The sequence below is a fragment of the Rattus norvegicus genome, chromosome 15 (genome assembly GCF_036323735.1).
Source record: "Rattus norvegicus strain BN/NHsdMcwi chromosome 15, GRCr8, whole genome shotgun sequence".
Lineage (NCBI taxonomy): Eukaryota > Metazoa > Chordata > Mammalia > Rodentia > Muridae > Rattus > Rattus norvegicus.
In genome coordinates, this window is record NC_086033.1 from 36,844,612 (window position 1) to 36,916,700 (window position 72,089).

Consider the following 72,089-nt stretch of genomic DNA (forward strand, 5'->3'; position numbering starts at 1 on the left):
TTGCTATTCATTGATTCATTCATCAGTGAGTGTAGAGTCACATGTGTGAGAAGAATCTCCCTGAACTATTGTTTATGAGCGAAAAATGTGAATGTGCTTTCTGAATGAATCTTGAAGTCTCACACATGCCTCCTCTCAAATCACTTCATCAGCCTGGGTTGTTGTGCAGAGAATAGTGGGAAAGGCTTAGCATTCCTAAAGAATGGCTCCAGCACGCAGGTTACAAATCCTTAGTGCTCACCTACTTGCATACACACACACACACACACACACACACACACACACACACACACACACACACACACCAAAGGCCAGGTCACATTCTCTCAGCTTTCCAGTGTAATGCAAGAAAAAAAATAGAATATATCAGTCCACAAGAAAAATCAGAGAAACTAATGAGCAAGGCAGAAGACAGTTTGATTCAAATAAAGAAAAACCAAAAATAAAAACAAAACAAACAAACAAACAAACAAAACAGAAATAGCTTAGATCTGTACTAAGACCCTCCTTGGGTCAAATACAAAGACTTTTGATGTCAAAGTATTGCTTCACAAGTCATCCCTCCCCCCTCTTAACCAGACAGTGAAGAGGACTTTAGAAGAAAAGGAAGGAGCTAGAACTAAGCCCAAAAGATACAAGCTTGCTCCTTGCAGAATCAGAGACAAGAGAAGAAATAAAACAGGACTTTGTTCTCCTTTGTTCTACACTTTGAAATATTTTTGGCAATCTGATAGTCTTTTTCTCAGAAAAAAATTTATAATTTAAAATATCTTTTAGGTTTTTTTATTTTATATGAATGAGTATGTTGCTTCTGTGTGTGTGTGTGTGCCTGTGTGTCTGTGTGTGTATGTGGTGTGTGTGTGTGTGTCTGTGTGTGTCTGTGTGTCTCTGTGTGTGTATGTGAGTGTGTGTGTATGGTATATGTGTGTATGTGTATGGTGTGTGTATGTGTGTGTGTATCTCTGTGAGTATGTGTGTGTATGTGAATGGTATGTGTGTGTATGTGTGTGTGTATGGTGTATGTATGTGTATATATATGTGTGTGTGTGTGTATCTGTGTTTGTGTGTATGTGTGTGTGTATGGTGTGCATATGTGTGTGAGTGTATGTGTCTGTGTGTGTATGTGTGTGTGAGTGTATGTGTGTGTTTGTGTGTATGTATGTGTGTGTGTATGGTGTGTGAGTGTGAGTGTGTATGTGTGTGTGGTGTGTACATGTGTGTATGTTGTATCTATGTGTGTGTGTATGGTATGAGTGTGTACGTGTTTGTATGTGTGTGTATGGTGTGTGTGTATGTATGTGTATAGTATGTATGAGTGTGTGTGTATGTATGGTGTGTGAGTGTGTATGTGTATGTGTATGGTGTGTGTGTGTGTATGTATCCTGTGTGTTTATGTGTGTGTGAGTGTGTATGTGTGTGTATGTATGCTGTGTGTGTGTATGAATGGTGTGTGTGTGTGTGTGTGTGTGTGTGTGTGTGTACCATGTGCTTGTCTGGTGCCTGGTCAGAGGATGGAGCTGGAGTTAGACATGGTTAGGATTCACCATGTGGCTGCTGGGAATCAAACCCAGGTCCTCTGCAAAGCAGCCACTGCTTTTCACTGTTGAGCCATCTCCCCAGCCTCCCAAACTGTTTTAAAGACATAAATAAATTAGAAGTACAGAGGAAACCACTTCTGACAACCCCTGATGCTAATGGGCCCCTTGGCAGAGAGCTTTCTTAGAGCCTAGCTTAAGAACCCATGCTGTGCTTCAGTCCAGAGCCTTGTAGAGAAGAGGGACATACTCAGGTTAGGACAATTTAACTTTCATTTTAAAAAGGTTATTTACAAAGTGCGGGCATGGTGTAGAGGAAACTTGCTAGGAAGTGCATGCTTCCAGAAAATGCAGAGCATTTTTAATCAAGCCTGGAATCAAGGGTGAGGATCAAAACTACCCACAAGTGCGCTTCCTTGATAGCAGTGACTGGGGACTCAGGCAGCAGGAGATGACCATTAATGCCTGTGAGATAGAAGCACACATTTCCCAACTCCACTGTCTGATAACCTGAGCTCTTCAGAGACATCAAGCAAACTTTTAAAGATGCAAATCAATCTTGGTCCCTATTGTCCTGTTCCCGAGGCCAGCAAAAGGCTGAGCAAGGAAGCCCTGAGTCCTGAGTTCCTCTGGAGTTGTCCAGGGCAGCAGGGGAAGCAGGCAGTCAGTTGCTGCAGAAGCCACCAGTAAAAAGATCATATCCTGTCACCCAGCTCTCCTTGTGTTGTTTGCAAATATTTCAAAATACTTTGCACTCAATGAGGAATTAGACAGGCTTTCTTTGCTGGGAGACTTCTTTTGTGATTGATTTAAACACTATCATTTTGCTAGCTTTTGGAGGAACTCTGACTCCTCAGGCCCCCTGCCCCTCTGTGCAGCACTAGATGCTGAAGGAAGGGAATGAGCCCTTATATGCTTTAAGGTTAAAGTTTGAAGAAGTTTTCAAACGGGCAAAAAGATGAGAGCAGAATCCTCTGAGTGCTGCTGTTTCAATGGCTAGGCAGGACTCTGAGGGCCTATGCGTAAAGGCAGGCGGTGTTCCTTCTAACAATTTATATCAACATTTCACACATTACCCCAAACTATTTAAAATGGAAGAACCCTTGTTACCTATTCAGGGAAATCTGTTGAGGACAGCTGATAAGTTTCTCCTTCTTAGTAGCAGAATATTAATGTGTATCCAAGCTGCTTGTCTCTGGAGAGAGAGAGAGAGAGAGAGAGAGAGAGAGAGAGCGCTGGATGGTCAGATACCTTGGCCTGAAGGTGAGGCTGTTTTAGCAGTGGAAAAATGGAAAAATATCCTTTCCTTTGGGAACTCAGAGGGTGAGGCTGCTGTGTCCACAGAGAACTTGGTGCTGGATGTTGCCCTCTGCTGTGTCCACTGCTGGCTGAAGCTGTTTGGGTGTATGTCTGTCTATGTGTCATCATGTTCTGTTTCAGACTACAGCAAAGTTCATGAGGTTTTGCTTCTTTAAAAAAATAAAAAAGACAAAAACAAAAGTCTGAAGCTGGGCAAGATGACTCACACCTGTAGTCCTACCACTTAGGAGAAAGGCAGGAGGATTGCTGTGAGTTTGAGGCCAGCCTGGACTACAGAGCGAGCTCCTATCTCACCAAACTAAAACAAAACAAAGCAAATCCAGGTGAGAAGATGGGTCTTGACTCCCACAGATCTTGCCTTTGTGTCTCCCTCTTAGGGAGGCTAATGCTCTGATAATGAGTTGCCACTATGACTTTCCTGGTGATCTGTGATCCTTTCCTGGAGGTGCTGCTATAAAAGGTGGCTTGGCAACTAGGAAGGGTCTCCTTGGAGGGGGACATCTGCCAAGCACTGCTGGTCTCCAGCAGTAATTCTCTTCAGATTTGTCATAGTTTTTAGTAAAATCTCAGAGGACAAACAAAGATGAAAGGTGGAGGACAGTGACTCTTTCTGCTGGTTTTTTGACCAGAGCCGAGTTCATAAAGCATTCTGTTTACGAACTCGGAGGAGGACAATGGGTAATACGGTTAGTGTTGAAATCGCTCAACCAGGTCAGTCCTGTAGTGTGTCTGCCTGGACCAGGGGAGGCTGCCAGGGCTCCATCTGTTAGCAATACAACCCCAGCTACAAACACAACTGTCGTGACAACCACACCAAGTGAGTCTTTCAAATAAAACTTGTTAAAAACTACTGCCTCCAGCCTCCAGCCACTGCAGCAAACTGCATTAAATCATCCTCTAACTAGTATTTATTTTCTTAGGCATTCCTTCCTTCTGCAGCTGTGGGCATGCCAGCCTTTGATTTAAAATAACCCTACCAGGACGAGCATTTACAGTCCCATAAGGTTTGCGACGATGTCCGAAAGCTGTGTCCCACCTCACCTTTCTTGGGTGGCGAGGCTGCAGGGGCTCCATCAGGTCCACCCTATGTCCTCTTAGTGTCATGGCTCTTAAGTCTGAGTTTTCTCAGGTTAGCTAATGCCCATCCACAGGTACTCTTACAAGGCGAGAGAGAGAGAGAGAGAGAGAGAGAGAGAGAGAGAGAGAGAGAGAGAGAGAGAGAGATATGGAAGGTTCACCTCCAAACTCTCCCATCCTCCCCCAAAGCCCCAGGGTGGTAAAGGACAGATTGGGCTCATCTGTGTCAACTTGCGAAGTCTGAGTTCATAAAGGAATCAAAGGTGTCACTAAGTCCATTAGCCCTGTGTGCTGTGACATGTATTCTCTTGTGACTTACAGGCTTGAAATCTGAGGCCACCAAATGGCTCACTAACCCCCTTGTTACAACTCTGAAGGAAAAGCAACCAAATTCCTCAATACTTTTAGATCTGTCTGTAGTTAAGGGGCTCCTTCCCATAAGTTTGTGTTTCCTATAAAATGGTCAAATGATTCAAAAAAAAAGTCTGGAGAAAGTAAAAGGAAGAAAGACAGTGTAGGTTTCTGTGTTCTCTGTACTTTTGGAAACAAGAAAGGAATGCCTTTCCCTCTTGCTGGGAGAATAGTCAGAGGCCACACCGTATCTGAACATTGTGCATGGGACTGGATCTGCAGTAAAGTTGTTATGATTTAAAGTGCCTTGAGACCAATAATGGCTTTTGCACCCCAAATTCTAATATCTGCATGCTGCAGTTACAAACACGTGGATTGCCAGGCACTATGGATCACTGCAACAGCTGCCGAATGAATGAGTGACTGAGTAAATGGAGAATGGCGTGATGGGATGGAACAGTGGCTGGCTTTGCAAAGGTGTGTCCCAGAAGTGTGAAGACTCGAGCTCAGCTTTGCAGCACCCATGTACATAGCTGGATACGGCAGTATGCACCTGTAATCCATGATCCAGGAACGCAAAGACAGGAGGATTGGGCCAGGGGCTCACTGGTTACATGGATATTCTAGGTGAATTGATGAGCTCCAAGTTCAATGAACCATCCTGTGCCCAAATTAAGGTGGAGAGTGATAGAAGATAGTCCAAGTCCACCTCTGAACCTCTGACCTCCACATGCATGCTCACAAATGTTTACATCGAGACACACATGAACATGTGAAAATGACTCTCTCTCTCCCCCCCCCCTCTCTCTCTCACACACACACACACACACACACACACAATTGTAGTAACCATTAAAGGTTAAAGCTTAAATGGGAATAACATTATGACTTACATACAAATAGGAAATCAGAATGAGTCAACTATTTTATTTACCATGTTAATTAAGAAACTCATAAGGTAGTATTATAGCTGACTCATGGGAAACCTCACAGGAACATGAATTTATAGTGAGTTTTGGGCTGTGGGAATGAACTTACAAATGGGTAGAAACTAGTAAGAGGAGGCTATGCGTGCGGAGTAGTAATCAGTTGTCTCCTGTGAGACACAGAATGTGGTCAAGAATTTGCATAACCATTCATTTCCTCCAGTTGAACTTTAGTGTGCATCTATCTCATTGGGAAACAACTCGGTCAAAATAAATCATATGGGGACAGGTTTTATATTCAAGTAATTCCTATGAAAGCTGTACTGAGTGATGGGCTATCCCTCGGTACTACATTCACTCACACAGTATGCACTGTCTCCGCCACACTGTTCTGGAGTCTATTCTTAATGTAGTAATGGATATAAACTTCCTAACAGGTGACCCAAAGTGACAGAGCAAATAAGTAACAGTCAAGATTTACACCTAGAGAGTTCAAGTCCATGGTCTGCAGTATGCAAAGCTGCCGGAGACTGGCTAGGATCGGCGTGTGTCCATTTCCCAAAAACAGAGGCGAGACTGCTGACAGTGTTACTGACCTGGAGTGAACTCAGAAAGTCAAGGGGAAGGAGAAAAGTCTAGTAGAATTGGTGAGCAACAGGTTTAGTGACCAACCTGGCTCAAAAAGTGACAGGAAGAAACCCAGTGTCAACTGCTGTCAACCCAACCAATGAGCACAGTGAGTTTTGTGCAACTGGGAGATAATGGAAAATCGTGAGCCCTCAAAATTAATCGTGTCATTGGGACTGCATGTACCCTCCTAATTTGTGATGAGTCAACATACATACCCACATATCCACTCATGTACACTCACTCCCACATATGAGCATACATGCATGCCCCCCCCACTATCATATAGTAAGAGGGTTTGGAACAAACATTGGTTCCATTTGTTTGCTTTGAAGCAAACCTGGGTTTGCATTCAGCCAGCCTTTAGGAGGTGACATGGCCATTCTGTTCCTGTTTGTAGGGTGCTGACACATCCCTTGTCCACCAGGGATGAGGCCTAGTTTTGTTAAGTGGGAAAGGGCAAATACAGTGAGCTGCCAATTCCCCAACTGGCAAAGGTTCTGCACTGTTTCTTTTCCTACCCATTTTACCATATCCTATTTAAAAAGGAAGTCTAGAAACACTGAGCACCACTGGATAGCTGTGCCCTGGGTCCTTCTGATTTCTCTCTCACCCACTTGTCTCCTGAACAAGAAGACCGTTCCTGGGAGGCTCCAAGAAAGGAGGGATCCCCACAAAACTCGCATTCTCCCTCGGCCTCTGCCTGTGCTGTGTGGAGACAGTTCACTGCAGCTTCAGTTTGGTGGTCCCCAAGCAAAACTGTAACACGTTCTCCTTTATTTGATAAAGGTTGTCCTTTCTTTGAGAAAGAGCAGAATAGAGAAGGTATGCTATCCAGACATTCAGAAGAGTATGGAGGTGGGGGACACTGAATATGTCAGTAGTATTTTCAACAGGACTGGGGACAAACTCAGGGCATTTCCCACTCTACGGAAGAGCTCTACCATTTGTCACATGCCCAGCATTGAATGTGTAACCAAGCCAACGCTATATATGATGCTTCAGGAAGAAAAGCAACAAAAGACAAGGTGATAGGAGTGGATTCCAGCCTGTGTAGCTGCTAGCTGCTGGGACTTTCATGTCCTGTCACTGGAACACTTGGTGAGGGAGAGGCATTAAGCTACTTTTACCTGCAGGAGGGTCAGAAAAGAAGTCATGAGGACAGGTGGGATGGCTGACGGTGTCTTCAGTGACTTGTCCTGTGCTGTGTGGTAGCAGAGCAGGTTTGAACACTAGGTTCCTTCACTGTGAGGGTGATAAGAAAACGGTGAAGTTTTGGAGGGCTCTAGTGACGGGTGGAGAAAAATGTGATATGTTGATTGTTACATGCTGAGCCTGCATCTTGTTAGATGTTCTGGACTGCTTGAGCCTAGGATCTTCCTGTGACAGCCTCCCAGCTGTGGGAAATAAAGGCATGCCACCATACCTGGCTCAACGATCTTTCTGTGGAGAGCAGGTAAGAGGCTGGGAGGACTGACCATGATGGAGAAATTGAAGCAGCCCAGGAAGAAAGATCACCACAGCAGCCTGGAAGCGGTGTGCTTGTCATAAGTAAATCGAATTGACACACTTTTAGGAGGAAATCTGACAGACTTCACTCGGGTGTTGACAGATGCAGAGTCAACACAAGTAGGGGAGATGTTGGTAGCCTGAAGGTGACTGCTTCAGACACAGGGGTCTACAAATGAAAGTTCTAGGGTAGCTCTGAAAGTGGAGACACCCCAGGCCCAGGTATGGGACTGAATTAGGAAGAGAAATGGCTCTTTGAGTGAGGGCCAAAAAGGGTTTTGGAGAGAACACTGGTAAGTTGGAAAGTGACAGTGGTAACAGAAAAAAGTTCCCAGAGGCTGCTGGCACCGACATTTCTCTGGCCAGTAGACTGCTAGGTAAGAGGGGTGATCCTTGCGGGCAGTCGATGATGGGCTCTCTGCTGGATAAAACACAGAATAGGTCATTCATCAAGGATGACAGCTGTTTGGATACTTTGTTCTCCTTGCTGTGATCAGATACCTGGCAAAATGGGAGAAGGACTTACCTTGGCTTACGGTTGCAGAAGACTTAGTGGTTGGCGACATGTAGTAAAGCAGAAAGCATTAAAAGTTAGTGCTAACCCCTCTTCCTCCTTCCCATTCCCAAGGACCCCAGCCCACAGGAAGGTGCTGCCAACATCTGGAGTGGTTTTTCCTACCTTGACCTAATCTAGAAAATTCCCTCAAATGCGTGCTTAGAAGTTTGTCTACTAGTTGACTATAGACCTTGCCAATGGACAATTGACATTACCTGTCTTGGTAGTTATTTTTACCTGTGCATAAGAATCTCACCTGCATGAAATTTAAAGGTGTCTGTGAGGCAGTGGTGGGAGTTTCACAGCCAGCTGGAGCGCTGTGTTGAGCTGCCTGGTTTCTATCAATTTGACAGAAACGTAGACATATCTGGGAAGAGGGAGTTTAATTGAAAAAACGCCTCCAAAAGATTAGCCTGTAGCCAAGTCTGTGAAGTATTGTCTTGATCAATGGCTGGTCCAAAAGGGCCCATCTCAGTGTGGAGGTTGCCACTTCTGGGCAGGTAGCCCTAGATGGTATAAGAAAGCAAACTGAGCAAGCCAGGAAGAACAAGCCAGTAGGCAGCTCCCCTGCATGGCTTCCCCTTCAGTTCTTGCCTCTGTGTTCCTGCCCTAACTTCCTTCAGTGATGGAGTGTGACCTAAAGGTTCTAAGTTGAAGTAAACCCTTTCCTCCCTAAGTTTCTTTTGACCATGGTATTTCATCGCAGCAAGAGGAACCCTAACTAAGACATAGAGGCAGTTATCACTCATGGTCATATGCTCAGACATGAGCATAGGGATTGGAGGATATGTAGTGCAGTCAATTATCTATAGACACTGAGGGTATTTCTTATTAAGAAATGGTGCTACTTCTCTTTCTATCAATATAGTTTCCTAAAACCATTCTTTCAATATAATTTTATTGGAGTTTTCAACCCTGTAATCTGAATAAGTGGCTCATGGCTTTTTCTCCCTAAATTTATTCCCATTTATTGAAATATCAAGTATTTCATGGAAATTTATCATACCTTATCTTATTCTTGAAATAAGTTTTGAGAGCAAAAGCTTGGTAAAAAATAGTTCAGTTCTTTTCACACCAGATCCAGAGAAATGATATATTTTCCTGTTTTCTTAGGAATTCTTTGGTGTAGGGTTACTCTGTAGAAGGTACCTTTAAGGGAAGCCAAATTAAAACTTCAGTTGCAACTGGCCTTGTTTTACAAACATAATTCTAAAAGGAAAAATCAATATAAACACGGCAAATGTAAAAGTGAGATAAATTCACCAGTACTTATTTTTCTAAGAAAAAATGTCAAAACATATACTTAGTTTTAGAAGATTGTAGCCAATCAAGTGAAAAGTGTCCCAAGATTAGATTTGGTCTCTCCTCCATTTCTTTTCTTATGCACACATTTATAATCAAGTTTAAGGAATGTATAACTTTGTCCTTTTATAGTCCCATGTATTCAGAAATAAACCTGTTGCTAGGTTTTCTGGATATTGTTGTGTTACTGTAAGTTTGTTGTGAGTCACAACTGTCCACGATGCAATCCATTAGTCAGGCTATGAAAACGTGTATTTTCTCAAGAAAATCAGTCCACAGTGGGTGTCTGAGGCTGGGCTGTGCCTCCACCAGACAGTAGGAACTCAAACTCGCTCAAGCCTCTCTTACAATAACATTACCATGCCTCACTAGATCTTGACCTCACAGCTCCAGGCAGCTGAGTAGACTCTAGTCATCTCAGCTGAGTTCTGAGCAGAAGAGTAAATGGAAGAAGAAATATCTCACTGTCCACGTTTAAGAAGACATTCTGAAAGCTCTGCCCTCTTGCTGTGCACATACCTTATCAGAAGAATTTGCAGTTAGATTCCCTGGGGCTGAGTTGGAATGATTCTTCAGTGGAATGTAATTCTATACGGAATAAATTCAGAATAATGATGTTGTGATAGCTAGATTTATCAACTTGACAAAAGCTAGAGTCATCTGAGAGGAGGGAAAACTGAGAAATGCCTCTGTGAGATCAGGCTGTAGGACATTTTACTAATGTGTGATTGATAATAGGAGGGTCCAGCCCATGGTGGGCGGTGCCATCACGGGGCTGCTGGTTCTGGGTTCTATAAGGAAGCAGGCTGAGCAAGCCTGTAAACACCACCCTCCATGGCGTCTGCAACAGCTCCTGCCTCCAGGTTCCTTGAGTTCCCTTGGTGAAGGACTGTGATGTGGAAGTGTAAAATGAAAACAAAACAAAACAGCAAAACAATACACCCTTTCCAGGGAAGAAGGGGAAAGATCCCCAATGTGGCAAAGAGGCTGTTTGCTTCCTGTGTTTCCAAATAGTGGCTGAGCCTGAAATGTTAAGATAAGCTGTACTCCTTTGCTTCGGCCAGTGGAGGCTTAGACTGCACAGTAGCAGTGATGGCCAAGGAAGGCTCACGGGCAGCTGGTAAGAGCGCTGGGCAGTTCGCAAAGCGTTTTCCAACAGCTGCCTTGCTTAGTCCTTCAGTGTGGTGTCAGGGGAACCTCACCACAGAACATGAAGCTCAGGGTCCTGCTCCCAAGGATCGAAGATGACCTATGAGGGCTGAGGCTCACATTCCTGTCTCACAAAAGGACCTGCTGCTGTTTTGAGATAGGGTCTTACTATGTAATCCATGTTCTGTTTGAATTCATGATCCTCCTGCCTCAGCCATCCAAGATCACAGGTCTAATTAGGCCTGGAAAACAAAATACAGTGTACTATGGCTGGAATATGAATTGGCCCTTCAGGCTCCTGGTTTGCACGACTGTCTCTCAGTGGGCAGCACTGTTTTAGGAAACTATAAACAGTACCAGGGAAAGGGTCGTGGAGCATAAACCTAGACCCTGGTTCAGGCCCCATCTGTCTTTGCTTGCCAGTGTACCATGACACAAGGTGCCTCAGCTACCTGCTTCTGACACTATGAATTGAGCTATTCTCCCAGGCTTCTCTGTTTGGATGGAGTGAGGTCTCCAAGTCAAAAGAAACCTTTCCTGTCTTACACTTATTCCAGACACACAGCAATGTAAGAGTAATGGACATAGGAGGGCTTCCCATCATTTCCCATCATCCTCTCTTGTACTCACAGGACTTCATACACAGTGCTTGGTCCAGAGGCTGGTGGAGAAAGCAAGTGGCAATAGGGTTCCCGAGCTCAGGGGCAGCCCTTGAAGTAGAAGAAGAGGTCCTCAAGGCTCATGAGTTCACAGGATGTTCCTGCGTGATCCAAGCTGCTCCCTCTGCCCGTGGTGCTGGCAGCTCACCCTCTTTCCTAGTTGTTCACACATCCTTAAGGCTTTACTTTCTTTTCATGTTGCCAGGAAGATGGTGGACCACATGTTTGCAGTTCCACGGACTAAATTATGCACAGTGTTGTCAACTTTATAGCTAAGGACAGTCTATGTTTAATGTTTGCTGTGTCTTGTGACAGCAGGGTTTCTGCCTGTTTCCTAGGTTTCTGGCTCTGGGAGGGCAAGGGCTGTATTTATCTAGATTTGTTGTTTCATCTCCCCAACATAATTTTTGCTGAGAAAGTGATGCTATGAATCCCAGTACAGAAAGTGTCAGAGTGGCTGGTGCACACAGAATAGGCTGAAACGTGCCCTGGGCTTGGTCTGTTCCTCTGTTTAGAGCCTTCATCCTGCAGCTGTGGCCTTGGAAACACATGTTGAAAGAAAGGAGATAAGACAGTTGGTGACAGTGAAATGAAAGAGTGAGGAGACAGGAGTCTTGAAAGAAAGACTGGGCATGGAAATGTGTCACATGGCAGAGACCATCAGGACTGTGCTATGCCACAAGCAGGCTTGTTGTGTCTGTGGACAAGGTCAGAATTTACTGAATAGCAATAAATTCACAGAGCACATTGGTCTCATTCACTGTAAATTTACCAAATAGTTCTGATGGCAACCACAGACTCTTTTAATACCATCTTAATTACCAATATTGATTCTCAGATCACAGATACGTAATTCACGACAATCATATCCATATAAATGTGTATTTGTAGTTACAGGCTGGCTGCAGGAGGGTTAAAGAGGTTGGACCATTCAGGGGAAAAGGCTTATGAGGACCTAGAAAGAGCACTGATGCACACACAGTTGGATAGATGTTAACAAACCTGATTGGATATGTGCATAGAAGGAACATCAGGCTAGAAGGAGCCTCCGTGGTGACACAGCAGCAGATCCAGATGGTTGAACACGGAATCCTGAGGGCAACCCAAATTTAATCCATCGGCGGGCCAAGCAGTTGGTACCAGGCCAAGTGGAGCCCAGTGGAATTAGAAGTTCTCTGTCTGCTGGTTCCTGGATAAATACACGGACCTGTTGGTAGATGAAGCATTCTGTCACCATTACAGTGTTAGGTGTCCTTTTTAAATGGTCTGTGTGAGGGTGTCACATATTTCTTTGGACTGCTGGGTATGAAGAGTTCTCAGGCTTGGTTTTACAGATAGATTTTTATACCCCCACATGACCATATATATGTGTCCACTATACTTCGATAAGCTTATGAGTGGTACATTTTATAGGAAAAAGTCATTCATCAGGATGGTGACCATGGGTAGTACTGGGGAGACACATGACAGTGTTATCCTGCTTCAGATCTGCACTCAAAATGGAGCCAACTTCTGCTTATACAACAGAGTCACCCAGAGTAAGGCATGATAGGAAGCCACCATTCCTCATAATATGGAGTCACTTAGAGCAGGGCACAGACTTCCTGACACAGACTTTAAGAAGAGCTGCCTCACCACCTTCCCCAGTTTCAGCTGCATGGCTGTGAAGGCCAAACAGTGTGCAAGCCCTCGGGGCGAGCCTGAGTTCTGTCACATGTGCTTGTATAGCTAACAGCAAGTTCTCCGCTACCTTCTGCTGCTGCATTTCCCCCTCTTGGCAGAAAAGATATAAGAAAAGCACAGGACGTTCTAGAAAGGCTCGCATGAGCAAAATGCAGAGCCACTTTGCTTTATTGTGCTGGTAAGCACAGTGGCTCATTAGTGAGTGGGAATTGTCTCTTCCTAGAACTGACCTTGTTGACATTTCTCTCTCTGAAACATAGTATTTCAAAAACATAATGATAAAGAAAACATAGTGTAGACTTTTAAATTCCTGCCTCTGATCACACACACACACACACACACACACACACACACACACACACACACACACACACACACACACACAGCCTTTGTATGAGGAAAGGCCAGCAAGCCACAACACTTCTCAACAAACAATTCCTTGCTATCTCTCTACTGGAGTGGCTTTAATAACTGGGAGACTGAGAACCATTGAGAGGTCATGACCCTTAGGTGGCCTCAAGTTAGAGGATAAAAACTACTGAGGAAATCTCTTCTGAGGACTCTACCGTGCTGATTTCTGTGAATGACTCCACTTTAAGATGTAGGGATTGGATGGCTTCCGGTTTCCTACAATTACCGGTATTCTAATTTCCGGAGACTAACTTTGGGTGGGGGAGGGGATTTTAATCATGACCAAGGAATTGTTTCCATTGTTCAGACTAACTTTGGAAACATAGTTGAAAGCTAGTGCCTGAGCACGCTTCTAGAAAATTCCCCAGGGTCAGGACAGCTAGTGGCCCTGTCTACAGCCTGTAGATGACATCCTGAAGCAAGCCAGAGACACTCTAGTCCACTCAAAGAATTCTTGCCTCATTTATTTCTTTGTGTACAAGGATACAGAGGGTGAATTTGCCTGAGAGATCTGAAGGGCATTCCCAGGAGTCTGTTTTGTAGTAAGTTCTGTAGCTGTAGTAAAGCCAGGGTATGCCATCATGTGCTCTCTGGCTCTATGTGCCTGACAGCATGAAGCCTAGGAGCAAAGCATGCTGTATAGAGAGAGCTAGAGTGAGCAGAGTCTTCCCTCATCAAGCATGTTCCTGTGTCCAGATGATGGGAGCAACCAACAACAGGCCTGCAACACGTTGGCCATTAGAGATCAATTGTCAAAGAACCTTCTCCAAGGAACCTGGAAGCGTCCTCCATCCCCATCCTGGCTTACCAAGTGGCATGATATGGAATAGCTCAAGTTCAATTAAGGTTTGGGTTTTAGCAAAAATAGCCTTTGTATTAAGTTAATGTCACCCATAGAGTGGTGTCAAGCACTCACCAGCTGGTGAGTAGAGGCAGCCTGTTGTGTTACTGGCTCCTATCCACACTTGTTTTGCAGAGTTCCAGGACACAGACACTGCACTTGGCCCACACTCTCTCCTTGCTGCCTTTTCCCCATAGAGTGCCCTGTCTGCAGTTAGACTCCAAGGACGCTTGGCCCAACACTGGTTAGTTCAGGCAAAAGAAGAAAGCTTCTAGAAGGTTCCAGAAAATGCCTTTAATTAATAAAATTTACTACCAAAGGAAGAAGGGGAATGGAAGAAGGATATAACAGAAACAGTGTTTATTTCTAACGAATGTATTAATGGCTCGTTTAATAATTCCTTCCTTCCTTCCTTCCTTCCTTCCTCCCTTCCTTCCTTCCTTCCTCTTTTTCCTTCAATTGGTATAGAACTTGCTGTGCATGTCAGACTGGCCTTGAACTCAAGTTCAACTTGCCTCAGCCTCCTGAGTGTTGGGATTACAGGTGTGAGCTGACAGACCCTGCTTATTTCTTCTTTTGATCTCTAGTTTTTCTTTGGGGAAGAGAGACTCGGAGCATCAGAAGAAAGATGCTAAGTATGCAAGCTCAGGATGTCTACTCCTCTATCTCAGCTAGGGATGTCCACTCTGGCTGCTGAATCTTTGAACATGAAGGGTTGACAGAGGGTTTCCAGCAAAGCTTCCATCTGACCCCAGCCCATGTTCCATGAATCCTAGTTGGCCGGCTCCCTACTTAATGTCTAACCTGGTTGAGCACCTCTGGTATTAGAAAGAAAGATAAAGGAGAAGCATGAGAAGATGGGAGGAATAGCATGAATGGTGACCTCAGGAGTGTGGCTGAATGCCCAAGGCAGCCCCTTCTCGATGGAGACCCCACCTTCCTTGGAGGGGAGTCTTGTTCCTGAGCCTCCAACCACATTCACCCTATCCTATACTAGGTCAACCCCTGCTTCCCCATCATTGAGACCTCTGTACCCCTGCAAAGCCTTCCTTTCACTAGCAGATGGGATTGCTTTCAGTCATCACCACTTGAATGGCAGTCCTCTCTACTATATACCTTACTATTTCTTTTGTAGTTTCTAGATTCCTCAAAGCCAACATGGTGCCCTGAGGAGGGAGTGAAGAAGGCACCTTAAGGTAGAACAGTTCCCTCTCTTCCTATGAACAAAATATTAGAGGTTTCTCAACCAGAGATGGCATTAATATTTATAATATTTGCATCAAACTCTCAACTGAAGTCTGCAGCCCTCGCTAGTCCCTGTTAGAATGTTAAATTTTCTAAAATGATCAGGTCTGGGAATCAGAACTGACAGGCTGGGAGCATTCTAGGTGTTTGTGCTGGAACTAAAGATGTATGGGGTGTCAGGCAAGTTTGGGGGCAGCCACTGTCTAGGATAGTGGGCACTTGGAGAGGATCCAATAGAAAGGAGGCCCCATGTAGTGGGGAGAAGCCTCCTACTACTCCTGCCAGGAGATCTCCCCAGGGACAACAGCCCTCTCACTTTGGGAAAAGCAAATTTATATTAAGTGTAACCTTCTATCGCTGGCGCCTAAGTGTTTCTGCAGCCAGCCAATAGGGAAAGCTCTGGAAAGAAGACAGCTGATGATCCCCATGATGGGGAGGCCGGAAAGGAGGGCAGGAGCGTTGACCTAGTAGAGGACAGGGTGAGTGTGAGTGGATACTAGGGGTATTGCATTGACTGAAGGGACAGAAAGCTCAAGAGAATTCTGAAGTCCTGTAGATACCCAAGGAGGACAGGACATATACATTCAGACTCATTGTTTAACATGTTTGGTAACAAGGTACATTTGGGTGGACAGGAGAAATGGTCTCCTCAAAGATACACGAGGCTCTGGCGAAGACAGCCTTCCTTCTTGCCATGACTGTTTGTCTTAGGATGATGGAAAAAAGCTGCAGCAGCACTGCAGGTGCCTACCTGGAGGTTCTGGTGACACGTGATACTCTCTCGAAGCAGAGAGATCTTTGTGACTTCCAGGAAAAGAAGAATGGGGCCCCTCAGACTGGAAAAGCAGGGGTCCTTCCCAGGATAGCTGGTAGTGGTAGCAAGTGCTGATGTGGACTTGACAGTCAGAGTCAGGTCTGGAAAGCCTAGGCATTCCTTAAACCAAGTAACCAGTCACTAGCCGTCACTGCAGTTTGGTTCAAGACACAATGGATGATGAAATCGCTTCCCTGTTCTGTGACCTCCTGAGCTGACCCAGGGGGTCCTCACCAAGTCTGAATGGGCCTTGCCTGGAGCCCTGCTGGATTCCACTCTGAAGCCTACATCCCTGAGAACTCTGAAAGGGAAAGATCATTTGAAGACTTGGAGACAATTCAATGGGCAGCTTGGACCATGCGGGAGCGGCTCAGCCTGCCTACAAGCTTGAGAGCCACGGTTACCATAAAGTTCAGGTTTGGGTCTGTCTTATGTCCATCTGCTGCTTTTGTTGAACTTTCATATGAATATTAATTTGGGTGTGAATCACAGGTGCCATTTCTCTGGCCCAGGCTTTGACATTCCAACATGTAACATTACTGACAGGATCAGTACAAAGATGTCTACATCAAATTGCTTTGACAGTTTGGGTATCCCCCGAGACACTTCATAGATACACTTCTTGATGAGAACGGACATTCCCGTCAAGTTGAGCTCTGTTTTAATGTGTGTAGACATTTCTATGGAGACTTCTTTGAGAAAGCTTTGCTAATCCACAAGCTACTGGCTGGATTTTCTTCTTCCCCTCCCCTTCTTCTGCTGACCTTAAAACTCACACTAGCTGTTAACTTTTGTATTTATGGGACTGCGACTCCCTTAATGAGATTGAAACGTGCAGCTCTGAAGTGCCCCTTCTCGGCTTCATCTTGAGTCCACATGGTTTGCTGAGGCAGGTACCGCCCCAGCGGGGATCCCTTCTGTCACAGCTGCGGCTGCCTCCTGATTGCCTGTGACGTGTGCTGCCTTTTGATCTTGACCATGTTCTCCTAATCATTTAATCGTTGACAACTCGGAAACATGTTTGACTGCATACCGTGCATAAAGACTCAGCATGGCTCTTCTCCTGAGGCCAGGGTTTGGGCTGCGTGTTCTCCGAAGCAGCAGCACAAGGAGAAATACATTGGTTTCTTGCACTCTATGACAGAGGGACTTGGAGATGAGGCTTGGCATAGGGAAATCTTGACAGCTTCCTCTTCTCTAGAGAGTTATGAGTAACTGGCTGGTGCTGATTGACAGCTTCCTCTGGTGGAGGGAAGGCAAGCAGTGGGAGGGAGCTGTTAGGCAAAGACACAGATAGATTGTGATGGTTTGTGTGTATGCCCTTCTTTTCTACTTAGGAATATTTACCTTTTTAAAACTTAGTCATGTTTATGTGTCTGTTAACTTCCCTTGAATCCATGCTGCCACTGGATAGGGCCTTTCATATTTTATCACCTATGCTGAATTAGTGAATGAGTGAGTGAAGGAATGAATGGATAAGTGGGTCAATGAATGAATGAATGAACAGTTTTACTAGTGAATGAGAGAGTGCATCTGTCTTTGGGGAATAAGCTAATACCATATGTGCATACGGAGGTGTGTCGATGAAAAAAAATCAGTAGAAAAACACAGCTCTTGTGTGGGTGCATGTATGAATAGTGTGCATGTGTGCATATAGTATATGCATGTGTGTGCTTGTGTGCATGTGTGTGTGCATTTGTGTGTGTGTGTGTGTGTGTGTGCTGCATGCATATGTAGAGGCTAGAGTTTGTCATCAGGCGTGCCCCTCCCACTTTATTTTTTGGAATAGTCTCTCATGGAACTTGGACCCCAATATTTTAGCTGGGTTGGCTAGCCAGGGAGCCCCTGAAATCCACCCATTTCTACATCCCCAGTGTGGGATTACAGGTGTGTACTGCCATGCCCACCTTTTTGATTTCTTTTGAACATGGATATAATTTATCACATTGTTTGTTAGTTGCAGTCTGAACAGAACAGTCCAGGAAGATGATGTTCCCTTGCTGCTCTAGGCTTTAGCATTCTGTGTTTGGCCATTTCCTTTAGAATCCATGTTTCCTTTTACAGGCTAAGAGTTGTCACTATGAAGTCTCAGTGTTCAGTCTGCAGAAGACATGCTTCTACAGGCAACCTCTCTGTCTGCATGAAATTACATATGCTCACTATGCCTGCTGGTATAGCTCCAGGACAAAGTTGGTTTTGCACTAGAGAACTATTCTATGTTGTTGTGTTAATCTGCTATTCCCTACTGCTACAAAATACCCGAGGCTTGGTGCTTTATGAAAAAAAGAGAGATTCGTTTGGTCTGTAGTTCTGGGGGTTCGTAGGGCATCTACTTGCTTCCACGAGGATCTCGTGGCAGATGACATCACAACTTGGATGTTCATATGAGAAACTGACATCTCATGGTGAGTCCAAGCCTCAGAATAGGGCTCTAGGGATTGGCTCTTGTATAATAATCCATTCTCAAATTGATTTCAGGATCAGTTGTTGTCTACGAGCTACCATAATCCCAATGGCCCAGTCGACTCCCACGGGGCCCCACATTGGCTCCCTGAGGGCCATACTTATAACATGATGAACCACAATCGTTGTTCCAGGAGAGGTCTCTCAGCCTCTCTTCCTTTGACACTTGAGTATCACAGCATTCTGGGCATGAATTCAGCCCTTTTTCAAGCTTCAGGCAGGGCCTTTGGTGCCATTTTCTTTTTTCCCATAACAGTTTTTCTCTGACTGTCAGAGACCAGATCACAGGCTTCCGAGATCTCCAGGCTTTTCCCATTAGTATAGCTGAGCCAGTGGGTATCATACCTGCTCAAGACTCAGAAGCAATCCTTGAGACTTTACTCTTCTTCATCTTTTTTCCCATTTTACCCACTTTTGAAATGAAATGAGATCCAGAGAAAGTGCAACTATGAATTATTGGAGACTAACCTTGTCTTGTGATGTTTGAGTTTCAGGAAATTTTTTTTCTGAAAATTATCTCAAAAATAGACAAAAATTGTGGTTATGAAGGAACAGCCTAGCTGTCGCTAACTCTTCTTTGAATATCTCCATCATAACTCGCATTTGTCACACACATGCAGACTACATTGTCTGATACTTGTGTTGGCAAAATCAGCATGCTGTGTTCACATGTAGATGAAAAGTTATTTTCTTAGAAATTTGAGGAGCAGAATCATCTGTCAATAATCTTTCAGAAGCAAAGCAAAGGACTCCAGGAATGTGCTCACAGAGAGTCACTATTACTATTTGAGACATTATTCTCAACACCTGTCCCAAACTAAATAAAACATGACCAGCCTGGGCAGTAACTCCATCACTCCCACGTCAAGTGTTATCTTGGGGATATGGACACACACATCTTCGAGTCGTTAGGGACACGTGTCAAATTGATCATACTCCAAAATCTGCATGATCAAAAAGTTCTCAAGTAATTCTAGCCCCTGACATAATCCGCTTCTCAGTTTCGGGGCCTTTTAAGCCATTTTCCACGAATACTGGCGGAAAGTCACCCATGTGCACAGAGCAGAGTCTGGAATGCGAAACATCGAATAGTCTCACAATGCAGAAGAGGCTCCTATTTCAAAACAAAGCCAATATTTGGGTTTTCCCTGGCCGTCCTATTGCACTTGTGCACAAATGTCCTCATTGCAGGCTCCTAGTTCTTTGATTCAAAGGTTTGGAGCAAGGGTCAATGTCTCTGCTGATTTTATGGTTCAATTGTCAAATATCTGTAAGCTGTATGAAACAGGCCATTGTGGCTCTTCAATAAAACTTTATTGAAGCTATTTATTCTCATGACGGGGGGGGGTAGACTTATCATTTGCTCTATGCAGGCCTCATTGGCAACTTTGTCAGCAGGCCCCATTTCTTCAGTAACCCAAGCTTCTGTAGCATGCAAAGAAAACACAGCAAAGGGAGCTCTGTGATACAGCTTCACCAGTCTTGATTCTGCTGAGTCCCTTCCTTTCTCTCCTCCAATCTCCTCTGCATGAAACTGGAAGGAAAGAAAATCCAAGTGACATTTCAAAGATGAGATCTTCACTTTGTTTGGGTTTCTTGGGGCAGAGACTGCACCCAAGGTTTCATGCATTGCACCACGCATGATCCATCTCTGATTAACACTCAGCTACAAGAACTGAGGTCAGGGGAGCTGTAAAAGAGTCACAGGGACTCAGACCACCAGCCTTCACTAGGAACCGCGGTAGGAAGGCTGGGTTAGGTGCTAAGGGTATTCATACGCACAGTTGCTGTGGGAGACGGGCAGACAGGAGTACGGTGGGTGCCCAAGAGTTGACACAGAGATTAGCAGCCCTAAAGGGCACAGCTTTAAGAGGCTGACTAGAAAATGACAAGTAAATCTCACAGAGGACTCAGGGAGGCTGGGGTGAATCAGATGGGTGTCCTAGCTCCAGGCTGCAATTAATAAAGAACAAAGAAGGGGCTGGGGATTTAGCTCAGTGGTAGAGCGCTTGCCTAGCAAGTGCAAGGCCCTGGGTTCGGTCCCCAGCTCCAGAAGGGGGGGGGAGGGGGAGGGGGGAAGAGGAGGGGGAGGGGGGGAGGGGAGGGAGAGAAGAACAAAGAAGTCAGACAGAGATGAGCTCCTGGACTATCCCCATGAAAGTGCCCCTGGGGACAGGGTAAAGTGCCCCTGGGGACAGGGTGTGACCAGCCAAATGGAGTGTAAAGAAAAAGACAGAACTCAGGTAGTGAGTGAGATTACAAGTAGAATTTACTTCTCAGTCACTGCTGAGCTCTGGAAAAGATACTTTGAGATCAAAGTCAGGGATGGGCGTTATTCACGCGGCAGAGGAAAGGGACCCAACAATGGTTCAAACACCCCAGAGAAGTAGACGTTTCTTATTCATCCAAATAGTCATTCCTTTTATCATGTACATTCCTGGAAATCAGGAGGGCGTTCCTCCAGAAGGACGTCAAAATAAAATGAACATGGAAAACCTGATTTGGGGATGGGGATCCACCAGGTCGTGCTGGCTGGAATCTCTGCTTGCACTCCTGAGGACATTTAGGGCATTTTTCCCTCTCTTTTTCCCTGCTGGTACCAAATGTATTGGAGGGTAGACTCTGGCACCATGGTATTGATATACCAGTCTCAGAGGAAAGACCTCTGACACTGCAGTTTAAAAAAAAAAAAGACAATCTGATGAGTGACCAAGGTCATGGTGGCATTCTAGCTCTGGGGAACATTGCCGCGATGACCACCACACATCTACAGCCATGGCTTCCCCACAGCATCTTGTGTCCCTGTGCAAAATAGCAGTTCAGTGAACTCTTACACTGTCCAACGTATACAAGTCATGAGCATATCTAAATGTGAAACCAGGGTCACTCAGAGCATCTGACAGGTGTTCCCAAGGTGACAATAAGTCACGAGGAGCATGTGGTGTTTTGGAAAATTAGGGAGCTGAAAATGAAATGTCATTTCTGAGAGTCTGGGAAGCCTCCAAAGTGGCAGGATCTGCAGACTGCTGGGACAGTGATGTCCTGCACTGCGTCCCCACATGCATCCTTGCCCTTCTCCTCCCTCTTCTTCACTCTTCCCACTTCCTGCTGCCTCCTAGGGGATTCTGGGAGATAGGCCATACATGGGAACATTTCCCACTCGGCTCCTCTGATTTTTCGCAGCCCAGGTCTGGAGACCACCTTGAGGGGTGACAGGGTAATTCAATTTCCAATCTCATTTAATTCTTGCTCTTTCACTGGAGACAACCAACAAGACACCAATTAGGGGCGACAAGAGGCTGGAGGGAAGCTGAAGTTGGCTACTATATTGCCTGTGTGTGTTTTCGCATTTAGTTCGAACTTCAACCTGGCCTGTCCGCCTTTGGGAGCTTTTAAAAAGAAATAAACTCCATCTCATTACCAATAGATACAATGATGGGGGAAACGGGCTGGAAAAACCCTGCATCTTTCCTGAGCCCTATTTTGCTCTCACAAAGAGAAGGGCAAATTCTTTACTGCTGTGCCAGTCAGCTATTATGTTTAACAATCTAATTAGAAAGGCCGGGTAGCCTATTCCCATTGTAAAAGCCAAGACAGCACACACAAGCACATCCAATTAGACAGCTGTCCTTTATGATTTGAGTTGCCCTCTGGCCAGGTTCTAATGAAGGACCCGTCACCCCAGCCCCTCCCTGCAGCCCCAGGAGATGGGGTTCATCCATAAACTGGGCCAGCTGACAGTGGTGGGGCACTCGGGCTGTACATGGAACAGACAGCCATCTGCACTAACCTGTTCCCTGGCACATAGTAGGACAGCTCTGGGGCTCTGGCCCAGTCAAAGTTTAATAGCCTTTTGACCGGCAGGTGCTTTCCCCCCATACAACTGAGAGGCATAATCTCCTTTCAGACTATGGTGCCTGCCTTGCTTGTGCAGGTCAGACTTAAGCTAACAGGTGGCTATAAATCAGAACCATTGCTCTCACTCTGACTGTTACAGTCTGCACGCCAGGGATATACATAAGTTGAAACAGACCAAAAGCTATACACCGAGCTGAGTACTTGCCATGCTGTCCCCCCCATCCCCCGCCTTCCAACTACGTATGGCTTAAATTAAGGCACCCTGTGTCGAGCAGATTTCTTACCGTGACTCTGTCATCTGTATAGTATTTGGCATGTTCCACAAGCAGTTGTGGTCATTCACAAGTCTATTAATTAAGAGGAGATCTGGTAGAGGGCCTACTCAGTGGGCTGATGGAGTTCAAATGAAAAGATACATTGGAAGGTGTGTACTCAGACGCTGTCTGCTCTCTCTGCAGGCTTCTTGTCTACATAGGTAATTGTTGGAAGGAAACTTGTGGGTGGGGGCGGGGACATACTTTTTAAAATTCTAGGCCCAAGAAGTTTTACATTAAGAATAAGAGCACTGCTGTGTAGGGATTGAAACCACAGCAAGGATTCCACTTTAAAGCTGAGTTTTCAGGGGCCAGAGAGATGGCTCAGTGGTAAAGGTTTTTGCAAGCATAAATTCAGACCCTTGGCAACCCTAGGAAGAGCTGGGTGTGGCAGGGCACACCTGTAACCCCAACAATGAGGAATTGGAGTGGGGACTGGATTCCCACTTATTCATCAACCAGTCCGGCTGCATCTGCAAGCTCTGGGCTCAGGAAGAGCCCTGTCCCAATAAGTAAGGAAAAGACAGAGGCCCTCAGGGCTGACTGACCTATAACCCTTATATGCACATGAACACACACATCTACATTTTGACTGACTGAAAATGCCCATTTTTATCATGAACCTGGGCTTCAACCGAGCAGAAAAATGCAAAAGAACTTTAAGTTTTGGGTGGAAGAACAGACCATATTCAATCTCCTGTAACTTGGGTAGGGGCGGACGTTGAGACTATCTTCCTACTCCTGAGTAACTTAGGACCAAAGTGTTGTTCATGTCAACATATTTATTCCCAAACTTCATGTTTTCAGATCCATGAAAAAAAGAGTCTTATCATTGAGAGACTATGTGGTTCATTTGCAAACTTATTCTGCATTTGTAATGTTTCCTATCACTGAGACCAAAAAGTACCTTAAGTGAGGATGTATATTGGCTCATGGTTTGAGGGGATGTATCATCATAGCAGCACACAAAAGCAGCAGAGAGCTTTTGACTGTGGGACTCCTTCCCTCCTCACACCTCAGAAGAATGGGGTAATTATAAGCCCTCAAGCCCCACCCTCCAACGCCAGAGAAGCATTCCTCTGGTAGAAGGTTCCACAGCCTTTCCAAACAGCACTGTTAAAGGTAGATTAAGCATTCAGCATGTGAGCATCCAAGTGTGTGTGTGTGTGTGTGGGGCGCACTTCAAATTCTTAGTGAATGTAAATCATTGTGTCACCATGCACTGGTGACAAAAGTGAGAACTGTCCAATAACAGCAATCGCTCTCTGTGGGAGATCACCTTCTGAAGCTCTTTTGTCTGGAAGAACTTGATTTTGAAACCATGTTGGAAAGTGGAAATGCTATAAAATTGTGTTTGCTGAACACTTTATAAAATGAACCTCTTTTTGCAAAGTTGTTCTGGTCTGGGATTGCTCCCAGTCAGACTAGGCAAAGAGCTTTCTCTTAATTAATGGGCATCTAAGATGACTCTACTGGTAGGCCAGAACTAGTTACACGGCATGGAACCAAGCACCACTTTCTGGTTTGAGACATCAGGTATCTGGGGCTGAGCTGTAAACTGTATTCTTACAGGGCAAGCATGGATGGGAAAGCCATTGGAGGAAGTCCAGAGCCATCTCGTTAGCAGATGAAGAGTCCTCAGTGGCAAATCAGTTTGCACACAAGTACTTGTGTGGAAGAAAGGAGCATGCGTAGACTTCACTGTGGCCCAAGAGCTTATCCTCATATCAGGGAGCTGGATACGCAACTATCAAAGTATAGCCAGTTATTTACTGTAGTCACCTTTCGGTGCCCTGGGAAATCAGTCTCATGTCAGGAACCACTGTATTTTTCCATGTCTTACAATGTTCTTTAAGTAGATAGAATGGTAAACATGACACAGTTTATGATATAGTTTAGCACAAAATGAACATATAGAGACTGGGAAAGAGTGTTTGAGGTTAGAACAATGAATCTGACGAAGTGGAATTTAATGGGACTCAAGCAAGACTATGTTTAGATCCTGAAATTTAGATGCCTAATTGTGAACCAAGGCAAACGAGTCATCGAGGCCTACTGGGGAAATGACTGTTGGATAAAAAAACAAACAAACACACCATGGGTAAAAGAGCAGAGGTTAGGGGTTTATTGAGCCATGCACGTCCCAGCAAGTGAGCTGTGGGCCCCATCTCCTCAGAGCCATGCTAGCACAAGACAGAACATTGTGCTCAGAGCACATACTTCCTGCTCACTCTCTTATCTTAGTTTATTATTGTGCTTTTGTTTAAATATTTTTCATACAACGCTTTTATCACATTCTTTCCCCTCCAAAATTTCCCCTAAAGAAGAGAATAAAAAGCAAAACTAAAACAACCCAAGCTGGTCAACCAACAAACAAAACACACAGTCTGTTGTGTGTTGGCATCTATTCCTGAACATGGGGACTGCTGTGCTAGGTGGTAAATGTGCCCATGGATACTTTATTGGGGAGAATTGATGTTCCCTTTGGTAGGAGGTATCATTCTCAAATAGCATCTGGGTTAGAGGTGGGGATTTGAATCTATTCTCACTTCTTTGTGCTGGGATTTGTATGACTTGCACCTGTACAGCTCTTGTCCATGCTGTCACAGTCTCTCAGGGTAGAATTCATGTACGTATTTGCCCTGTTGAATCTGAAAAAATGCTCTTTCTGGGAGTCATCCACTATATTGGGCTCTTTCAATATTTCTGTCTTTCCTTCCATATAGATCTAAGTTTTGTGAGGAGAGGTTTGAAAAAGCCATGCCATTTAGGACTGGAGGCTCACAAGTATCTTTCTCTTTGCACATTTTCCAATTGTGAATCTCTGGGTTGAGCAGAGGCATTAAGACCAACAATCAATAAATAGTACTTCAAGAAGCCAAAAGTTTCTGTACCGCAAAGGACATCATTTCTTACTAAACTAGAAGCCTGCAGAATGAGAAAAAATCTTCAGTAAATTATACATCTGGTAGATTAGTGTCTAGAATATACAAAGAAGTAAAAAAAACCTGCTCGTCAAGAAATCAACCCAGTTAAAAATGAGATTTCAAAAGCCCCTACATCCTACTGCGGAGACACCTGCCCATCTATGTTCATTGCTGCTCTATGCATAACACCCATAAACTTGAAGCAACCTACATGTCCATCAGCTGCCGAATGGAAAACAACGGTAGTGCATGTACACAGTACTATTACTTCACTGCTTAAAAATGAAATTATGAATTTCGTAGGTAAATGGATAGATCTAAAACCAATCATCTCAAGTGAAGTAACCCAAGTTGAGAAACATGTACATATTTGTCTTCTATGTGGATCTTTAAAAGCTTTAAAGTGATTTTTTTATTGAAATAACCATAGAGGTTAGGTAGTTAGTAAGGAACAAGGGGTAGGAGAGGGCTTCCAAGAAAGGGGAAATCAAATATAGTGTTATAAAGATTTTAAGGGCAAAGTAGATTTTAAAGATGATATATGGAAGGGACTAAAAGGGCAGAGCAAAGAAGAAGAGAATAAGAAGAACAACTAACACCAAAGACTATTTAAAAAAAAAATATGGAGATCCACTACTGTCAAACTTCCTTAAATATATACATATATGTGAGGAATTCAAATGGAGTCACCATATAGTAGGGGAGAATGCCCCAACTAGACATCTTATACCACCAAGCAAAACCTCCGGTGCCAGAAATAGGTTATATCTTGTTGGTTCATTGGCCAAAATAATTCTCTCTATCCCTCAAACATTATGAGGTAGTGCCAAGGCTATTTGCTATCCTACACAAGCTGATGGAAAGGCCCTATTGCTGAAGATAACATTGAACATACCCTATTGAACATGGAGAAACTGAGCTGGTACCCGCCTAGAAGATGTACCCCGACTGACTACTGTTCATGATGCTAGAATGTACTGCATATGCTACCAGAGGAAAAGGAGATCATCAATACCTCCCATTTGCAAACACTCAGACTTACAACTGACAGTGTCTGTAAGACCTAACAGTGCAGTAGTGGCACAAATGTTTCTGGAGAAACCAATGAAGTTTTAAACTTGATTTAAGGCCTAGTCCATGAAATGGAACCCTTACCTGATGTTACCAAAGTGCCCAAGAACCTGAGAGTGGATCGGTCATGGAACCTAAGGGTAAAATCCGCCATTATTTTCTGCTAAATGAACATATCAATAAAGTAAATCCAATGGCTGCTATACTCATAGATCAGTGGCTCACTCAACCCTCATCAGACAAGCATATTCTTTCAGTAGATGGAAATACTTGTCCCCTTTTAATAATTGCGTCACAGTATGGAGCTTATTTGCATGTTGGCAATATGACAGCTTCCAGGGTAAACTAGTGGGGTCAAAGTTCCTGGGGCAACAAACAATGAGAAATACCATTTGTCCCACTGTTTCTTTCCCCTCTCTCCTTCTTTTCCCTTCCTCCTGACTTTATTCTCATTTCCTCACTTTCCATACCTTTTTTTTCTTTCCAGGATGTGATACGACTAGACAGTCTTTTAATGTACACAATAAGGGGGTGAGTGACTTTATTCTGGGTAAGGAGGCTCGTGGTAGTCAGTATCTGTCTGATAGAAGTATGTGACTTGGGTCTCTACCCAGCGCTTCTATTTCGATCATTTGGATATGAATCTGGGTATGTTCCCTAAACTCTTAGCTTTGGTCCTCAGTGCATAGCTATTGCGATGTGATAGAACTATAAGAATTTGCGACTCTCACTAAGGTAGAATTGAATGGAGAACCACCGTCCAAGTGGACTAATGCTGATCTTTGAGTGGATTAGTTTTCTGCAACGATAATAGTATAAGAGAATGGGCCTGCTCCTTTTCCAGTCTCCAACATCTACTTTTTTGCTGTGACCTCTCTTCATCTCGGGCTCTTTCTACACACCACCAGTTGTCATTGGGCCTTCACTAGGACCAAGTTGATGCTAATGCTATGCTCCTAAAGCTAAAAACTGTGAATAAACTTGTTTTCTTTATAAAGTACCCAGCCTCAAGTATTTTGTTATAGCAATATGAAATATACAATGCATGGCCTTAAGAAAAATGTTAAAAACAAAGAAAACATCATACCTGACTCAGTTCCTTCATCTCTGAATGAAGCCTAGTAGTTGTATGCACCTGCCTCATAGGCTGTGAGTATGGCCCACTGAGCTTTTCATATAAACCTTTCGGAACACCTATTGACACGTCTTCAGGAATGAGTGCAGAGCCTGATACATCATGCTGGGCCACGTTTTTAGTGAAATTGACTTGCCCATAAGATGATAGAGCTGGAAATAGCATCCTTACAAAGGCATGGAAAACTATGAAGCGTTTGGTTGATGTGATCAATGCTGTTGAATAGATAGTCAAATTGGGCTTGCTCTAAGTTGGTCCTAAAATAATATGTACATTAATGAAACCACTATAGAAATCATTGTGAAGGTATCTCATTAAACTAAAGATAGAACTTGTTTATGATTCTCCTAGTGTATATACCTACTCCTAGGAATATACTAAAAACAAAAACAAAACAAAACAAAGAAAACCTATATAACTTATTGTTACTCTATTCACAAGCCAAGGGAGGGACCAGCTTAGAAGTACATGAACATGAACAAATGAATGTGTAAATAAGATGACCATCTATCCCTAAATAATCACATCAGTTAGCTGATGACGGAGAGGGCAGAGTTGCACTTGGGCATGTAGAAAGCATCCTCTCCTCAGCCTCTGGTGAAAACACGCCCTCAATGGTGCAGACTGCCAGACCCAGACCCAACTGTTCCAAACAGGTGCAATGGAAGCTCTGAGCAACACAGAGCTATTCAGGTGAGGTGTTTCTGGGACCATCTTATACAACACTGGAGCCGGAGTTAAGGTAGTTTTCTTCAATGAAGTGCTCTCAAAGTTTTGAGAGCCTTGCCTTTTTTAAGCTACAGCCTTTCTCTTCAGTATTCCCTGCTTCTAAAGACTGCTAAAGAAAGCCAATACCATCTTCTCTCCTAGCTAACTCTTGTCTGCTTCCAAATGGGTCTCTTTCCAACTTAGACATATTTTTTATACTTCCTGAAGTAATTGATTCTTTTTAATTAATCTCAAGAGTCATCTCCATTCTGACTGCCTTATGTTGATAATACTATAAGACTTTAAAATGCACTGATTTGTACATTTAGTCATGACTATAAAATCCCCCAGTTATAATGAGAACGTGCACGCACGTGCATACGCACATGCGCGCGCACACACACACACACACACACACACACACACACACACACACACGCTTTATATGCAGTACCTTCTGGAAAATGCGTCTCCCAGACTCCATCTCAACCCTGCCCTTCCACATCAAAGCATGTTACAATGGCAAACATCTTAAGGCCCCATATTTTTTATCTCTGTCCAGAGACAGATGCACAGAGTGTTTAAATGCTGGCACTTTTTATACAGATCATTTGCATGAAAATGGTCATAAAACTTACTTTATTATATATAGGAAAGAAAAAAAATCCCATTAAAAATTTTAAAGGCTTATAGATTGAAAACACATTGTTAGGTCTTATCATTCAAACAAGAGAGTTCACTTTACTGTGAAAAGAAACGCAAGGTACACAAGCAGGTACAATCAAGCAATTCTCTAGTTATGCATTTGATAATTACATGTTTGTAAGTGAATTGTAAATACATCTATTAAAATGGCTTGAATAATGCCATTGTGAAGATTAATTTGTGGAATCTGTCTTCCTCTTTGTCCCTGTGAGCCATACAAAAAAAAGTCATGTGTGTCTCTACAGGCTACAGTTGAAGCCCTGTCCATGTCATGGGAGGCTTATTCATCCTTCTCTAAAGTCTTTGAACAACTGTGTTCCTAATAGGATGGGGTTTTCTGCAGAGCCACTCCCATTAATGTGAAATCACGGAAGCACGGAAGGGAAAAGAGGCATTTCGAAGTAACATCCTTCTCATAGACAGGCCATAAGGGCTGGGTCTTATCTTAGTGTGCACATACATTAGCAACTGTAGTGGGGACTGGTCACTGGGGCTTTGGGATTAAGGACTAAAAAGAATTCATTCTCAGTAATGATGGAGAGTGCCAGGGATTTACTCACATCCCAAAATGAGCTAATTCTCTGGACTTAGAAATAATGAACAAGACTGGAAACTTGGCAGGCAGCATGACAGGCCTTCCCTTAGTCTGAGGGCAAAGGTGTTCTTGAAGGATGAATTCAAAATGGCCGTTTTCTAAAACAACTTTCCTATTAAATGATGGAGGTGGGGACATGATCAGTTGGAGTGGGAATGCATATGAACAAAATGACAATGGGGAGGAGATACAGAGTCATCTTAGAAGAGGGAACCTCAGTTGAGAAAATGCCTCCATAAATTAGGCTCAGGGAAAGCCTGTAGGGCATTTCCTTAATTAGTGATTGATGGAGGAGGACCCAATCCACTGTGGGTGGGGCCACCACTGGGTTCTATAAGAAGGCGGGGTGAGCAAGCCATGAGGAGCAAGACAATAAGCAGCATCTCTCTATGGCTTCTGCACCCACCCTGCCTCTAGGTTCCTGTTGTGTGAGTTCTTGTCCTGACTTCCTTCAGTGGTGAACTATAGTATGAAGTGTGGGCCAAATGGACCCTTTCCTACCTATCTTGGGTTTGGTCATGATATTTCATCACTTCAATAGAAAACTCTATCCAAGAAAATACCATTAACTCCTAAAGAGCCACCATCTAAATTTATCTTTCAAAGAGAACCAGGGCATTGCTAACATAGGAAACACAGACTCCTTTTAAAACCCAGTCACCCCAGATGATATCTTGGACTTGCTGGGAAAGTACTCGTCATATTGTTTTTATATCAGAGATAATGTCAGCAGGTAGTACCTGGATTTGATCAAGTATGGGGGAGTTGCTTAACCCTGACTGAAAGGGCAACTTGTTTCAGGTCTACCTTTCCTCTGGGTGGCTGTACCCAGAAGTGCTTGGTAATTTGAACTCTGCACCATTGTGCCAGCTTTATATTGCTGTGACAAATTGTCCAAGAGAAACAATTTAGTAAGAAGAAAAGTTTATTTGGCTTATATTTTCTGAGGCTTCAGTCTGCCGTCAGCTGGCTCTGTTGTTGTCATACCCTTGGTGAAGTTGAGCATCATAGCAGCAGTGTGTGGTAGAGGTAGCTGCAGGCAGGTAGGCAGCAAGCAGGAAGCAAAGAGAAGAAGGAGTTGGTCCCAGTGTTCACTCTAAGGGCTCACCTTCAATGCCTAACTTCCTTCCAGTCCATCTCATTTCCATAAGGCACTACCACCTGCCAATAGTACCAGAGGATAGCAAGCAAGCTTATCCTTCAGAGACTATTTAAGATCAAGCATTTTTATTTGTCTTTTTTCTGAATGTGAGGTTTGTAGATGATACAGGGAGTCAGTGAGCTTTGGAAAGCATTTCTGAACATTACAGAGACATCCACTGCACTGTAATTGCACTCACTAGGTCCTGGCACATTCTGGGTGCTAGTGGGGAAGGGGAGCATCTGGGTTATTGAACTTAGCACTAGCCAAGGAGAACACTGCAGGGACTACAGTGGCAATGGTGGAGTGACCCCTCAGGAAGTAAAAGGGATCCCAAGTTCTGAGTCCTGACATGAACAGTGGAATGGAGTGTGTCAGATTATAATGCACGTGTTCCACCATAGTATCACGATAACTGTTAACATGGGGATGCTCTTCCCACCAGGCTGAGGTAGAAACTCTGATTTGATCCTACATTTCCAATATCTCTCAATTGTTTTCTCAGTGAAATGCACACATTTCTTCTGATTGTTTTTGGACCCATAAATCTTTATTAACATGCTTGTGCATGTGTGTGCATGTACACACACACACACACACACACAAACACACACACACACACACACACGGACAGCCACAGCAATTATCAGGAAACTTCAGGCAGTAGATTGAGCTAGTGGTGAGGTCAGAGGACAACCATTGCATGAAGAAGCCACTGTCACATGGGTGCTTGAAAAAGTTTCCCCTTTGAAAGAGACACAAGTCAAAAGTCTGTTGAGTATAGAAATGAATATCCTGGGGGGAAACACTGATGGAGTCTCTGCTTTAAAAATTTTATTGATTCCACAGTTCCCTGCTCCCAAATCCCTTGGGAGAGTGAGCTCACCACCCAGACAGGTGGTCACTCCTGAGACTGCAGAGCGGGAGAGAACACCAATACTGCCCACCCCTGCCCACATCCCTGGCCCAAGGGGAAACTGTATAGGGCCTCTAGGAACCAGAAGATAGGGGCACTCAAGCGGCAGGTCCCCTGTGGTCCAGAGGTCCGCCCGGATCTGAAGGGACCCAATCAAAAGCTCCCTGTACCCAAATCCCATGGAAGGGAGAGCCAAAACTTTAGAGGGGCAGACACACCTGGAAAGCCAGAAGAGACTACACTCTGCCCACATTTCTGACTCCAGAGGAAAACACCTAACACCATCTGGGACCTCGGTGCACGGGGACCCCGGGAAAAGGCAGCGCAGGCCCTCCTGGTTGCTGCCCTCATGGAGAGCTCAAAAGCAGCCCCTCAGGAGCAACTTCAGTCACAGGAACACAGGTTAGACCAACTTTTCTGCTCCAAGCGACCTGCCTGGTAGACTCAGGACACAGGAACAGCTGAAGACCAGTAGACAGGAAAGACTACACACCCAAAAGCAGAACATTTTGTTCCCATAACTGGCTGAAAGAAAACAGGAAAACAGGTCTACAAAACTCCTGACACACAGGCCTATAGGACGGTCTAGCCACTGTCAGAAATAGCAGAACAAGGTAACATCAGAGACAACCTGATGGCGAGAGGCAAGCACAGGAACCCAAGCAACAGAAACCAAGACTACATGGCATCATCGGAGCCCAATTCTCCCACCAAAGCAAACACGGAATATCCAAACACACCAGAAAAGTAAAATCTAGATTTAAAATCACATTTGATCATGATGCTGGAGGACTTCAAGAAAGACATAAAAAAACTCCCTTAGAGAAACAGAGGAAAACATAAATAAACAAGTAGAAACCTATGGAGAGGAATCACAAAAATCCCTGAAAGAATTCCAGGAAAAAACAATCAAACAGGTGAAGGAATTAAAAATGGAAATAGAAGCAATAAAGAAAGCACAAAGGGAGACAACCCTGGATATATAAAACCAAAGGAAGAGACAAGGAGCCATAGATACGAGCATCACCAACAGAATACAAGAGATAGAAGAGAGAATCTCAGGAGCAGAAGATTCCATAGAAATCATTGACACAACTGTCAAAGATAATGTAAAACAGAAAAAGCTACTGGTCGAAAACATACAGGAAATCCAGGACTCAACAAGAAGATCAAACCTAAGGATAATAGGTATAGAAGAGAGTGAAGACTCCCAGCTCAAAGGACCAGTAAATATCTTCAACAAAATCATAGAAGAAAACTTCCCTAACCTAAAGAAAGAGATGCCCATAAACATACAAGAAGCCTACAGAACTTCAAATAGATTGGATCAGAAAAGAAACTCCTCCTGTCACATAATAGTCAAAACATCAAATGGACAAAACAAAGAATATTAAAAGCAGTAAGGGAAAAGGTCAAGTAACATATAAAGGCAGACCTATCAGAATCACACCTGACTTCTCACCAGAGACTATGAAAGCCAGAAGATACTGGACAGATATCATACAGACCCTAAGTGAACACAAATGCCAGCCCAGGTTACTGTATCCTGCAAAACTCTCAATTAACATAGATGGAGAAACCAAGATATTCCATGACAAAACCAAATTTACACAATATCTTTCTACAAATCCAACCCTACAAAGGATAATAAATGGTAAAGTCCAACATAAGGAGGCAAGCTACACCCTAGAAAAAGCAAGAAACTAATCGTCTTGGCAACAAAACAAAGAGAAGAAAAGCACACAAACATAATCTCACATCCAAATACGAATGTAACAGGAAGCAACAATCACTATTCCTTAATATCTCTCAACATCAATGGACTCAATGCCCCAATAAGAAGACATACATTAACAAACTGGATATGCAATGACGACCCTGCATTTTGCTGCCTACAGGAAACACACCTCAGAGACAAAGACAGACACTACTTCAGAGTGAAAGGCTGGAAAACAACTTTCCAAGCAAATAGTCTGAAGAAGCAAGCTGGAGTAGCCATTCTAATATTGACTCAAATCGATTTTCAACCCAAAGTCATCAAAAAAGGTAAGGAAGGACACTTCATATTTATCAAAGGAAAAATCCACAAAGATGAGCTCTCAATCCTAAATATCTATGCTCCAAATACAAGGGCACCTACATACAGCAGATGCTGGCGAGGATGTGGAGAAAGAGGAACACTCCTCCATTGTTGGTGGGATTGCAGACTGGTACAACCATTCTGGAAATCAGTCTGGAGGTTCCTCAGAAAATTGGACATTGATCTACCTGAGGACCCAGCTATACTTCTCTTAGGCATATACCCAAAAGATGCCCCAACATATAAAAAAGACACGTGCTCCACTATGTTCATAGCAGCCTTATTTATAATAGCCAGAAGCTGGAAAGAACCCAGATGCCCTTCAACAGAGGAATGGATACAGAAAATGTGGTACATCTACACAATGGAATATTACTCAGCTATCAAAGACAATGACTTTATGAAATTCGTAGGCAAATGGTTGGAACTGGAAAATATCATCCTGAGTGAGGTAACCCAATCACAGAAAAACACACATGGTATGCACTCATTGATAAGTGGCTATTAGCCCAAATGCTTGAATTACCCTAGATGAACAGAACACACGAAACTCAAGAAGGACGACCAAAATGTGAATGCTTCACTCCTTCTTTAAAGGGGGAACAAGAATGCCCTTGGGAGGGAATAGGTGGCAAAGTTTAGAACAGAGGCAGAAGGAACTCCCATTCAGAGCCTGCCCCACATGTGGCCCATACATATACAGCTACCAAACCAGATAAGATGGATGAAGCAAAGAAGTGCAGGCCGACCGAAACCGGATGTAGATCTCTCCTGAGATTCACACCCAGAATATAGCAAATACATAGGCGAATGCCAGCAGCAATCCACTGAACTGAGAACGGGACCCCCGTTGAAGGAATCAGAGAAAGGCCTGAAAGAGTTTGAAGGAGCTTGAGACCCCATATGAACAACAATGCCAACCAACCAGAGCTTCCAGGGACTAAGCCACTATCCAAAGACTACATGGACTGACCCTGGCCTCCAACTGCATAGGTAGCAATGAATATCCTAGTAAGAGCACCAGTGGAAGGGGAAGCCCTTGGTCCTGCCAAGACTGAACACCTAGTGAACGTGATTATTGGGGGGAGGGTGGTAATGGGGGGGAGGATGGGGAGGGGAAGCCCACGTAGAAGGGGAGGGGGAGGGATTAGGGGGATGTTGGCCCAGAAACCGGGAAGGGGAATAGCAATCGAAATGTAAATAAGAAATACCCAAGTTAATAAAGATGAAAAAATATTGATTGATATAGATACATGACTTGAGGTAAATTATTCCTTTAGAGATCTTTGTTTTGTTTAAGGAAAGGAGCAGATAAGTAATTAGACAAACAGATAAATGTCCTTCATGTTGAGTGAAGATTGACAGCAGGCACGTTTAGAGGAAGCCTGAAGCAGAATCTTTTGACAGAGGTGACCCTCTGACCAGACCCTGCCCCACTTAGCCAGGATCCCTGTCACATTAGGATTCGATGTCTAGGTGTGACCTTCGATCTCAGGCTTTTGATTAGTCACAGGTTCCCCCTCTTCCTTTTTCAGCATGGATATAATTTCAGAACAGTCTCAAATTCATTTCAAGACATTTCCCCACCCCTCAGATGTAGAAAGATCAGTTAGCTGGCATGCATGGAGCTCTCACCATCTTGGGATGTGAAACTTCACGGATGGACAGAACCTCCCACTGGGAGTAAAAGACCTTGTTCTCCAGAGGGGTCCCACTTGGGAAGGGTGGGCTTCTTTCCACGCATAATGTCACCTTTTGTGAGCTCAGGCTCACATACAGACCTGCACTGATTTCAGACTTGACTGTGATGAACCACCACATGAAAACCTCTGTGCTTTTGGTGAAATTGGTGCAAGTGATTTAAAAAAAAAGTTTAGGCAAACCATGTATGACAGAGCTTAGCTAATCAATGGAGACATCTTCAAAGACCTTTGCTCACTACTAAGGCTATGAGGATTCCTTAGAGTTGTTTAAGAAGAGGATCCTTTGTAACAAATGTAACCTCAGCTTTCTAAGGTGTTTAGGTCTGGGAACACTTAGAATTTCTTGTTTTATATGATTTCATTTCCCAAAGGGTTGCTCAGAGGATTATGGAGGGATCCCTGCTCTGTGCATTCTTGGGGGAAGAGTTCAGGTTCACTTCTCTATTTATTTATTATTATTTATGTCACATGCACCCCTGCTTCCCAATAGTAAAAGTTATCACCACCCTCCTGCCTTTGGTGTCAAGATTTGGTGCCAAATTTATCTCTGTGGCTTCATTAATATGAAAGAGATCTTCCATCCAGCCTTCATTAAAAAATATTTATTACCTGAATACAGGTTTCTTTTTAACTTTTTATTGACTCTTTATGAATTTCACATTACACACCCCAATCCCATTGATCTCCCCCTACTTTTGTACCTGCTCTCCACCCTTGCAACTCCCCCCAAAATAGATGAAAAAAATCTTGTTATGGAAGTTGTGGCATGTCCCACTGTGTCCCCTTTTGTCTATACTTATTTGCTGGCAAATGTTCATTGCAATGACTTGAAGATCTGGTATGAGGCCTGTGGCTTCTGCTACTCTATCAATACTAGAACCTGACTGGGACTGTTACACTTATCCTGTTGTCCCGTGTCATGGTACTGGAGTTTGGGATCTGTAGGATTGGCTCCTTCATGTACTCCAGCAGTTAATTGATGGGGCAGATATTGAAAGCCCTGAATCTGGGCCTGAGAGGTATCTGAGATGACCATCCCACTGGTTCTCTGATCTCACATGCTCAGGCTAGCTCATGAACAACCCCCACATCCAGAGTGAGCTCTACTATGCTGCACAGGTGAGGTGCAGGGCCCACTCTCTGAAGTGCTGCAGTAGGTGATGGGCAGTGCCATCTCTCCTGCGCTCATGACCTCAGGGCCAGCTCTCTTGCCTGCCATAGGTGACAAGGGCTGAGAAGAAGGGGTCCTCTCTCCCTTGCATATGGTACTACAGAGAAGACAAGTGGCAGGGCCCGTGCATTCATGCCCTTGAGGCATGCTCACCTTGCTCAACCTGCCACTAGGGTCAGTTCTATTGTGCTACCCAGGTAAGGTGCAGGGCCCGATCCCCTGAGTGCTGCTACTACTAAGGGACAGGGAAAGCTCTCCTGCCCTCATGACCTCAACACCAGGTCCCCCATCTGTCACAGTTGTGCATTATGGCACTTGGCTGGGTTATCTCAGGCATGTTCTGCCCTCCCCCCACCACAACCACAGACCAGTAGAACGCAGGACTAGTGGTCATCTCAGGCTAGCTCCTTGGGCAGGCCCTGTAGTGCTAGTCTGATGATCATCTCAGGCTTGTTCCTCCCCTGCCTTAGTGGCCCTTTGTGAAAGTCATCTGTCTCAGGCTCACTCCTGCCCTGGACCTGCAGTGCAGGTGGAGTTCTAGTCTCTGGCTGGTTCCCTGCCCTGGGATCCCATCCAATCCTGTACAGCACCATACTGGAGGTCATTTCAGGCTGGCTCCCTGTCTGGGACCCCTGGCTCTGGACTGGTTGACTGAGGCTGGCTGTTTTCAGGGAGTGTTAGGCTACTAATCATTCAGATGTTCACAGGTCAGAATACTGAGTTTAGACCTAGCCTCTTTCCTCTCTGCTACCTACTCAAACACATGTGACACAGCAGACACACCTGGGACACCCCTATGGGCAGGGACATGCAGTTTTGCATTGGCACCTGTATGGTCAGAATCTATAAGAATCTGGTCCAGACACCTGAGAGTTTATGTTGAAAGTGACAAGAAGGAAAGAGTCAATCATGCATCAAGTATATACACAGGAATTAAAGCTAAGCTGAGAAACAGGTTAGGTTTTATAGGCAACGTTGGCTCTTGTGTGCCTTACCCAGCCTTCTTCGTCTCTTCTTTTCCTCTAATCTGCCTTTCTTACTTACCTACTTGGCCTATTCTCTCCATCCATCCATCCATCCATCCATCCATCCATCCATCCATCCACCCACCAACCTGTCCATCCATCCATCCACCCACCAACCTGTCCATCCATCCATCCACCCACCAACCTGTCCATCCATCCATCCATCCATCCATCCACCAACCTGTCCATCCATCCATCCATCCATCCATCCGTCCATCCATCCATCCATCCATTAATATATACATCCATACAAATATGTCTACAGAATAGAAAAACAACTAAATATCATACATAGCATTTCTTCCAACAGCCTCTGGATTTGTTGATCTGATTTTGATACATTTTGATTGGAATGGTTTAAGTATCTCTCTGTAACAAATAACTGGATGAATTGTTTTACAAGTTGTCGATGATGCATTCACATCAGAGAATTAGGTCTAGTCAAGGAAAAAGACTATGTTTGTGGGTATCCTTAGAGGGTTTACATATTAATGTTAATTTATTTGGGCTCACAGAACAAGTTGCAAATCCCTTAGGCAAGTTTAGTTAAGAAATTAGACCTTCTGGTTTAATAAAGGCTAAACTTCTTGGGTGTTCTAATGACTGCATAATCTTTTTTTTCCCCCAGTGAAGAAGCATTTCTGTTTTGTTTCAAAGCCGTTGCTAGTCCTTGGAGATGATCTTCATTTTTTTTAAGCTCCCTCAGATTTCATACCTTTATCAATAGTTTACTTGTGGAAATGGCTCTTCTCTCTCACACATGTAAGTAAATGCCTAACACCAATTATGTACAGGCAGATGGCAGTCCCAGAGGCTTGTCTGGGTCTGCACTCTGTCTGCTGTGAGCACTGGCTGTCAGTGTTTTCTCGGAGGCAGGAGAAGGATTATGTTCCTTTGTTCTCATTTACTTTCTGATCCCAAGAGTCACTTTCTAACAGTAGCTGAGTTCATGGGGATCTCTGTCAGATGGAAACTAAACACTCTTCAGCAGTCCCATGATCCCAGAGGCTTGCAAGGTCACTGTTTATGCCTCCATTCTCTGGGGTGCATACATAAAACATACCAATTTATGAGTATGTCTTCTGTTTAAGAACTGTCTTTCAGAGTTCATGCCATATCTTGGATATGGAATGTTCCCCAAAGGCCCATATGCATTAGTCTTGGTTCTCTTGCTTGGGTTACTAGGAGGTGGTAGAAACTTGGCCAGGGCCTATGAAAAGTCTATAGATCACTGGGCTTATGCTATTGGAGGGGATTGTGGGATCTTTGTGTTTTCCACTATCTTCTTCCTGTGCCCTTGTGAGCAGAGAAGTTTTGCTGAAACAACTGCTTCAAGTGGGTCCCAGAACAGTGGAGCCAATGACCTCAGACTGCAACTTCAAAACCAGCATCTAAAGTAAAGCCCTTCTCTCCATAGGTTGTTTATGTGCCAGAAGGTGTGTCAGAGCAACGCATAGCCATTCCTGGCTAAGGACACGTAGTTCTTAGTTTAGCAGAGTGCCCAGCTCTGTGACCTGCCTGCTCTCAGCTTGAATCCTTTGCGCTGGTTTTGATAATCATTCTCAGTGTCACAGTGGATTCCTGCTCTGCAACCTGGCTGGCCTGCAGCTGTCCATGGTAATGTGGCTCCCAGTTAGGATCCTTTTGTGTCATTTTCGCCTTGTCTAGGGACTATTTTCCGTGGATACAAATCCTTTGAGATGAAATACAAAACAAAATAACAGACAAACCCATCCTGGATAAACCTTGCATTAACGGGGGCGTGGGGGGTGGAGGGATACACGTTGGATTTATGTGGTAGTAATGGAAACAAGATGCGAATTATGCCAGGTGTTTTATATGTGATCACTTGGTCTGAGATGTTTGCGAGAAAGCTCTTATTGACTAATGAAGGAAAAGTTGAAAGATACAATCAGTCCTCGCTAAGGAACCAAATGGCTTCAGTTTCCTCTATTTGAAAATTGACAGCTGAAAATGGAACAAAGGTAAATTAATAAATAATGATAAATGAGTGACTCCATGGATGAAGGAAGAGAAAGAACGTATGACCCAGAAGACAGGGAGAAGAACACTAAAATGCTGCCCTCTGGCAGCCATAAACTCACAGCTGTTGTCTCTGCCTGCAGTGGACCTGCTGAAGGCTGGACCTGCTAATGCCAGTCGTAAATCAGAGAGGGCCTCATGAGGACCTATCCCTCTCTGCTAAACTATGGGCTACTGAAAGATTTTAAGGGAGGAGAAATCTCTTCAGATGTGGGTCCAGTGGTAAGGCCACCAGACTCCATCAGATAGTTCCATATTTACTGGTCACACCGATGGCCCTGGTTAAACTCAGCGGGTCACCAAACAAAACAAACAAGGAAAGAGACTTACAGCAAGGATCAGAAGTTGGCAACCTTGGGATGGAGGTACAACGAGGAAGTGGGTGGAGGCAGATGTGTTACAGTGTGTGTATAAAATGGATATAATTGTCCAAGACATTTTAATCACAAACAACAACAAAAACCCCAAACATTTGGTACCCTGAACATGGAAAATCCACTGAGCATTATGAAGTGAGGCAAATTTCTGAAGCTTATCAGACCTCTCTTCCCATATGGTAAAGGACATGACGTCACTCTGTGCATGTTAATGAGGTGTGATTGTGCTGAGAAACACTTCAGTACTCTTTCTTTCTTTCTTTCTTTCTTTCTTTCTTTCTTTCTTTCTTTCTTTCTTTCTTTCTTTCTTTTTTCTTTTCCGGAGCTGGGGACCGAACCCAGGGCCTTGCGCTTCCTAGGCAAGCGCTCTACCACTGAGCTAAATCCCCAACCCCACTTCAGTACTTTTTAACAACAGGGACATACTCCATGTCTTATCATTCGTTAAAGCATGTAGCTAAACTTGGTTTTTGGGATCGGTCATGACCTACAGGCAAATTTATTTTTAAATTTAATATATAATTTTGAGAGGAGTTGTCTGCCTTACCAAGTCTGTTAATTGGGCTAAATGCTTTACCTTAAAAATGTTTGCTTGCCCTTTTAAGAATTCAGGATAAGTTCAAGTGATTTCAGTTAGGAATAAATGGTCAACCCTAGAAATCTTATCCTAGTCTATGTGATTGGGGACTGGGAGACACTGAGATGTTTGTGAGAATGGAGTAGAAAAGGGGAGCTTCTTCAGAACACTTCCCAAGACCAGAGCTAGCGCAGGCAAAAGTCGCCTGCCTGACACTATGGACGAGGCAGGGTTCTGAAGGTTCAATTCTCTTTCTGAAAGCCCTGCCATTTAAATGAGGAAAGTCCTAACTAGTTGATGATTGAGACTGGGCAGGACCTGGGTTTATGAGCTAGCTATCTGTTATACCAGATCATGGTTAGTTTGTACTTAGTCTCAATTTTTTTTCTCCACTTCTCATTGGGCCAGATAGGAATCAACTATTTCCTGTTTTAATTTTTATATAGATCTATTAATATTTATTTATGTACCTATATATGTTTGTTTGTGTCAGTGTTGGGGTATGTGCAGGCACCCACAAAGGCCGGAAGAGGATGTCAGATCCCCTGGAGATGCGATTCTAGATGGTTATGAGCTGCCAGATGCTGGTGCTGGGAACAGGATTCTGGTTCTCTACAGGAGTAGCAAGTGCTCTTAACCACTGACCCTTCTCTCCAGCTGTTTTCTCCTCCTCCTCTTCCTCCTCCTCTTCCTCTTTCTCCTCTTCCTCCTCCTCTTCTTCCTCCTCTCCTTCCTCCTCCTCCTCTTCCTCCTCCTCCTCTTCCTTCTCCTCTTCCTCTTTCTCCTCTTCCTCCTCCTCTCCTTCCTCCTCTCCATCCTCCTCCTCATCTTCCTCCTCCTCTTCTTCCTCCTCCTCCTCTTCCTCCTCCTTCTCCTTTTCCTCCTCCTCTCCTTCCTCCTCTTCTTCCTCCTCCTCTTCCTCTTTGTCCTCTTCCTCCTCTTCTTCCTCCTCCTCCTCCCCTTCTTTTTCCCTTTTTTCTCCTTCTCCTCTTTTCCCTTCTTCCTCCTCCCTCTTCTCTTCTCTTCTCTTCTCTTCTCTTCTCTTCTCTTCTCTTCTCTTCTCTTCTCTTCTCTTCTCTTCTCCCCTCCCCTCCCCTCCCCTTCCCTACCCCCCACTCTCTCTCTCATTCTCTCCCATTCTCTCTCCTTTCTATTTCTAGGGATGGCTTTTCTAGACAGAAATTTTTTTCCTGTGTAGCTGTGTCTGTCTTGGAACTTGGCCTCAAACTCACAGAGATTTGCCTGCCTCTGCCTCCCAGGTGCTGGGGTTAAAGCTGTGTGCCACCACAGCCACCCTGCTCCTACAATTTTCTTTTATGGCGTTATAAAGGATGCCTTCCAGACCAAGCCTGCATTTTGGATATCTGATAGGAATCTATTCTCTTTCTGGTGTCTCAATACTAAGTACACTTTCTAAACTTATCTGCTCCTAGAATTACCTGAGAAAGTGCGACTATTTCATTCAAATACTAGCAAAAGAATAATAAACAATATGGCCCTTTGACATAGGGTCATTTCCTGTCTCACAGCCTTAGTACAGTACATAATAGCTATTTGAATGTCAACATTGAAACTTTTGGTTTTATGAATAACTGTAAGATAGGTACTCAAATTTTTTACTCAAGTGATTTTTTAATTTAAACAAAAAAGATCTCTGGGATGAGAAAGATGTCTCAGTAGTTGTGAACACTGAGTTTGTGTCTCAGCAGCCAGAAATAGGCCTAGAACTCCAACTCAGGAATACTATGCAATACTGTGGCCTCTGTGAGGTACAGGCGTGCATATCTACCTAGGCAAGCAGGACATGTATATACACGGACACACAGACACACAGACACGCACACCCATACACACACTCACTGGGACACACTTTTGCTTAAATAAATAAAACCAATCTTGAAGAAAATGCTTTCTTTCGTTCCTTACATTATCAGCTTTAAAATTTCAGTTTTCAGTGCAGGATTAAAAAATACCTTTACAAATCCAGATTTTGATTTTTCATCAGCATAGGATCCTGGCTGCATGCAGGATTTGAGCTCCATCTCTTTTCAGCTCTGCCCTGAGAAGAAGGCAGATTGTTATCACCATTTTATAGATGAAATACTCGAGGTCTCACAGTTAAGTGTAGAGTAGCTAGGGCCACGCCCCTACCTTCAGTCCCAACATCCTCCCATTCCAACCCAGCAGGGAAGCTACTTGGGAATTTTTCTTCAGTCACCCCCAGGACACCTGAGGTATAGTTTGATGTCTAGGTGCAATGAAAATGCTTCTAAACAGCACAGAGCCCAGCCTATTGTAGCTTAACACCTTTAAGGGCTCTATCATCTGGAAGACTACGGTCTGGTGCTTCTGCTATGGCTGACATTTTGGCCATGTTTTACAGACATTGAATTATGTGTTTCCATGTCATAGGAAGAGGTTTGTTTTGGAGGAGTCCGGGAGCAGTTCCTTTTAACAACTCAGGATTAGAGTGTGGTAATTTATGCTTTGGTGCTTCGAAGGTTTATTTTCTGTTCTGGTTTAGTCCCTTTTACAGCTTGCCACCTGAGAGTTTTGGAGAGCTCCAAGTGTGCCTCAAAGGTTGGCTCTGGCACCAGCTGAACAGACACTATGCTGACACCGTGGGCAGTGAATTTAATGCAGTTATTTTCTGGTCATAAAGAGCTAAAGACTTTTGAATCTGTGATTATTTTATTGGATCTACATTTTGTTTTATTTTATTAGTTCTGATTCCTTTGAAGGCTCTATCAGGGTTCCTATGAACACATCCTTTTATTAAATTTTCATGTGCACAAACTTTTGGACAAAGCTATTAATCAGGGTCTGTGATTTTTTTTTTTTGATTTTTGCCAGATCATTTCTAAGTCTTCAACAGAAACGCTCCCTCTGAGCTCTGGAGCAGTCCAAAATAACTATTTTTTTTCCTATGTGTATGGTCACTGTAGAGAGAGTATGCACTGCCACCGAACATAATTACAACTATTCCCCTTCTGGGTTGCCTAAACTGTGGTCAGACAGCCTTTAGATCCCTAACACACATTCCACAGGCTGTGGTATTTTATATTGGAAAGAAGCATTTATTTTGGCTGAATTTTTCAATTCATTTCTCATCACATATTCAAATGCGTTTCTTATTTTCCAGTTTATTGTCTTTGTTCCCGACATTGGGTGGGGGGGATATTTTCCACCCAAATTGAATCTTTGTCTTCATCTTCCTTTGGGCCCTTGAACGCTTCCCTGTGAAGTAGCTGGAATTTCAGTGCCCAAGAAGGCAACACAGCCAGCTCCCTGCAAACCTTCAATCGTTAGCTGGCCAGCCTTCTCGCCTGGGTGAAGCACTTGGAAACCCTGAGATGCAGGCTGGGGGCACAGAGGCGCACTTTCCAATTACTGTTTTTCCCCAGCCTGACCATGAATGCCACGAAGCCACCGTAATGGTCTTGCTAATTTGATTTCCTGCACATAAACAAACTTGGCTACTCTTTGAAGTTCCCAAGATAGGTCTGAGGAGTTTCAGCTCGCAATAACTCAACCCCTCGCAGAAGGCTAATTCATCTTCTTCTACTTTTTTTAAAAAATAAATCAGTAAAACAGAAGTTAATTAAAGTATAAACAATGGGCAGTATTGTGGCTGAGGAACGCATGCGGTTCTTTGTGTAATGGATATTACCTGATGACTCCGAGCAGGGTGGAGTTTAGGAAAGATCAGGTTACTTAGCTCTTTCCCCTCTTGCCCTGAACTTAAAAAAAAGAAAAAAGAAAAGGCACTAAACCTACAACAGTTGCTTTATTTTTGACTCACTGGGAAGTAGATGACAACTTCCCAGCTCTAGCTATTCAGGCCCTTGGGGCTTCCTTTCCCACTCCTGGGGGGCCTGACTATGTAGGCTGGGTTAGAGCTGGCTCCTTGGGAGGCCTGTAGGGGTGGTTGAAGAGCTCACTAAGGCAGTATACAGAAGATAGTTTGCCTTGTGAGTAACACCAAGCCAGTCTATGCAAAAGGCAGAGCTCTCTCAACACCGAAATCCCTTCTAGTCCCCAGATGGGGTGGGGCGGGGCCCTGCCGGGTAATCCGTACTCGTGCAACCCTCCCGTATTTCCAGACACGGCTGGGCATGGAGGGGGCTTGGCTATGAGAGGAAGAGAGTGGCGCAAACTACCTGAACACCAGACTGAAGGAAGATTCTCTTGGCTTTGATGTTGAGAGGGTGTAAATAAAGATGGGGTGGAAGATAAAGGTGCTTCTGCGGCTGCTCACTGCCCTCAGGAGCAAGCCTTTGTCTGCATTGATCCAGGAAGGGTGCTTAGGGTTTCTTTGCAGGTCAGGTAGGATGAAGAGATGAAATTCTTCAGCAGTAAAATCCCTGAGGAAAAAAATGACAGTATGTATTGCTACACATACCATAGCGCACTTAATAGATGATAACTGTCGTGGGTGGAAACTGCAGACCTTCCACAGCCACGGCCTGGCTAGGTGTGTCTGGAAGCCCACTAGTATATACCTGTATATGTGTGTGAGTGTTTGTATCTCTGTGTATATATGTGTATGTGTGTAGGTGTGTATGTGTGTGTCTGTGCATGTGTATATGTGTGTGTGTGATGTGTATATGTGTATGTGTGTACGTGTGTGTATGCGCATCTGTATGTGCATGTGTGTCTGTATGTGTATGCGTGTATATATCTGTGTGTGCCTATGCATATGTGTTTCTGAAAGCATGAAGGAGAAGATGAAATTGAGATAGAAGAAAGAGACAACAAGAATCCTGCAGAGCCTAGGAGCAAGTGGTCTACTATATGAGGTGCTTTAAGAGGCCCCAAGACGACCAAGAGGCCCCAAGACAACCAACCTTTCCAGATGGTTCAAAAATTCTTAGTTTCACTTTGTCCTGCAAGAATTGCCATCAGCATGATTGATTAAATTTTACAAACCGGAGGACTCTCTTAAAAGGTCAGCTCTCCTCTTAATTGGCTATTGGGGGATGGTGTCTTAGAATCAATTATTCTAATGGAAAACTTCCCAGCATCAAGATGCCACTGTCAGCTAGCAGGGAGGATAAAACATGAGCAGTGCAGTGGGTGCACAAGCACCAGACAGGAGCTCAGGGCTCTCTCGGTGGCTAACTAGAGCTAAAAGCTGTAGTAAATGGGTTGAGAGTGAAGCCGAGGAATTCTGAGGAAATACATCACTCATTCGCAGGGCTTTTGTTGGGAAAGCCTGCATCTGGAACTTGGACCGCTGATCTGAGGACAGCTTCACCGAGTGACTGGGCAGGGGTCAGTCCCATGGAGGAAGGGAAGGGAACTGCTCTGGGCTTTGGCCACTCTACACAGCAGTTTATGGCGATGGTGCTAGGAGGCTTCCGTCCAGACCTGCTGAATCAGCCATGTGAGTCTCCAGACTTCACACAGTCTTGTCCTAAGTCCAAGAAAGAATCTATCACAAAGCCATAGGGCTCAAGGGCAATTGTCCGCTCTCCAGCTGAAGCCACATATGTGGTATGTTCTCTAAAGATTCAAACATATATATATACATGTATATTGTATATAACATATAAACATGTATGTTATATGACACACATATATATACATAACACACATATATATTAGTATATATGTGAACCTTTAGAGAACACAGCCATATATTATATATACATACACATATATGCATATATATGTATATATCCCATTGAGGATATATACATTATATATCCTTTCTCTCCATCTATAAACTGAGAAGGAAGGCTAATCATGTAGAATCAGATACCTAACCAAGAAGTGTCTCTCTGGCTATTGTCTATAAGTGGTTCCTTTACTACTCAGGAGCAGAAGGCAAACTTGTAGTGTCTTGCTTATTCCTCCTGAGTTACAAAACCCATTCATGCCCTGGCAGTCTGTTAGAGGACTTGGACAGCCCTGTGTCTGGGGTTAGGTTCAGTTAGCTCTTGCTCTTGGTTTCCTAGAGAAATCGGTTTTTTAGTAGCATGTTTCCTTCATCACCTAGGGCGTGCATGTGAGCTTGGAGGTGAGGCTGTGTGTGGCTCTGCGGCAGCTGCACACAGGTGGCAGTGCAACTCCAGAGGTCAAAGGCAAGCTGTGTGATGACCAGGGCTTGGTCGTTAGGCAGAACAGTCTCAGGCCATTCAATCTCATACTGCATGATATTGGCATGTTCCTCAATGTCTTTTGAGCCTCCATTATCTTCTCTACAAAATGGGGATAGCAGGTGGTGAGAGGTTCACAAAGTTTACTACAAGAATTAAATGAGTTATTCAATGAGCTTCTTAGAGCAGGGCGCTAAGGCTCTAACCACAAAGAACAGTTCACATATGAGAATAAAACAGCACTTGAAGGTAGGGGAAAGAAGGGGAAAGAAGAGTGTCTCCCCAGGGCACCAGCTAAAAAAAGCTTCTTCCTCCTCTTCCTCCTCCTCCTTCCCTCCTCCTCCTCCTCCACCACCACCTCTTCCCCTCCTCCTCCTCCTCCACCACTACTTCTTCCTCTCCCTCCTCCTCCTCCTCCTCCTCCTCCTCTTCCTCTTCCTCCTCCTCCATCTCCAGGTTTTACGGTTTCCCAAAATGCACAGATTTAAGCACAACAATTGTTATCATATGTAAAAAATACTTAATAATTAGCTAACAGAAATTTTGTATTCAAACAAAAGCCCAATGTGGTGAGTCATTTTAATCTGTCTTCTAACTACTCATTTCTAACTGACGCCTCAGCATCTTTGATACCAGATCAGCCTCTCCTGCACCAGCACAGCATCTCCTGCACCAGCACTGCATCTCCTGCACCAGCACTGCATCTCCTGCACTAGGACTAGACACGATCTGCATAGCATGTCCTGCACCAGCACAGCATGTCCTGCACCAGCACAGCATCTCCTGAACCAGCACAGCATCTCCTGCACCAGCACAGCATGTCCTGCACCAGCACAACATGTCCTGCACCAGCACTGCATGTCCTGCACCAGCACAGCATCTCTTGCACTAGGACTAGACACGATCTGCACAGCATCTCCTGCACCAGCACAGCATGTCCTGCACCAGCACAGCATGTCCTGCACAGCACTGCATCTCCTGCACTAGCACTGCATCTCCTGCACTAGGAATGCATCTCCTGCATTAGGACTGCATCTCCTGCACCAGCACAGCATCTCCTGCACTAGGACTGCATCTACTGCACTAGGCCTGCATCTCTTGCATTGAGTTTATTTCATTTTAGGTTCCACTCAGTGTAAAGGAAGACTGTCAGTTATTGGAACACCATTGTGTGTGTCCACTGTTTGGTGAATGATAGGACTCCAGAGAGGCTGTCTGCTTACCCCCACTCAATAGCAGAGCCCCTGTATAGCCAACTTGTTCTTCCCTTTGAGACTCTCAAAATCTGAAGCATATCATTCTACGCCCTGTGTCCCCACTAGAGAAATGCAGGGAAGCAGAAGGTCAGGTGACCTACTTAAGATATTAAGTGGGGGGTTGGGGATTTAGCTCAGTGGTAGAGTGCTTGCCTAGCAACTGCAAGGCCCTGGGTTCGGTCCCCAGCTCCGGAAAAAAAAAAGATATTAAGTGATCATGAATTCTCTCTCTCTCTCTCTCTCTCTCTCTCTCTCTCTCTCTCTCTCTCTCTCCTCTGAAACTGTTGGGCTGGTGATCTGTAAAGGTCAGATTCAAACAGCTTCACTTCCTTCCCAGCAGAATGAGCCTGGTGTTGTGTGGGTGGGTCTCCTGAGTTCCCGGGGGTGCCCATAGTCTTTGAGCACACCTCCTCTGTTCCACCTCCCTACCCTTTGAAGCAGGCACTAAAACAAAGGAAGAAAAGTCAGTCTGTGGGTTTGGAATTGACATAAATAAGGGGGTTAACCAAAAGGCTAGTTTTAGTAGATCACAGACAAAAGGATTCCTAAAGCTGGAGGCAATTGTGTGTGTGTTTGTGTGTGTGTGTGTGTGTTTGTGTGTGTGTGTGTGTGTCCTGGGCTCTTCCTTTTCCTTTATTTTTCCCTTTCCTTTCCTTCTCTTCCCTTTTTCTCACTGTCCTTCTATCTTTTAAAACACTGAAGTTGTCAGAGGAGACAGTCACTCTTTCCAGCAATCAAATGATACCATCCCCCTAAACTAGGAAAGAGCTGGGGCCCGTGGATTGTTGGCAAACACGAAAAAGCTGGGTCCTACACATAAACAGACTGGACGGCTCTCAGCATGGGGTCTGCAAATGTCCAAGGCTGACATGCATCATACGGCTGGTATTAAAGTATTTTATTCAGCTAGCGACTAGTCTAGTGATTGCCAAGTTTGAGGGAAACTATAAGAAATTAGGTAGGGTGCACAGGTATAAGCCTACTCAGGAACCCAGGCAGTAACAAGAAATGCTCATATGGCTGAAGAGAGGGAGAAATTAGATGTAGAACTGTAGACACACATGGCTAGAAGTCTATTATCCATCTACTCCCTACCTGTCACCATCTCCTGTCCATAGTCCGTCTGCTCCTCGGTATCTTCGCCCTATCTAGCATCCACCCACCTTACTTATCTACCTCCTTCTATTACCTGCTTAATCACCTGATTGTTCTTAGCTGTAAATCTGAATAATCAACGAATCAACATGGCTTTCAGATACTTTTATTTTCCTATTCATTCTTTATTCTAATAATTTTATTATTATTCTATTTTTTACAAGACCGCTGAAGTCATGACTTATTAGAAGTTCAGTTCCTTTGACAATGTTGCCTCTGTCTCTTCGCAGCTCTCAGAGTCTCTAAAGGTGTCAGTACACATGATATTATGTGCTTTTTACAGAAGATGAGCTCCCAAAGGTCAAGGCCTTGCTCGTTCTGGCCACTGCTGTACCTCAGCAGTTTTAGGGCCATGGTACATGGTACTTTTCTTGTGCTCTGAAGGCAGATAAGGCCTTGAGAAATGAGCTGACTTTTCTGGAGTCGCACAGCAGCACCAAACAGCCTTGGTCTTGGAATTATGTTTCCTGTCTCCAACATAGTCTTTTTGGCTCATTTTATAGAGCGTAAGTGCAGGGTCTCAAAAGAGTTGAGCATATGCCCCCAGCTTAGAAACCACGATCTGTAGAGCTTAACTGGAAAAGGGGGGAACAAGCGGCTTGCTCAGCTGCACCCGTGCACAGAATCTACCGCACAGCTCTCTCCCTCTGCTGACCCTTGTTTGGGACAGATGCACAATGCTCGCTTTCTTTAGATGGACCTATGCTGGTTTGTATATCTGAACAAAGGGGAGACTGTGGGTGTTTGACATTACTTCTGCTTTAGGGATTCTTCTCTTCCACCCATCTTTAGTTCACTTCATCAAATAGCGATATAGTACTACATTAGGTACTAGACACACAAAGGTAAAAAAAAGGTCCCCAGTAGTCTCCTGGGAGGATTTACAAGATGAAAACATTTGATGGAAGTAAAGGCAATGGGCCATCCTAAAGCTATAGGGCTCTGTGATGGATGATATATACATCTATATATATGTGTGTGTGTGTATATATATACATATATGGATATATGTCATGACATATATGAATATGTGTATAATGTATATGTTTTATTCTATGTTATAAAACGAACATATACATTTTAAATTTAATATATATTAAAGATATATTATATATTAATATTTTATTGCATCAGAATCTCACTCTGATGCCCAAGCTACTCTGAACGTCCTTGGAAAGTCCAGAAAGGCCTTAGTGACCCATTTGCCTCAGGTTCCTTAGTTATGAGTTCGTACATATGAGTTAGTTAGTAGACCCAGCTTTGGAATATTCCTTAAAGGACACTAACTTGGATAGTTATTGCTACAGCTGCTTAATAGTCTCTGATTTCTAAGCTGGAGAGTGTCTGTGAAGTATGTGGATGAGGATCTAGCAGAGTGCAAGAGTGGGGTCCTGTTGGCACAGCTTGTCCTGCCGGCCTTCCACAGTCTGTGATCAGAGGCTCAGTGTGATTGATCACCATGTGTGTTAGGGCCATTTGATGACTTATAGGCATTACCTTGGTGCTGTGCCAAGAAACGCCTGTCCTAACTTCAGCCAGCAACGACTCCTGATTTATGTACTTCATGGAATATGGCCTCTACTAATTAAAGTATTTCAGAGAGTTGATCAAACAAAATTTACTGTATGGAAATCCAACCAGCTGAGTCATCAACACTTCAGTCATGATTGAGTTTCTCCCAAGTAAAAGGTTACTGGTTTCACAAGTGGTTGAGGTTCTGCAAGCCTAAGAATTGAAGTAAATGAGGTCTGTTTTAACAGAAACCTTGGGGTGGGTCAGGTAGATATTTTAGTTTTAATTAGATGTTAACATCAAGCATGAAGCATCTTTGGGCACCTGTCACTTCCTCTCTCCATAGCTTTCAGACCTTTGAACCACAACTTGGATCCACAAAAAAGTCAAGGAAGCTTGGAGGTTTTGTGCCTCAAGAGACATAAGTCATCTCAGGCAATGGTGTGGTAGGAAAGTGGTTTTGCTCTCAGCAGACGGATAATGGATGAAAACCTCGAACAGTGGAGAGATGCCTTTGTGCCTGCTGACAATTGAAAGGAACACACCAACTTTTTCTTATCTTACCTAATGGATGTTGTCATGTGCAAAAGGTAAATCAATAACGAGGAGATCAAACGTACCAATTGCCTCCTCAACACACAATGCCCTCGTTTATATAAATCTCAGCCACTTGACATCCCCTTTGAACGCATGCGCCTGCTCTGTCAGCCTCTCAGGAACTTTTATACAGAGGGAGGCTGACTGAAGACAGAGCAGAGCTCCTAATTAGCCTGTTAATTGAGAAGGAGCTCTAAGGAGGGTCATCTGAAGTGTTGGGTTCCTGTCCTGCCTCCCCCTCCCAAGTTCCCCGCCCTCATTTTACAGAAAGGTTGGAAGTGGCCTCCTGGTGACCCCGGGCTGGAACAGATTGTGATCTGCTTAATTAGGCTCCTCTGTTCTTACACCTCAAGCTTAACATGGCTTCCCCCAGGGTGCATTTCTGTGTGAAGCTGCAAGCTGTTTGGAGAGAAGGTTGAGAGATGCTGGGTGGGCTTCCAGCTTTCAAATGGCCTCCAAGAGTCTGAAAGCCCTTACTGCTCGATTTCTACCCCCACAGGGCAGGGGGGCTGCCCATGGGTCCCTCACTATGGCAGTCTCCTTGTTTCTGTTTACCCACCCTTCCAACCTCTTCTTCAGCCTGCAAGCTCAGTGGCTTTTCTTTGGGTCACTGTTGTCTGCTTCTGCTTACCTTGGCTTTGCCCTCAAGGCAGGATCCTTCCTAGTGCTCTGGACTTCCTGTCCTGTCCTGCTTTGTTCCCAAGGCACACTCTGTACCCACCACCAGGTGGCCTTGTGGCAGGATTCTAGACACCCAGCCATATGAGAAAGGTAGAGTTATTATTATTATTATTATTATTATTATTATTATTATTATTATTTAAACATCAGTGTTGACAAGGCTGTAGCTTTAGTCTCTCCATTTTTTTCACAAATGCTGGGCTTGAGCTGTGATAGCTGAAGGAAGCCAACAAGAAACTGGATGAATCTCAGAAAGCGACATATATATATATATATATATATATATACATACATATATATATATATATACATATATATATATATATATATATATATATATATATATATATATATATATATATATATATGTATTTCTGGGGCAAACCTCAAGAAAAAAGTGTGTGTGTGTGTGTGTGTGTGCACGTGCATTTTCATGAGACTGTATCTGGCTAGATATAGTTATAATTTCATGATTTTTTTAGCCTCCTGATACTTAGCTGCTATGGTGAGGACTTTGAAACGCTTTAAACTAAGGTGTGAATACTCCAGAGTTTGAGCTGTAAGAGCCATCAGACAATCCACAACCATGCTCAGTTCCGTCAGGTCTCAGAAGTGAAGGTACAGGTTTTGGGGATACCTACCTGCAAAGGGCCTCAGTAGAACCTACCCTCTCTGGGCCACTCCAAGAGTTCCGAGGCAGAGTTACAAAGTCATGAACACACACACACACACACACACACACACACACACACACACACACACACACACACACACACATCTGAAGTGCATTTGAAGACTTTGTTAAAAAACAACATAGAACCAGGAAGGAACACACCTATCCTGAGGATCCTGTCATCCCAGTCATGTGGTGATCTCTTATACTTACTCATAGTTATGAAGCCATAGTGGGAAGCCAAATGAGAAGATAGCTTTACTTCAGGCCTTGTGTAGTCATTTCCTCCAAGTGGAAATGACCCTTTTGGGACAGAGGAAGAGAAAAGACTAGGGAACTAAGGGATCATAGGAGGCTCAGGAAACCTATAGGGCTGAGGAACTTCTCTTGCTGCTGTAATATAATACCTCACAGAAAGCAACTTGAGGGAGTAAGGTCTTGTTTTGACTCACAGTCTGGGGTTGCATGTCATTACTGTAAGGAAGTCACAATGGTGGGGCCTGAGGCAGCTGCTCACATTGCATCATCAGTGAATGCTCACCTAGCTTTCTCTTTATACTTAGTCCAGGACCCCAGGCCATATGTAAATACCAACCCACAATGAGCGGGCCTTCTTACCTTGGTTAACATAATTTGTAAAATCTCTCAGGCACACCTAGAGGCTTGCCTCCTACATGATTCTAGGGCTCATAAAGTTGAAAGTCAAGATTGACTGTCATAGCTAGGTATTCTGTTTGAGCTACTTGGGCAGAGAATAACCTTGTTCTGGGCAGTTGTGATTTAGAGGATAAGAAGAGTCTCCAGCCTTCTTTTTGTTTTTAAGTCAGAGAAAACAAACTAGAAAGATTTCTGCACAAAAGGAATGCAACTAAAATAGTCTTATAACACTTGGATCATTGCCGTTTCAGTAAAATTCGTAACATTGAGTTTATCAGAACACTCTGGACGGAACATGCCTTGTAGGATTGTTAATGATGGCAAAGGCACGCCCATCTTGGGGATGACTTATTTCTTCATTAAGTGTACGTGTGAGGACTATAAATAACCAAATCTATACAGAACACCCTATATCTTTGTCCTGTATCTGAGATGCTCTCAGAATTTAGGTAATGAGTTGGCAAGGCCTCCACATTCGATTGCAAAGGTTGCACACTGCACCATTCAACATATCACCCTCACAGAGCTGTGGAAGCAGACAATTCTTCCAGCAGCTATTCACTACAGTCTGCAAAACATTAAGAATACCACTCTATTCTTTTTCTGTTTGTCATCCATGCCTGTACGGAGTAGAGAACAGAACTCTCACACTGTCTACCTTCTAATGAAGTGACCAGTCTATGGCAGTACTATAGCTGGTCCTTCTCTACCTCCCAAGATAATGTCCATGATAGCCACTAAACCCAGTTTCCTGACTGAGTCTTGCTTTGAGGGTTACTTGTGAACTGGTCACTCTCTATTTGTCACCTGTGTGTCAGTCATTCTCCAGTTGTCCCTTGCTATGGTTTGAATGTGTATCCTCCAAAATTCCGTGTTGGAAACAGTGTTTTAATCCACATGGCTACTGGCAGTGGTGTCTTTAGAGATAGATGATTCATGAGGATGAGGTCCCATGTGTAACACTAATGGTTCTGTTACAAAAGAGAGAATTTTGCTTTGCGTACTTCTGCTTCTCTCTTGTCCTGCAATGCCCCGTGTTAGGCTCTGTCACAGTACTAAGGTCCACAACAGACACCTTGCCAGGCTTCTGTGTCTCCAGCCTGCAGAGTTGTAGGATGAAGATTATTTCTTCTCCCAGCTTCTCTGAAAGTAGTATGGAGAGATTCCAAATTCCCACCAGCGGTGCTCCCAGCACTTGGCCTTTTCAGCACCAGGAGGTCAACTTCAGACTACATTGCCTGTGTTCCTCTGGCCATATCAAGCTAAAGCAATGTTCTGGCAGGAGAGCAGGGAGCAGGTGAGAGAGACTGGGCGGCTCACTGGTATGGCTCTCTCATTCAGGCTGTGTCTAGGGAGATCGGAACATTCTGCCTGTCAGTAGATCTGCCTCTGCTGCCCATTCCCAGGCTATGGTCCAGAAATGATGCCTTAGTTCTCCCTTCACCTCAAAGTGCCAGGTGACTGTGGGCACTTTCCACTGGCACTGACCTTGTTCCTCAATGTCTCTGTGCAATGATGAGTGGTACTTTCCTAATACCCCTCTCAAAGATCCTCCAGGGTCTGTTGCACGTTTTGTGTCAGAACTGCTATGGAATGCATCGGCCATCTTACCTTTATCTCTCTTCTCCTCTTAGATCCCTGATGTTAGCCTCTCCCTGGTGAAGTCTCATGGCCATTTCCCTCTTTGGGGTCAACAGTTTGTTACCTTGGGTCCAGCTTGTAACTGGATTAGCCCTTACTCTATGCTTAGCTGAAAGCCTTCTTCTCCCACTGTACTTCTCTACAAACTCATTGCCAAGGTCTCCGGAGGATAGAGCATTCCTTGCTGGAGTAGCCCATGTCAGCCTTTACTTACCTGCGAACTCCACAGAGCAGTCATGCAAAATGATCATGTATTCCCAGTGCCATCAGGGCACAGACGGGCATGGTTACGGCTGCTCAGTGTATTTTCACGGTAGCTGGTAGCATTTGGCAGCCTATTACCAAATGAAGGGAATTCAGCATAGCATGTGGGGGTGGGAACAAGTATTTTCTTTTGAATGTACCTTTAAGAAATACTGATTTGAGCTCGGTGAGATTTTTTTCCAACGTGTAAAGTCACTTGCCACCAAGCTTGATGGCCTGAGTCTGAGTCCCAAGGCCTACATGGAAGGAGAAGAAGGAGACTCCTGAAAATTGTCCCTGACCTCTATACCAGTGCCCCGCCCAATGCCCCCCACGCTAAATAAACAAATGTAAAACATAGTTTAAAAAATAAATTGATTCAGAGGTAATTGCCTAATACATGGTGATTATACCTGTGTCCATTAAAGAAAGCTTATCGAAAGCTGTTCATTGTCAGCATGGATTTCAGTCTCTTTCTGTTTGTGTGTTTAGAATAGTTTTATTTCTTTGACAATTTCACACATGGACAAAGTGTATCCTATCATATCTGCCATTAACCTCCCTCCCTTCTCCACCTCCCAGCACTTGCTCCCCCCCCACCTTCTGTCCCCTCCGCTTCCTTTCTAGTTTAGTTGGTGCGGCCCACTTGAACATGGACAACCTTCCAGCAGCCATACTGCCAAAGAAAAAACCCTGTCCCTCCCCAGCAGCCATCAGTTGCTAAGAGCTTAGTGCAGCTCCTTACCTGGACCAGATTGAGCCAGTCAGCATTCCACATTGGACAGGGAAGGAGACTCCTGACGACTCATCCCTAGTCCTTCTCTCTGAAATATGGTGATATTTATATAGGTCTTAAAAGTCTGCATTTATTAATAAAGAATTTTAGCATGGAGGAAATACTATTGATAAAGTATGAAACTTTCCCTAATACTTAATACTGAAAGTTTTTTTTGAAGACTTTCTGAAAAAAAATCTGCCAGTTTCTGTCAAAATAACCTCTTTAATGAAAGAAATGATAACTGAAGTCTGCTTGCTACCTCTCCATTACCTTACTTTTCTTCTTCCTCCTTAAACACTACATATGCATCATTTTGAAATCAATGGTAGTATCGAAATTGGGAAAATTAATGGCGATACAATATTGTTCCACAATCTTCAGTTCCTCTGCTAGTTTAATTATTTGGTGCTTTTAAAATGCAGGGTGTAGCCTGTGAACACAAATTTATGGTCAAATCCCTTCATCTACCTCACCTTCAATACTCCTCAGCTGACTGCTGCTGTCTTATGTTATCTTGGCAGTTTGGGGAGCACATAGCCAGGCCTCTCCTTCCTCCCTTTGGCTGGAATGTGGATTCCCACAGTTAGAATATTCTGCTTGGCCTTTCCATACATTTTACACTGGAAGCTATGCTCAAGAATCTGTGTGCCTGTGCAAGTTGGGGTTCAGCATAAGACAGGCAGCATCGCTATCTGACTTTCTCCAATGCTGAGGTCCATGACTGATGTCCAGCTGCTGGTCATGCATCTTGTTAACTAGCTCAATACTAGTTAGCTAGTGGAGTAGATGTAAATTTTGAGTGTCTCAAACCCCACTTAATAGACACTGACTATTTTCTTGAATTTTTGTGACTGCTCTTACTGAATTATCTCGCAGCCCTCAAGGTTCCCTGTGCTAAGGGATAGTGTAGTGCTCTTGAGAAGGGTTCTCTGGCCTTTAGGAAGTAGGACCTGCTGGAAGGAGCTAGAGGCATGCCCTAGAACCACAGTATTTTTTCTCTTCATCTTCTTGGTCTTGAAGTGTGTGGTCTCCCCCACTACATGCTTGAGCCATGATGTGGTACCTGGACAGAGGCCCAAAGCATTAGCTCACCCAGACCTTTTTCTCTTTAAAAGCTAATTTCCTCAGATATTTCACCATAGTACTGTTACCCAGTAATATTGAACATTATTTTCATGCTTGGTGGCCATTTAATTATCCTCTAGAAAAGTGTCTATTCAGGTCTTTTGCCCATTTAAAAACCAGCTAATTAATGTTTTTATTGTGTGTCTCTTATATATTCACTGCTCAATATTGATCCCCTATCAGATGCATGTTGTAAATTATTTTCTGACATAATGTAGGAACAACTTCTGGGGTTTTTTCGTTTTTGTTTTTTTGCACCATGGAAGACAATGAAGTATTATATTATATATTTCAAAGTAGCCAAAAAGAGATATTATGGATTGTGGGGGTTGGAATGAGAATGGGCCCATCGGCTCATATATATGAATGTTTGGTTCCCAATTGGTAGACTATTTAGGAAGGATTTGGAGGCATGGCCTTGTTGAAGGAGGTGTATCACTGGGGGTGGGCTTTCAAGTTTCAAAGTTCACACCAGGCCTAGTCTCCCTCTCTCCTTTTTCTTAGAGTTTTAAATCAGGATATATCACTCCGGTACCATGCCTGCCTGCTGCCCTGCTCCTCTCCATGGTGACCGTGAACTAATCCTCTGAAACTTTAGGCAAGGTGAAGTCCTTTCTTTTATAAGTTGCTTTGGTCATCACGTCTCTTCACAGTGATAAAACAGTAATTAACACACGGAGTTGGAAGTGATGAGTGATTGATCTTTAACTAATACACATATGTGTCAAAGCACGAATGCTATAGTTCACAAATGTGTAAACCCCAGAGGCAAGGAAGCCTCTTGGTGCAGAACTAGCCTAGCATGCACAAGGTCATGGGCTCCATCCTTAGCGTCACAAATAAAAGTGAATAAACAGACATGAGAGCAAGCTTATGAAAAGAACCCTTAAGAAGATATTCATGGGCAGAGGTGTATGATGCATTCACTATAGATTCCTAATTATTAGGATAATTAGAATTATGAAATCATCCGTACACAAGTAACTTTGTGATGCTATGTAAGAATCTAGGCTTTTACTGACAGCCTCACCTGGAGCTGGCCCAACAGGGGCTCGAAACCACTGGTTTCTGTCTGTACAATTATTTGGGTAATTTCTTATACCTTCGGGTGCAGAATGGAAAGCCACACCTTCTTCTTTGTGATTATATCCTGAGTGTGGAATTCCTAATCTTCACCCATGATCTTGACAGCACAGTCTCTACCATATGCCAAGAAATGCTAACAGAGGCCTTTCTGGTCCAGGAATTTCACTCCCTTTATTATGTCATACTAGAACCTGTAATCACAAAAAATGTCTTTCAAATCACTGACTCCTGATTTAAGAATCCACTGTGAAGTTGAAAGCTAAGTTCTACCTACATAAAGCAGACATTTGTGTGAACTGCACTTGGGTTTTGTTTCTTGTATTTGTTTCTAACCTGTGAACTGTTGCCTTGGGCTTTTAGTAATGTGCACACCTAACAATAGAATATAAATAATAGGGCTTAGATTCCTTGGAAATACTTGGAGATTTGAACAATTGAGACATAGTCTTATGCGTTGGTCAACTCTTTGTTTAAAAACTATATGTCTAACTTTTTAGGTTTTGATTCCCTTTTAATAAACTAATCTTAAACAAAGGAAATGCATGGTTTGTCACTTTGTTTTCTTTACGTCAGCTGCATGGGTTGAGGCATCCCAGGGTGAGTGGAGCATTAGTATGAGTGGCCATATAGAGGTGGCTTCCACTGTCCAGACTGGTGCTGGTCATGGTTGGATCTGCATTCTGGATCAATTTCGGATTAATTCGCATGCAGGGCTGGTGAATGATATGGGAAACAACACAGACTTCCTAGGGCCATGGCTGAGCCAGTAGGGGAAACCTAAGAGAGGAGCCATTCCCTCCTGCCTTCCTTACCCCAGCTCGTAACTCTCCCAGGGGCAGGAGTGTTCCATCAACCCAATACCAGGCCCCTTTACATTCACGCCTAGTATAAAAATTCCCCTTCTGTCATAGTACACCCAAGAGAATTTGGAAGTCTTGCAATGTAGACACAGCCTGACCGATCTATTAATGAAAGTGTTTCAGATGGAGCAAACAGGTGACAAAATGGGCGAGCATATGCCGTGGAAGATGGATCCGAGCCCCTGGGCCAGGGCTGCAGGTGACCTGATTTGCATATAGACTGGAGCTGCATTTCAGTTTCCAGAAGCAGACTGTATTCTGAAAATATCCTTTGGCTCTTTTGTTTCCATTGCTAATTTCCTGTTGTATGCCTTATCTTTGCCTCACTTTTCATTTTGAGTCCAATTTGCTGGCTGTGGACATTTTACAGAACAAACTGAGGTGAGGAGTCAGGAATTGACCTTCTCTGATCATTGTCGTGTGGACTGCTTACTTTCCATCAACCTTAGTGCAAAGTGTCAGGACTTGGAAGTCTGCATCATTTAGTCGCTCTGTGGAGAAGCAGCCAGACACCGGTCTTCTTTCTCAGGATGGCTTTTGCTTTTCAGGCTGCTCTGAAGGATTCCCTGGGTCTATGCAGCCTGCTCACCTCTGCAGCTTTTCTTCATGTCAGAAAAAAAATTCAAATGTGGTAGAAATCTTTGGGTATTATCAAACATTGATGCTTTTACTACTAGACTTTTTAAAAACCCAAACCGGTTACACCATCCATTCTACACATCTTCATTGTGCGTGGTTCTGCTCAATGCTGTGCACAGCTCTGGGGAGGGAAGGGTGAATAAAACAATGTTACTGCCCTTAGAGATCTAAATGTCTAACAGGAAAGCCAGGCCTCTCTGCACTGAGCTGGAGTGCGAAGTGCCTTTAAACAGCTGGAATGAGAGGGAAGGTAAAATAGGTCAAGACCAGCATTCAATGGTGAGAATAAATTGTGTCAGAGCAGGTTAGGAAAGGACATGTGTGGGTTTGCCTCTCGAAAGAGATAAGCCTTGCAGGAATTGTTAACATTTGGTGAGCACAGGCTTCAACTCTTTGCAGTAAACATTAGGAATAGTGTGTGTGTGTGTGTGTGTGTGTGTGTGTGTGTGTGTGTGTGCTGCTACTGTACATATAACATTACTAAGTGTGGGTAGCCACTATGTGCCTGGCATCGGAAGGGTGCTTTGTGGATGTATCACATGGGATCTGAGATGAGAAAAGCAGCAGAGGGGACTACTGTTCATGAGAGCAATGCATAAAACCTAGATTCCAATCTATACGGGCTGTGTCTGGTTGTCTGAGATCATTTTAACTGCTTCCAGTCTTGTTTATAGTATTTGTTCCTATACGGGAAACATGCCTATTCAGAGGGTTTTTATGAGAAAAGCAAACTAATTCACTTAGCACAGTGAACTTATGTCAGTACTTCATGTGTCACACATATACATGCACATGTGCACACATGCTTACACTTGCACACACTTACACATGTACACACACGTACATGTACACTTAGCAGATGAAAATACAGGTTTAAAAAGTCTATAGATTTATAATTAAAGAAATAGGCTAAGCCCAGATCTATATTCTCCAATAACTGTTTCTTTCTACAATGCATTGCAATTATTTTGCTATAGGTAATCCTATATATTTGAGATATATTTATGTATATTATATAAATCTTCAAAACAGTCACCCTTAGCCACCATATCTAAAAACGTAAGTTGATTTCACTTCCTTATTTAGATTATACCTTCATTTATGCACACCTACAGTGTGCCTAATATGTTTACTTGACATAGTTTTATGTGGCTCTGAAAGTAGGCATGTATGAATCAACCCATTAAGTGAGATGAGATTCAAATTTTGGAAGTATTAAGGTTGGACATGTAAACGTGTTCGTGTGGCAAAGGCCCTTCCTATCAGCTGTGTGAGCAAGGTTCTGTTCAGTTTTATTAGTTTTGAAATCATTTGAATAATGCGAGAGTTTGGCTGAGTAGAGAAACCAGTATTTAGGTAATGCTGATGCATATCAACAAAGCAAAACACAAGGTTTCTATATTATTCTCTCTACTGTTGTAATCAAAATTAATGTATTACTAAGGAAGAATTAAGTAGTCAAGATAGAATGGTAAGGTTTACTGCCATGGGGGATTAGGGGCCACACCATTGCATTGCTTTCGAATATCCAATTTTTCTTGGAATTCTGTTCTTCCATTCAAATTTGCAATCTCAGAGACACATCTAGCTCATCAAAGCACTGGGACTCTCTCATGGGCTTTAGAAAAGTAAATTACATGTAGGTCCTCTCACACGCCAACAAAGAATCTTTCATGATGATCCATGTATTTGTTCCATATGTTAGAAAATTTTCCATTACTATTAGTATTACTAATCGCATGAGTAGTGTTCTACATAGGAACAGAATTGATACAATGAATGTACATTTTCATTATATTTCATTGGTATCGATTATATATGCATATTCATATATATATGATTTATTATATAGAATTAGATATATAATCAATATATGGCTTGTTTTACACACACACACACACACACACACACACACACACACACACACACACACATATATGTGACTTAATGAGTTAATTCTAGCTTACAGACTGCCATTTTGAATAGTCCCATAACGGCTGTCTCCTGACAGCTCCAGTACACTTTCTGGTGTTCTATTTCTCCTCAAATTGTACATTTCATATTTTTTCTTGCTTGGCTTGCTCTTTTATATTATAGATCTGCATAAAAATGCCACCAATAACCACATGACAGAGTAAATACTAAGCTGTCTTGAAATCTCTTCTGCCAAAACCATTAACCCTAAGTTTTTCAATTTAGTCTCAGGCGTATTTCTTGGACAAGAACAGGAGGCAGCTGCATTCCTTGCCAAAATATCATAAGAACAGTTTCTAGGCCACTGACCAATATTCTTCTCTTCTATTGAACCTGGTATATAATATAATCTACATTGCTCTCAGCACCACTGTCTTCTGTGCTCCTACTGGTTGGCCCATTAAGCCAACTTAGCTTAAATACTTAAAGCATTGAACTTCTATCCAAATCCAAAGTCCTAAAATACCAAGCAGCATGGTCAGGCCTGTCACAGCAATACCTTGCTCCCTCACACCAGTTTCTGTCTTACTGTTCTCTTGCTATAAAGAGATATCATGGCCAAGGCAACGCTTATGAATGAAAGCATTTGATTGAGGGCTTGCTTATAGTTTCAGATGTTTAGTCCATTCCTACCATGGCAGGAAGCTCGGAGACATGCAGGCAGAAATGGTGCTGGGGACCCCGTCACATTCTGATCTGCAGGCAGAAAGAGAGACTCTGGGTACTAACAGTGACTTACTTCCACCAGCAAGTCTTGACCATCTAAAGGCTCCATAACATCCCCAAACAGCAGCACTAACTGTGGGCTAAGTATTCAAACATGAGTAGTGGGGTTAATTTCATTTTGACATAATCAGTGCAAGATGAAGATTTATTTGATAGACACGGTGTTGGGGAGGAACTCTATCTTCTCCATAGGATATGCACAGATACTGCAATAAGACAGACTCATTACCATAAAGCAAGGATGAAATCCCCAGGCCTCTAGTCCACCTTCTCCAATACCACTCAATGGATATATATGGCTATGGTGTCTACTACCCTGGAGTAAGGAGATATCAATGCTCATTTTTTTCTGGCATATGAGAAATGCTGTTCTCTTACTCGACAGGAATAGTGTAGCTACTATCTAAAAAGTTTTGTTAACTAGAAGTGTCACTCTTTAAAAAAACAGAACCTTTAGTTGTATTGATAATTAATTTTTTAAGTGTTCTTTTAGCTCCTAGGTGTTGCTAACTTCACCAGTAGAAAGTACGAAAGCAAAACTACCAAATCAAATCCCCAGCGGCAGAGCTGGGCTACAGATTTGTGGGTTGTTGGCCAAAGGAGCCCCATGGACTCCCCAGAAACTACAGCCTACTGCCTATGTGATTGGTTACTATCTGCAATTTGATGGGAAGACCCTTTGGCTGGAGATGCCACGGGCTTAGGTATTAGAACATGGAGAAGCCTATCTAGTGCTGCAGCTCTTCTGACTAAGATTCATAGTATTGGAAGGCGCTATTCACACTACCAGACCAAAAAAAAAAAAAGTAACCATCAATGTCACCCAGCTATGGCCCCTGTGAACTATAATAACAATCTACCTAAATGGTATACCCATTGGTGCCAATAGTGGCATAAATGTTAGGGGAGTAACCATGCACTTTTTAGATTAAATTTAAGGCCCATTCAGTGTGATGGAACTCATATCTGATACTGTTCATGAGGCCAAGAATCCGAGACAATATTTTTCATGGGCTCGTGCAGAAAGTATACTATTATTATTCTGCTAAGTAAACACAAAAATAAAACAACTCGTAAAGGTATATAGATATACCCATAGATACCCACTCGATCCTCATCTGAGAAGCCCTTCTTTTAGTTCATGGTAATTAACAGGGAGACTTACAACTTGACAATGTATAGAGACTGGAATTGCTCAGCTGCCAATGGTATGTCCTTACCACATCCCTTAATCTTCAGGGCTCGGGGATCTATGTGGAAGAGGAGGAAGAAAATTCTGAGAGCTAGAGGTGGTAGATGATTTTGAAGAAACAACACTTTCCAGGCACAGCAGGGCAACTGCACATATGACCACCTAGAGACTGGGACAACGTGCACAGGACCTGCACAAGCTCAAGACATGTGTGATGCCCTGCACCAAAAGCAGCCTTGCCTCAGTTTACTACTAAAAACACTGAACACCCCAAGTACGGAGTTTCTCTCCTATAACGTCACTAGGGGTAGACATGAGTGACATTTATCTCTCCATGCTCCAATGTGGCCTGGGCCTTGGGGAACTGGTACAGCTAACATGGTATCTATAGTTTTTGCTGCAAACAATAACATTGTTTGTCTTTGACTCCAGAGTCTCCTGTTTTGTTTTGTTTTTTGTTGTTGTTGTTGTTTTTTTTTTTTCAGAACAATCGAGTGCTCATGCCAGGATAACTCGCCAGTTTATGAGCATCACAGATGTCACAAGATGGACACAACATGGGTGGCTCTTGCTACCTAATCGGAGTGCTCTGGTGGTCTGGCCTGTGTGTGGCTGAGGGGGCACCACATTGTTTCTTTGTATAGGATGAGGGAGTTAGCATTTAACTCCCGGCAGAAAAATATGACTCCATCAGTCAATATTGTGTGCTTTGTGATTCTGCCTGTGCAGCCTCGCTAGAACTTCTCCCTGCTTATAGAAGTTCAGCATCTTCCAGATTACCCCTCACCCAGAGTGATGTAGATGAAACTGGCAATTTAGAAATTTCTTTTCATTTTTAAAGCTGATCTATTTATTTGTCCCACTCTCTCACTGCCCTTGCCTCTTGTGCTTCCCTTTCTTGTCCTTTGCTTTGCAAACTATGCCCCTAAAAACCTCCTTCCTTTCCCTGTTTTTCTCTAGTTGGTCTTTGTTTGCTTGGGTTTTCTGAGCAGCAATCATTTCTCTTTGTGTCCACCACCCTTTAATAACATCCTAACTATTCTACTCATTCCTTTATTTTCTTCTCAAAGAACTAGGGGGAATTTAAACAGACCTCCCAGCTGATCTCCCAGGAATAACACTTCTCTGTGTGTATAAAGACACTCTTCTCTGATGCTGAAAGATGGGGCTTTAATACCTTCCTCACTCACATCCCTGCTGACTCACATGACATCTGCCCTGATTGATGCCCGCTTCACTCTCTTTGCTTTTACTGGATTGCAGTTACGCCTGCCCTGCTGTGATTGTGAAAGGGAATATCCTGTGTGTGTTCGTGTGTCTGCTGGCTCTGTGAAGGAGTGCCATGCAGCATGGGTGCCCAGAAGAACGCTAGGCTGCTCTTGGGTATGTTTATTTTGGAATGTCGTTCCCAATCAAATCTAACATTTATAACCAGCTTTTTTCCGTGGCTTTCTGTGCCACGGTTTAAATGTCCAAGAATAAACATGTCAGCTGTAGATGGAAGATGATGGCAGCAGCGACGGAAGATTGCCATCTCGTCAGCTGCTTACAACCCTGTCTGTGGGCTGCGGGAGAGAGCAGATATGTAGAACGGGCTATAGGACATGGGATGTTATAATCACTCAAGTACCCTGTCTGTCAGAATGGGACAACCACTGAGAATGTGACCTGAAGCCAGAAAGTTTTGAAAAAATGTCTCCAAACCACTGGTGTCTGGAGTCTATGAGTATTACGTTTTCCAGTGGAGATATGCAAGGCAGTTATGAAAGCCTGTGGTCATACTGTCCTGGGCTTGCACATGCTTATCAAGGGTGCCTGGTTGCAGCCGGAGGAGCACTTACGTTCTGGTTTGCCTTTTACGTGGGGAATATTTTTGACAGCTGAATGCACCCAGCTTCCTGACACATTCCCTGGATACATTAAAAAAATGTCACAGTGTCAGGAGTCATTTGCCAGTGTCTTCAAGAGATATGAACTTAAAACAGCTCTCATATTTAGGAAGTCAGGGGAAGCTATCACCCAGCCAAATGAAGGATGCCCCGCCGAGTTGGGTTCATAGAATGAAGTGACTGTGATGTGATGTGACCGCTCTCTACGCTGGCATGTGGTAATTCTTCAGGAAATGTAGCCCACTCTGCCCTCCCCTCTGCTGGGAAGTCTGTGATGCTGGATAGAGAGTGTCTGGGAAAGGACTTGCTGCAAACAAATCAGACAGAGTCCTCAGCATAAAATCTGCCTCCAAGTTTTAATCTCCAGCTTGGGCTTTTTCAGTGTAGCCCCACAGCTTTCCAGATCCTCTCACAGTAGAATAGCAGTTCAGAGCTTTCACAAGGATGCTGCAGCCTAGCCTGTGGTGACCTTGGCAAGAGCAAGGTGCTCACAGCCCTTCCTGCTCCCTGGCTGTGATCTCAGGGACCCTAAGAGGAACAGCTGCAGACACAGACAGGGGGATCAATGGCATGGCCATGCATGAATCACATTAATTTCCCTATCTTTGCAGGGTAGAGTTTCAAATCAAGCTGCCCTTAGTGGGCACAGCATCCAAGGCACTGCCCAGTGAAGGGGTGGTTTGGGTGCCGTCTAACCTGCTTCTTTATTTTGCTCCTAGGCAGGCAGCGTGGAGGGAGAGGTGCTGAGACTGACTCGATTAGTTAAAGTGAGTAAGAGAACCTAGCCAGGGGTCATTACAAGACATCAATTACTTTTCTGAAAGCACTTAGCTTGAGTGATTGTTTAAAGAACTTGGCTTCTGTGCATCAAGTCTGCATTGCTTCTTCATGAACAGCAGGGAGGCCCTGACCGGTTCTTCATTATGACACCCAGATTTTCATGTGTACTTCCAGCCAAACACAATGAAGTAAAACACCCAAGCTTTATTTGTGTGAGACAAGCTACCTGAATATTTCAAAAGAAAAACCTTAGTGGATATGAAATATCTGCAGAATGTATTAAATTTTTATTTTACTTATTTTTTTTTAATATAGCCCACAGCACCTGAGTTTTAACACAGCAGAGCAAGGAAACATTGTTAGTTGATACAGATCACAAAATTGACAGCAAATGCTGTATCATGGCTGGTTGACAGATATTACTAGGAGTGAATAGCCTTCTATCATACACTCATTTCTTACAACGTAGACAAAGAGTTGGTGTTCCTTTTCCTATAGAATATGGACTCTGACTTCTATAGGAGTTTACAACTCAAAGACATATAATTTGAATTTGAAGAAATTACTTTTTGTAGTATTGGTAAAGTATTTTCTAATGATTTTAGAGTTTTCTGGGGCAGTTGAAAATATAGTCACTAATTCTTCTCATCCCACAATTACTGTAGAAATAAAACTAGCCAATGGATAGCCAACTATTTATTTGACAATCTCTTGACTATGGTGAATTTCACAGTGATTTTTTTCCCGCCCCCATCCTGGAGAATGCTCTCACTATCCGAGTGATCTCTAGCAGATGATTTAGAGATATGGGTCAGCTGGAAAGCACATGTGGGGTTACACAGAAAATTGGCCTGAAATAGCTCAAATTCACAAGTCTGCCATACCCGACATGCTATTTTATTTATCAGAAGTCTTAATAAACGATTCCATTATAATTTTCTTCAAAGTACCCTTGACTCATTTTGGATTTCTTTCTTCTTCGGGTCTTTATAACTCTTTTAATTTTAAGTTGGATATTTTCTTTATTTACATTTCAAATGTTATCCCCTTCTCCAGTTTCCCCTCTGGAAACACCCTACCCTATCATCCCTCCCTTGGCATCTATGAGGGTGCTCACCCACCCACCCATCCACTCACTGCCATCTCCCCGCCCTGGCATTCCCCTACACTGGGGCATCGAACCTTCACAGGACCAAAAGCCTCTCCTCCACTGATGCTCAACATGGCCATCCTCTGCTACATATGTGGCTGGAGCCATGAGTTGCTACATGTGTATGCTTTGGTTAGTGGTTTAGTTCCTGGGAGCTCTAGTGTGTCGGGGGAGTCTGGTTGGTTGATATTGTTGCTCTTTCTATAGCGTTGCAAACCCCTTCAGCTCCTTCAGTCCTTTCTCTAATTCCTCCACTGGGGAACCCGTTCTTAGTCCAGTGGTTGGCTGCGAGCATTTGCCTCTGTATCTCTCATGCTCTGGCAGAGCCTCTCAGGAGACAGCTATATCAGGCTCCTGTCAGCATGCATTTCTTGCCATCCGCAATATTGCCTGGGTTTGGTGGCTATACGTATATGGGCTAGATCCCCAGGTGAGGCAGTCTCTGGATGGCCTTTTCCACAGTCTCTGCTCCACATTTTGTCTCTGTATTCCCTCTTGTGAGTATTTTGTTACCCCTTTTAAGAAGGACTGAAGCATCCACACTTTGGTCTTTCTTCTTCTTGAACTTCATGTGGTCTGTCTGTAAATTGCATCTTGGTTATTCTGAGCTTTTGGGCTAATATCCACTTATCAATATATACAAAGAACTCAAGAAGTTAGACTCCAGATATCCAAGAGGATATCCAGATATCCTCTATTAAAAAATAGGATACAGAAACAAAGAATTCTCAACTGAGGAATATCAAATGGTCAAGAAGCACCTAAAGAAATGTTCAATATCCTTAGTCATCAGGGAAATGCTAATCAAAACAACCCTGAGATTCCCCTCACACCAGTTAGAATGGTTAAGATCAAAAACTCAGGTGACAACAGAGTTCCTTAAAAAGTTGGACATAGTACTACTTGAAGACCCAGCTATACCACTCTTGGGCATATTCCCAAAGGATGCTCTAACATATAACAAGGACACATGCTCCACTATGTTCCTAGCAGCCTTATTTACAATAGCCAAAAGCTGGAAAGAACCCAGATGTCCTTCAACAGAGGAATGGATACAGAAAATGTGGTACATCTACACAATGGAGTACTACTCAGCTATCAAAAACAATGACTTCATGAAATTCTTAGGCAAATGGATGGAACTAGAATATATAACTCTTGATAACACAAACTGTGGGGCAACTCCTCTTTATGTCGTCTTTTACTAAAACTAGGAATTTTGAATGTTGTACTGAGAACCTGGGTTAATGACCAGTGAAAGTTCATGGTCAAATAAGTTACTTTGCTCTGTGTCTAATAGTGCTACCATGCAAGGGTCTCATGTGTATGAGTTTAAGGGACACACATGCACACACACAGCACAGACATGTACATGTACACATGCATACACATGGAAGGCCGGAAGTCAATGATGTTGGGCGTCATGTTTTAGGTGTTGTCTGCCTCACTATGCTGCAGCTTCTTGATTTAGCTAGAGTTACTGTATGCTGAGTCAAGCAATCCCCCTGTCCCTGCTTCCCCAGTGCTGGGATCTTAAGTGTGTGCTATGACACCCAGATTTGTGTGTAGGTTCTGAGGATTGAACATGCTTCACATGCTTGCCTCGCATGTCTTTTACTGAGTTGTCTCTCTAACTTGGTTTGAGAGATTTTTAAACCTTGTGTTACCCATGCAAGAAGTTCTAGACATTAGAGAGCCAGGAGGATGATCGGGTAGTATTGTGTTGTGACCCCTGCATTCTCTTCATTGGTATCTGATGCTTACTGATATGATGGGCACATGACAATTGGAAAGTGTAAGGAGTAGTTGTCATTTCTTCTTAGCAAACTTCAGTGTGAAAGCTAGAAAGCAGGGTTTATCTAATCTGGTGGATGCTGGCTAATGACAAGGAAGAATATTCTGTGGCTTCATATTTTTCTTAGTTACCTTTCTATTGCTATGGTGAGACACTATGAACAAGGTGTTTTATAAAAGTAAGCATTTATTTTGTAATTCACAGTTTAAGAAGACTAGTCTATGACCGTTATAGTGGGGAGCATGACAGTAGTCAGGCCTGGTGCTAGAGCGGTAGCCAAGAGCTCACATCGCAATCTACAAGCACAAGGCAGAGAGTTAACTGGGGATGGTGTGGGCCTTTGAAACCTCAAAACCCACTCCCATAGATGGGACCTTCTAATCCTTCCCAAAGGATTAAACTTTCAATATTATGAGCCTATAGGGCCATTCTCACTTAGACGGCCACAGTACCAGAGCCAAGAACACCATTTAGCCAAGAGCACACAAAATGTCAGAAATTTATTCGAAATTAAAGGTTTCTACTAAATGGTTTCTAAATGTTTTCCACTATTTTCTAAATCTCTTTTAGATGTTTTCACTCCATACGCACACCTCTGCTAGTGCCTCTAGTCCATCAAAGACCAAGACAAAATATTGTGGGAGTTCACCTGTCCATAAGAGTGGGCTGGGCTGATGTCAGGAGGCTGGTTTCCAAGGGGGACAAAATTAGTCAACTAAACCTGAGTGTGTTTCATTGTTCCGAGAGTCAAGTGGTAGCACGCACCCCATGTCTAGATGGAAGTTAGATCAATCACAAAATGTAATATCCAGGTAAAAGCAAGAGTGACTGAATTACTATTATACAACACTTAGTAATTAAATCCCCCCTGCCTTTCTAGTTAAACTTAGTGGCCCCTAAATACTATGCCCTGCACCCCAATTCCACAGAGCATTCTACTTAGCTTCCATCTCTTTTCTTTCTGTAGACAACTTTACCTGCTATGTTGAGACAAATTAAACATAAGAGGTGAAATGCTTTCTCCCATTCTTATTATCTTCTTACTAAAACCCCTCTCTACTCCCTGAGTGCTCAACAGAGGTCTCTCCCTGGGCTCCTGATCGCAAAATGATTTTGCCTCATTGTTAAATTCTGAAATTTAATTAACTTATATCCCCCACCATAAACACCTTCTCAACAGTTTCCCCAGAGGATCTCTTCCTCAGTCCTGCATCAGCTCTTAGTTATTGTCCTTTTTACAAATCTGATTGCTTACCTTCTGCCAAATGTTTACTAAAGCATTGCCATGGTATGCTAGGCTCAAAGCAGGCTTCCAAATTGCAGTGCTGGTGGCAATGTACTAAACACAAGGCCTTTGGCCAGATAAACAGAAGTATTGTAACTGGGTAAACACAGGCTTAAAACCAGGAGGCTCCCTTAACACACCTGGAACCTTCATTAATCCATACCTTGAGCAAGGGAATCTAGCTCTGGGTCACCTCAGTCTGTATCAAGTCATAGAGCCCACCTTGCTGACTGTCCTATAAAATCCACTTGCTTCTCTATCATTTTGGTCTTCTCTCGCCCCAATTAGCTTTGGCAGTTTGATCCCTCTATAAACCTCTCTTCTACCCATGGAGTGGCCCGGTTTGCTATTTCACTGCATCCTCGCTTATACTTGGTGGAGAGAACATGAGGAGAACAATGGGCCCCTTTCAAAGGGCCATGCTCCTCCTAACTGAACCAAAATGCTGATTTTGAACCTCCGGAGTGTGTGTCATTTGCTTCTGCTGGCTCACGCCACCCACTGAATTCAACCCCCAAATGCCTCTCCATTGTTATTTATGGCATCTCTTTCTGACAAGTCTTGGTGTGCTTGGGGTCACCTCAGAATGAGATTCTGTCACCATGGCACAGAACCCTCTCTCTCTTTCTATCTCCATTCCTGTGCTATTGAATCCTCCCTCTTGTGAGGTTCCTATTTTTGACTCCCTTTCCTAAGTCTCTCCCACCTCCTCCTTGCTCTGATCCTGGAAAATCTCTGTTTTCTTTCCCATCTACTTTGTCTCTAACCATGGGTCTTTCGTTCAGAATTAGACTCAGTGTCTCCTCACCTGACTTCTCTAATCTCTTTTCTTCTCAGACTCATAGATTCCATTAAAGTGTGCTATCTTATTTCAAAAGGTTTGGCCTCAATACAAATGAGATAATCAGTCTTAGTGGTAAGAAGGAGAAAAAAACCCACTTGATTTCTAAATTCTCGTGGATTAGAACATCTTCTGCTACCACAGAAGCAAATTATCCACAAAGCCCTTGTCTCTAACTCTCTCTACTCCCACTCTCAAAAAACCCGATTTCCTCTAAGCCTTCTTTCCTCTCCACTCTTGTGTCTAGCCTCTGATCACTGGGTTCAACCTTACTGATGTCCAAAACCTTCTGTATGATAATTTGAAATACAGTCACATGCTATTCTACTCTACTGAAAAGCTGTCTCTGGAGTTGGGATTTGGTCTGCTCTGGATCCAAATGTGTTTGTTTAAAAGTTTCCTCCAAAGTCTCAGTCCATGGCTGTGGGGCGGGGCAGGGGGCAGGGGTGTAGATCACCTGACTCTGTGATATGGAAATGGAGAACACAGCAGAACATTCCAGAAAAAAAAGACACTTTGCTCATTAGAACGAAATACCAAATTGGTAAACTATTTTGAATAGAGGTTACATATGGCAAAGTGTGACCACACTTATTTGTATCTCTGAAAACCCCTCCACTTTTTCTTGGACATTTTTTG

At 43.6% G+C, this 72,089-nt stretch overlaps 1 long non-coding RNA gene and 1 other non-coding gene across 5 annotated transcripts; both read right to left on the reverse strand.

Moving 5' to 3' along the window:
- Positions 1 to 8,980: 8,980 nt before the first annotated feature.
- On the reverse strand, positions 8,981 to 53,211 carry LOC102551719 (uncharacterized). Of its 4 annotated transcripts, XR_005493977.2 has the most exons (7): positions 53,003 to 53,211; positions 44,975 to 45,178; positions 42,788 to 42,873; positions 12,014 to 12,218; positions 10,983 to 11,549; positions 9,723 to 9,791; positions 8,981 to 9,050 (listed from the first exon to the last, which is right to left on the reverse strand). It is a non-coding gene; the product is annotated as an uncharacterized LOC102551719 (long non-coding RNA). The 4 variants fall into 4 exon arrangements; XR_005493978.2 differs by lacking the exons at positions 8,981 to 9,050; positions 9,723 to 9,791; positions 10,983 to 11,549; positions 12,014 to 12,218 and adding exons at positions 19,761 to 20,002; positions 26,723 to 26,772 and having other exon boundaries at positions 53,003 to 53,205; XR_010058146.1 differs by lacking the exons at positions 8,981 to 9,050; positions 9,723 to 9,791; positions 10,983 to 11,549; positions 12,014 to 12,218 and adding an exon at positions 19,761 to 20,002 and having other exon boundaries at positions 53,003 to 53,205.
- LOC120097239 (small nucleolar RNA SNORA17) lies at positions 37,466 to 37,597 on the reverse strand. Its single transcript, XR_005494467.1, has one exon. It is a non-coding gene; the product is annotated as a small nucleolar RNA SNORA17 (small nucleolar RNA).
- Positions 53,212 to 72,089: the final 18,878 nt, after the last annotated feature.